Source organism: Mesocricetus auratus, unplaced genomic scaffold, assembly GCF_017639785.1.
Source record: "Mesocricetus auratus isolate SY011 unplaced genomic scaffold, BCM_Maur_2.0 Super-Scaffold_100003, whole genome shotgun sequence".
NCBI classification, from domain to species: domain Eukaryota; kingdom Metazoa; phylum Chordata; class Mammalia; order Rodentia; family Cricetidae; genus Mesocricetus; species Mesocricetus auratus.
The window spans coordinates 22,387,784-22,459,872 of NW_024429188.1; positions in this window are offsets into that span (position 1 = coordinate 22,387,784).

A 72,089-nucleotide genomic window follows, 5' to 3' on the forward strand; every position below is an offset into this window, starting at 1 on the left:
TCAGGGTTTTCAATTCAGTTGGTCTACCTGCCTATTTTTGTGCCAATACCAAGCTGTTTTCAGGACTATAGCTCTATAATAGAGCTTGAAGTCAGGTATGGTGATGCCTCCTGAAGTTCCTTTATTGTATAGGGTTGTTTTGGCTATCCTGGGCCTTTTGTTTTTCCATATAAAGTTGATTATTGTTCTTTCCAGGTCCTTGAAGAATTGTGCCGGAATTTTGATAGGGATTGCATTGAATCTGTAGACTGCTTTTGGCAAGTTTGCCATTTTTATTATGTTGATCCTACCAATCCAAGAGCATGGGAGATCTTTCCATTTTCTGGTATCCTCTTTGATTTCTTTCTTTAAAGACTCAAAGTTCTTGATATACAGGTCTTTCACTTCCTTGGTTAACATTATCCCCAGATATTTGAAGCTGTTTATGGCTATTGTAAAGGGTGATGTTTCTCTTATTTCTTTCTCAGTCACTTCATCATCTGTATATAATAGGGCCACTGATTTATTTTTGAGTTTACCTTGTATCCTACCACTTTGCTGAAGGTGTTTATCAGCTCTAGGATTTCCCTTGCGGAGTTTTTCGGGTTGCTTGTGTAAACTATCATATCATCTGCAAATAGTGAAAATTTGATTTCTTCTTTTCCTATTTGTATCCCCTTGATGAAGAGCTGATTCCAATATTCCTCAAAGTATTCCACACAATAGAAGCAGGAGGCTCACTGACAAACTCTTTTTACTAGGCTCCAATTACCTTGACACCCAAGCCACACAAAGACACAACTAAGAAAGAGAACTATAGACCAATTTCCCTCATGAACATCGATGCAAAAATACTCAATAAAATACTCGCAAACCGGATTCAAGAGCACATCAGAAAAATCATCCACCATGATCAAGTAGGCTTCATCCCAGGAAGCAGGGATGGTTCAACATTAGAAAATCTATCAATGTAATCCACCATATAAACAAACTGTGAAAGAAAAACCACATGATCATCTCACTAGATGCTGAAAAAGCCTTTGACAAAATCCAGCACCCCTTCATGATAAAGGTCCTAGAGAGATCAGGGATAACAGGAACATACCTGAATATAATAAAAGCAATATACAGTAAACCAGCAGCTAACATCAAACTAAATGGAGAGAAACTCAAAGCAATTCCTCTAAAATTAGGAACAAGACAAGGCTGTCCACTTTCTCCATATCTCTTCAATATTGTACTTGAAGTTCTAGCTACAGCAACAAGACAACAAAAGGAGATCAAGGGCATCTAATATTTTAAGCATAAAATAATGTAAAAGTAAAGAGTCTACTTCAAAGTGTATCTTGTATACAATATGTATATGCCATACTGCATGGTACAAGTAAGATATACTTGAAAGGAAATTAAGTAGTTCATTCTTTGATAAATACAGTAGTTTGGACCAATTTGACATAAAAATTTGCTAAAATGTATGATATTCAAGTATTATATATATGAGTTTCCAAAGACTTTATAGGTTTTCCCCTTCTTTTAATAAGAACTGATCACAATAAGGTATTTAACAGACAAAATTATGGTACTGACATTCCATCTTGGTATCAAAAGGAATAAATGTCTATTTTGAGTAATACTCCCACCCACCTCCCATTTCCTTCATATTTCAAGATGTGTGCCTAACAAATATTGTTAATGCAATAAGTATAAAATCTTTGTTGAGGATGTAACTCTATAAATGAGCACAAACTGTAGATTTATTGGAAAATGACAATTACCTGGGGCTAGCAATTAGATTATAAGATATGTTCAGACTCATTATCATTTTTTATGTATTTTAAATTTGTAAGGCATATATAATATATGCTGTACATGACTTCTCCAAGATCACATAGATGAGGAAACCAGCACACCTTGGTCATTGGAGCTTATGTCTATTTTTATTCCTCTTATATCCAATTTTCCCATTAACATGGAAGATAACTCAGATGTAAAAATAGGGTCATAACAATGAACAGCATATATAATCTTATAAAATTCAAGGTGATATGAAGATATATCAGTTGGTAAAAAGTAAGGCTTTTTTTGTAGTAATCTGGAAACCCCTATACTGCGGAGATAGACACAGTCACATTCTATGACTCGTTGGTTAGCCAGCCTAACTTAACTGATGAACCCTAGATTGCAGTGAGAGACTTTGTCTCAAGAAACAATGTAGAAAGATTCTGATAAATGCTTTTTATCAGAAAAAAGCTCTTAACACCATATGCCCACAATCATATGCAATCATATGTGCACCCATACCTATACATACACAGAGAGAGACAGACAGACAGAGACAGAGACAGAGAGAGGAGATTACGCACACCATGTCCAGATGAGACTATCAGGGATCATGTTTCCATAATATTGCTTTAGACACTTCATTTTCATAGAGAGGAGATACAGTAAGTTTCTTTCGCATTTCAAAATTCTTATGGTTTCCTCATTTAGATATAAATGAAATATGCAAGTATTCCAGGTTTATATGTCATTTATAAACATATCTCCCTGCTAGATTTTCGTAAAATTCTAAAATGATTTAAATGACTTCCTGAGTATTAAATAGCCTGTGAAGAGCAAGATCTTGATGAATTGTGTGCAATCAGAGACACAAATCCAAGACATGAATATTAAAATTTCTCTCAAATACACATGCTGCAAAGCAGAACGGAAGATAAATTTGCAGAGAAATATTTTAGTTTACTCCTTTCCTACACTGTCGCAAAGTCTGTTAAAAGTTAAATTTCTTCTAATCTAATGAATAAAAAAATCATAAAATTTTCCCATTAAGGAACATGGTTCAAGTTATCTATCTTCATTTTAACACTTTTCCTATATTAGTCTGTTTTTGTTTTTCCCTCTCCCAACTGATCAGTTGTCTTTCAGGGTACCAGATTGACTTTAAGTCAACAAGAGATTTTATTTTTTCAATATAAATACCATGAACGTTTTTTCAGGAGACTAAATTCTGATGATCTTTTCCACATGACTTAAGAATTTATGGAACAAAGCCCCTGAGGAGAAACCATTCTGAATTAGTACATTCATTATAGAAAATTGTATGGTGGGTATTCAAATTTTTACAATGGATATTATCTAACAACATTACTGTATTAGTCAGTATAAATCCAAATGAATGAAATCAGTGTCTTGACAAGACATCTGCATTCCACATTCATTGAAGCCCTAGTCACAACAGCCAAAATGCAGAAACCTGTGTCCATCAATTGGCATGAAAATAGTAAAATCAATTGTGGTGTAGATATACAATAGAATTTTATTTAGTCATTATAAAAGGAATGAAATCTTATCATATTTGACAACATGAATGGACTGGAAACTAACCATTACGCTTACAGTGAATAATTATGTACTATAAATCCTAAAGCTAGAAGAAAGGACTATGGAAAGTACTCACCACAAATAAAGCTTATATTCTTGAGGATATAAATATGTTTAATGAGATTTAAATATACATATATATCAATCATGTGCATTCATTGAACATTACATAGTATTCCATTAATATGTGTACAACTTTTGTTTCTGTGTATTAGTTAAAACTTAGAAAGAGAAATTATCAACCATTATATTATAATTCAGAATTCATATTAGACTGTATATAGTTGTTAGAATAAACAGCAGTGGAACTTGAATATTAAGCAGAGGCAGACACCCACAGCTAAACACTGAACTGAACTCCTGGAACACAGTTACAGAGAGGGAGGAGTGATGAGCAAAGGGGTCAAGACTGGGTGGGTGAAACCACAGAAACAACTGACCTAAACAAGGGGGAACTCATGGAACCCAGAATGATGGCTGAGAGGCCAACATGGGACTGATACAGACCCCCTATATGTGTATATTAGTGAGGAGGCCTCGGCAATCTATGGGGCCTCAGATAGTAGATCAGTATTTATCCCTGGCATCTGAATGGACTTTGGGAGCCCATTCCACATGGAAGAATGCTCTCTCAGCCTAAACACATGGAAGAGGACTAGGCGCTACTCTGGATGATATGACAGACTTTGGAGATCCCTCATGGAGGGCCTTACCCTCCCTGGGGAGCAGAGGGGAATGGGAGTTGGGATTGACATGTGAAGCATGCTTGTTTCTAATTTAAATAAAAAGAAGAAAAAAAACAATTAAAAATAATAAGCACTATATAAGTACTCTACCACTAAGCAGCATCCCTGGCCTCTTTTATTTTTATTTAATTTTAATTTTTTGAGACAAAGACTTGATGTACTGATTAGGCAAAGTTGAACTCACTGTGTGGCCCAGGCAGGTCTTGAACTTATGCTCTTTCTATGTTGGCCTCTAGATCTCCTCTAAGAGGAGCATGTTTGCATTATTACATTTATTTGATGGAAAATGTGGTGTATTTCTGAGGAGATACTCAGCAATAAGAGCTCCATGGAGATTTTATAGAAGGAATATGCTGTCAATAACATACAAGTTTTGTAAGGCTGGGCATTGCCTCCTTAGATATAAATTAAGTTTCTATATAATATCACTCTAATCAGCAATTCAATATTGGTATCTTTGCACTTCAGCTTAAAATCTAGAAATACAAAATAAGAAAGACTGAGACTTCAGTAAGGGAATAAATCTAGACTATTTGGTATAGATGTCCACTCGATGCCATTTTCCTACTGAAATTGCTTCCCTATATATAAGTACTCATAGATTTTTATTCTTTTCCATGGAAACCTACTTTTCTCTAACAGCAATTCTACAGAGCCAATCACTACCACAAAGATATATGATAACAGAAAATTTTATTGATAGTGACAGTCCCAAGAATATTGAACTGAATTTGTAAAGAACTATAGGTTTCAATCAACTGTGTCAAATGTTTCAAAATGCTTTCTTAATATGATGTAAATAGACTAACATTCCTGGTCTATTCAGTGTATTGTGGACTTTGAAATGCCAGGTCACCCACTCTTCTGAGCTAGAAGACATAGCATGCCTTTGGTGAGACAGAAGGATTATTTAGCAAATGAAGAATAATTTCTCAAGTGTTACAGGTGGACATATGGTTACATTGATCTGAAAATGCTTAACTGACTTAGACATCCAGAAAGTGGAAAAATAATCATTCTGGCCAAAGGTTAATTTGTTGTACTGCAATGTTTGGCACCAAGAGGTATAGCCTAATCATTTTCTGGTGCTGCAACTGTGTATCAATTCCAGCAGTGGGTGTGCAGTTGATTATCTGCCAGTGGCAGTCTGCTGAGATGCTATTTTAGCCGGGACCAGCTTGTAGTTATTATAATTTGACACTTCTGCCCAAATTTAGTGTCAGGAAAGTTGAAGTCTCATTAGTTAGGAATAGTATATTCTGTGAATTCAAAACTGTCATTTGTTAGATGTAATTTGAAAACCAAAACCACACAGATGTATCTATCAGTTCAATCTAAATGTTTTTGAAATGGTCATGATCACAGGCAAAATTTGGGGAATTCTTTTTTCTATCATGGCTACCTTTCGAAAGTTACAAGAAAAAAGTATATTCTTTGTCTCCATTTTATGTCTTGTCACTCTTTGGTGACTTTCTGGTAAGTGACATTCAATCTTACTACATTTTCTTCTATAAGGTGGTGTCTACCATACTCATGGACCTGTACATTTTCTAAGATATACCTTCTCAATGCAATTTCCATTTATTTTCATATGAACTATTTGGCTCTAGAATTAAAACAGTGTGAATATCCATCTTCCCTATTTCTTGGCCATTTCCTCATCCAATTTCTAGTTTGTTCTAAGGTTTATTCTAATGGCTGAATCTAACCACACTCACTTTTAGTTGGGAACACTGAAGTCTCTTCTTAGACTGAGACTGAGGAGAAGGATATCCTTTGTCTGATAGCTAATTGGAAAATTTTAAGAGGTAATTTCAAGCTTTAACTGGGTCTTGGTGTAGCTAACAGAGTGGTCATTAAGAGGTATATGGTTTAGTAATGGGCCATTTCATATTCTTGGCAGACTCAAAGAGGTACAATTTGAGAGAAAGGGGACAAAAGCAAGTAAGTAGTGCTGCTTTGCATAATAAAATATGCTATATTAGTTCCATTGTAAGAAGGGTGACCTTGTAAATTATAGAACATTGGGGAATTATTTGCCTTTTTCTCCTTACTAGGATCATTTGTATTGTTTCTGTTAAATCCTGTTTGTCCTCTAAAGACTGTGAGTGACTGAATGTGTTCACACACAGGCATGTGTTGGGATAGTTAGCCACTGGGCAATCAGAAGAGAAGACTTAACCACAACTCATAGCAGAAATAGAAGCTCAGATTAAAATATAGGAGCAGTTCCACTGTAGACTGGGATGCTTCCATGGGACAAAACCATGTCTTTTTGTGCTCTAAGTCACAATTTCAGAGCTATAAATAAATTATAAAGCAGCGAGATATACCCTCAGCTGAAACAAGACCTATGTAGGCCACTACCCTGAAAGGTGGGTAAAGATTTTCAGAGGCATTAGTATGGAATTTGAGTATTCCTCCCCACATGTATACTGGGTCCTTTTCATTTGGGGAGAACCATGTTTTGCTAAGGTCTTCGTTTGTTTTGGTTTTTTGTTATTGTTTTGTTTTGAGATTGTTTCCCTTTCCATCTCCACTGTAATTCTATATTAGACACTATCAGCAGCTTAGAAAAAAATACATCAGGGTTTAGAATATAAAACTCTAAAATATACCACTTCAGTGACTGAGAAAACCAAAGATTAAAATAGCTCTGACCTTCAAGCTTTTCCCTATGAAGTGGGATGATAAAAGATTTCCTTAAAAGTAAGCCAACAACCCCCAACTAACAGGTGTCATACCCCATGTTCTGAAGGAAGGAAAGTCATCTGAATAACTTCTTGTTTAACCAGTTCTACACAACTGATCTGTTTTACTTTTAAACCTAAATAAAGGTAATCCCCTCTATGCCCTTTGTTCTTAATTTCTTAATATAATATTTATTTACTCTTTGAGAAGCTCATACATGTACACGTTGTATTTGGACCGTATCCACCCCTCCAATTTCTCGATAAACACTCCCCTAATGTATCCCTTTCTCAACTTCATGCCCTCTTCTTTTTTTGGAAGGTTGTCTTAAGTCCTTCATTTCTTATGCTCTTGTATACAGTAATAAAACATGTTAAATAAACTTGTACATTTGTGTTATTATAGGGGATGTCAGACATGAATATGGGCATGTGTTAGGGAAGTTTATTATTTTTTTCTTCTCTTGGCAAAGATACATTAATGCTGTAACACAATTTATAATTCATTTTATATTGTTTTAAAAGAAACTTGTTTTTTAAATATTTATTTATTTTTATTTTATGTGATGAGTATTTTGCCTACATGCAAGAAGGTGTACCATGTGCAACATGATTCCTGCAAAAGCCAAAAGAAGGCATTGGAGACTCTGGTATCTCCTGGCCTGGGGACTGCAGCTAGGCTGACTCGCTTGCCCACAGAGGACCTTCCTTGGTCCTGACTTCCTTGTACTTGCCCTCTCTGAGATCTCCTGGCCTGGGGCCTGCAGGCAAGTCAACTTGCCCCCCCACTCACCAAGCAACTTTGAGTCTCTGGATACCACTGTGCTAATCCAGCTCCCACCCACATGGAGAGGGAATGCTTCAGACCCACTTGCACCCACATGAAACCCATCAAAGTATTGGACCTGCTTACATCCACCAGAAGAGAACCTTGGACCTGTACCCACCAGGAAAGGAAGAGACCCCACCAATATGACGCCGCCAGAATCTAGGGACTGTATACCAGCAAGACCTGAACATTCCCATACAGATGAAGCAGAAGAGAATGACCTTAAAAACAACTTCATGAAGATGATAAAGACTCTAAAAGAGGAAATGAGAGAATCCTTTAAAGAAATGGAAGAAAAAGACAAACCAAAAATTGCAAGAAACAGTTCAAACAGTGCAAGGGTTGAAAGCTGAAATAGAGACAATTAAGAAAAACATAATCTGAAGGAATGCTAGAATTAGAAAAGGTGAATAAATGATCAGGAACTACAGATGCAAGCATAACCAACAGGATACAAGAGTTGGAAGAGAGAATGTCAGGTGTTGAAGATTCACTAAGAGAAATAGATTCATCAGCCAAAGAAAATATTAAGTCCAACAAATCCTTAACATAAACTATCCAGGAAATATGGAACACTATGAAATGGTCAAACCTAAGTATAATAGGGATAGAAGAAGGTGAAGAAATTCAATTCATTATTGGACTCCCATCCAATAATGTGAGATGCACTCTCACCCTGAACTCTTGGGGGAGGGTCTAGGCCCTGCCCTGGATGAAATGACAGACTATGGATACCCCCAAGGAGGGCCTCACCCTCCCTGGGAAAATGAGGGTATATTTTGGTGGGTTTGGGGGGATGGCACAGGAGGAGGGGAGGGAAATAGAGAGGGACCTAGAACTGACTTGTGAAGCAACCTTGTTTCTAATTTAAATTTAAATTTAAAAATAAATAATAAAAAAAGAAAAGCAAAAAAGTGCAGAAAACATATTCAACAAATTCATAGAAGAAAACTTTCCCAATCTAAAGAAAGTCATGCCAATGAAAGTACAAGAAGCCTACAGAACACCACATATAGTGGACCACATAATAATCAAGATCCCAAACATACAGAATGAATAAAGAATATTAATATCAGCTAAGGAAAAATGTCAAGTAACATATAAAGGCAAACCTATCAGAATCACACTTGATTTCTCCATGGAAACTCTAAAAACCAAAAGGTCCTGGATAGATATTCTACCAACACTAAGAGACCATGGATGCCAGCCTAGACTACTATACCCAGAAAGCATTCAATCACTATACATGGAGAGAACAAGATATTCCATGACAAAACCAGGTTTAAATAACACATATCCACTAATCCAACCCTACAGAAATTACTGGAAGGAAAACTTCAACCTAAGGAAGGTAACTACACACAATAACTTAGACAATAGATAATCCAACTTTACCAAAATAACATAGACAATAGATAATCAAACTTTACCAAAAGCCAAAAGAAAAAGCAGGGTAAATCCACAAACAGTAACACCACCACCAAAAAATTAAAAACTAACACTCAGTAGTCTTTAGTCTCCCTCAATATCAATGGTCTTAATTGGCCCATAAAAATACAGGCTAACAGAATATATATGAAGACAGAATCCATTCTTCTGTTGTATACAAGAAACACCTCAACTTCAAAGAGACATAACTCAGAGTAAAGGGTTGGGATAAGATTTTCCAATCAAATGGACCCAAGAAACAAGCTGATGAAAATAGCCTAGTACTGAAAAATTAGACGTCAAACTAAAATCAATCAAAAGAGATGAACAAGGTCATTTCATATTCATTACAGGAAAAGTCCATTAGGCAGAAATCTCAATTCTGAACATCTATGCCCCAAATACAAAGGCACCCACATTTGTAAAAGAAACATTACTATAACTCAAACCACACATAAAACCTCACACAGTTATAGTGGGAGACATTAACACCCTACTCTCACCACTAGACAGGAGCACCAGACAGTAACTTAACAAAGAAACAAATGAGCTAACAGAAGTTATGACCCAATTGGATTTAACACTATAGAACACTCCATCCAAACACAAAAGAATATACCTTCTTCTCAGCACCACATGGGACTTTCTCTAAAATTGGCCACATACTTGGCAACATAGCAAACCTCAACAGGTACAAAAAACTTGGAATGACTCCATGTATCTTATCAGACCACCATGCTTTAAAGTTAGAATTCAACAACAACACCAATTTCAGAAACCCTACAAACTCATGCAAATTGAACAACTCACAATTGCATCATTTCTGGGTCAAGGAAGACATAAAAAAGAAATTAAACACTTTCTAGAATTCAATGAATATTAAGACATAACATACCCAAACTTGTGGGATACTTGGAAAGCAGCACTAAGAGGAAAATTCTTAGCAGTAAGTGCTCATATGAAGAAACTGGAGAATAGTCACACTGGAGAATTAACAGCACAACTGGAAACTCTAGAACAAAAAGAAGTAAACTCACGCTGAAGGAGTAGATGCCAGGAAATAATCAAATCGAGGACTGAAATCAATAAAGTCGAAACAAAGAAAACAATACAAAGAATCAATGTAACAAAGAGTTGGCTCTTCAAGAAAAATCAACAAGATAGGCAAACCTTTATCAAACTGACCAAAAGGCAGAGAGAGAACATACAAATTAAGAAATTCATGAATGAAAAGGGGGACATAACAATGGACACTGAGGAAAACCTGTACTCCACAAAATTCAGAAATTCAAAGGAAGTGGACAATTATCTGGATTGATATCACATATCAAAATTAAATCAATAACAGATAAGCAATTTAAACAGACATATAACTCCTAACAAAATAGAAGCAGTCATCAAAAAGCTCCCAACCAAAAAATTTCCCAGCTCAAATGGCTTCAGTGCAGAATTCTACCAGAAATTCAAAGAAGAGCTAATTCCAATACTCCTCAAAGTGTTCAACACAATAGAAGCAGAAGGTTCATTGCCAAACTCTCTTTACAAGGCTACAATTACCTGGGTACCAAGCCACACAAACACAACTAAGAAAGAGAACCACAGACCAATATCACTCATAGACATTGATTCAAAAATACTCAATAAAGTACTAGCAAATAGAATCCAAGAACACATCAGAAAAATCATCCAACATGATCAAGTATGCTTCATCCCAGGAATTCAGAGATGGTTTAACATTAGAAAATCTATCAATGAAATCCACCATATAAACAAACTGCGAAAGAAAAACCACATGATCTTCTCACTAGATGCTGAAAAAGCCTTTGACAAAATCCAGCACCCCTTCATGATAAAGGTCCTAGAGAGATCAGGGATAGCAGGAACATACCTGAATATAATAAAAGCAATATACAGTAAACCAACAGCTAACATCAAACTAAATGGAGAGAAACTCAAAGCAATTCCTCTAAAATCAGGAACAAGACAAGGCTGTCCACTATCTCCATATCTCTTCAATATTGTACTTGAAGTTCTAGCTAGAGCAGTAAGACAACAAAAGGCGATCAAGGGGATACAAATTGGAAAGGAAGAGGTCAAACTTCCACTATTTCTAGATGATATGATAGTTTACATAAGTGGCCAAAGAAAATTCAAAATGGCAACTCCTATATCTGATAAACCCCTTCAGCAAAGTTCAGGACACAAGATTAACTGAAGAAAAAAATCAGTATCCCCATTATATACAGATGATAAATGGGATGAGAAAGAAATCAGAGAAACATCACCCTTAACAATAGCCACAAACAACATAAAATACCTTGGGATAATGCTAACCACACAAGTGAAAGACCTGTAGAGCAAGAACTTTGAGTCTTTAAAGAAAGAAATTAAAGAAGATACCAGAAAATTGAAAGATCTCCCATGCTCTTGGATAGGCAGGATCAACAGAGTGAAAATGACAATCTTGCCAAAGCAATCTACAGATTCAATGTAATCCCCATCAAAATACCAGCTCAATTCTTCACAGACCTTGAAAGAACAATAATCAACTTTATATGAAAAATAGACCCAGGATAGCCAAATCAACCCTGTACACTAAAGGACCTTCAGGAGGCATAACCATCCCTGACTCAAGCTCTGTTATAGACCTATAGTCCTGAATACAGCTTGGCATTGGCACAAAAATAGACAGGTACACCAATGAATCAAATTGGAAACCCTGATATTAACCCACACACCTATGAGCATTTCATTTTTGACAAAGAAGCTAAAATTATGCAAGGGAAAAAAGAATCTTCAACAAATGGTTCTGGCATAACTGGATGCTGGCATGTAGAAGACTACAGATAGATCCATGTCTATCACCACGCACAAAACTTAAGTCCAAATGGATCAAAGACCTCAATATAAATCCAGCCACACTGAACCTCTTAGAAGACAAAGTGATTGGTACTCTTGGACAAAATTGTACAGGAGACAGTTTCCTAAACATAACACTAGTAGCACAGACACTGATATCGACAATTAATAAATGGGACCTCCTGAAACTGAGAAGCTTCTGCAAGGCAAAGGACACAGTGAACAAGACAAAAAGGAAGCCCACAGAATGGGAAAAGATATTCACTAACCCCACATCTGACAGAAGGCTGATATCCAAAATTTATAAAGAACTCAAGAAGCAAGTCTCCAAAACACCAAAGGATGCAATTAAAAGTGTGGTACAGAACTAAATAGAGAGTTCTCAATAGAGGAGTCTAAAATGGCTGAGAGACAGTTAAGAAAGTACTCAACACCCTTAGTCTTCAGGGTAATGCAAATCAAAACAACTCTGAGATACCATCTCACTCCTGTCAGAATGGCTAAAATCAAAAACATCAATGACAGTTTATGCTAGAGAGGATGTGGAGAAAGGGGAACACTCCTCCACTGCTGGTGGGAGTGCCAACTCATACAGACACTTTGGAAATCAGTATGGAGATTCCTCAGGAAAATGGGAGTCAGTATCCCACAAGACCCAGCAATTCCACTATTAGACATATACTCAAAAGATTCACATTCATACAACAAGTATGTCTGTTCCACTATGTTCATAACAGTATTATTCGTAATAGTCAGAACCTGGAAGCAACCTAGATGCCCCTCAAGTGAAGTGTGGATAGACAAAATGTGCTACATTTACACAATGGATTACTGCTCAGTGGAAAAAAGAACAATGGAATCTTGAAATTTGTAGGCAAATTAATGGCACTAGAAGAAACCACCCTGATTGAGGTAACAGTCACAAAAGGACAAGCATGGTATGTACTCATTCATATATGGATTTTAGACATGAAGCAGGGGAGTGCCAGCCTACAATCCCACTAACAGGGAGTATGGGAAACAGGGAGGACCCTAAGTAAGATATGCATGGTACCCCAGAGAAGAGGAGTGGGACAGGATCTCTTGAGTGGACTGGGAGTATGTGTGGAGGGGAGAGGGAGCAGGGGAAAAGAGGGGGTGAAGAGAAGAAGAGAGGAGGACATGGGATAACAGGAAGGTTGAATTGGAGTGAAGAATAGAGGAGAGCAGGATGAGAGATTCCATAACAGAGGGAGTCATTATAGGTTTGTGGAGAGATTTGGCACGGGTGAGATTTCCATTAATCTATAAGGATGACACCAACTGGCAACCTAAGCAGTAGTGGAGAGGCTGCCTTAAATGCCCTTCTCCGATAATGAGATTGACTACTATCTTTTATGCCATCCTAGAGCCTTCATCCAATGGCTGATGGAAGCAGAGGCAGATACCCACAGCTAAACACTGACATGAACTCCTGGAACCCAGATGCAGAGATGGAGGAGTGATAAGCAAAGGGGTCAAGACCGGGTGGTGAAACCTACAGAATCAGCTGACCTGAATAATGGGGAGCTCATGGACCCCAGACTGATGGCTGCCAGGCCATCATGGAACTCATCCAGATCCCCTGAATGTGGATGTCATTGAGTAGGCCTCAGCAAACTGTGGGTCCTCAGGTAATAGTTCAGTAGTTATCAGTGGCATCTGAATGGTTTTGGGGAGCCCATTCCACATGGAGGCATGCTCTCTCAGCCTGCACTCATGGGGGAGGATCCTAGGCCCTGCCCTGGACATTATGTCAAACTTTGGAGATCCCCCATGAAGGGACTCAGCCTCCCTGGAATATGGAGTGGGGACTGGGTGGGAGATTGGAACATTGGTAGCATGTGGGGAGGAGGGGAGGGAGAGGGAGCTGGGATTGACATGTGAAGCAAGCTTGTTACTTTTTTAAATTTAAAAAAAGAAGGCATTGGATCCCCTCAAATTGGAGTTATAGCACAGTTTTGAGCCACCATGTAGATGGTAGTAACTGAAACTTGGGCCTGTACAAGAGTGTTTTTAACCATATAACCATCTCGCCAGTATCCTAAAGAACATTTATTCTCCAAACATACTAAGAATGTTCCTCATAGTAGAGGTTTCTCTTTTTACCACCAAGTCTAATTGGCAGTCTCAGATATCTTAAAGATTTCATGACATTTTCCTGCCCATTTGTCCCTAGATCTACTGCAATTCGATTCTACCCACATTGTTTTCATTTTATTCAATGTCTTCTTAAAACTTTGTTCTACTTGATCATTGGCAAAATGAAATATTAAAGATTTCGTTTACAGTTGTTTTTTATAAACTGCTGGGAAAGTGATGTGAGTTGAGAAAGGATTAATTTGAAAGATATAGAACTAATTGTTCTAGTGTTATTGAAAGTATGATTGTGTATTTTTATGTTAATTTTACATTACATAGGTCTTACTCCCATCAAACATGCTGTAACTTCTTCTTGTCAAACACAGTTGGTTTAATTCCTACCATTTTAATCTGTGGATCCTATTTGTCTCTCTCACTATTTTACTTTAAAATTTGAAGTTAAATTTGTAGAAAGTAAAATTTATATATCTTAAGTGCGCATTTCAATGACTTTTAACACACACACGTGTGTGTACAAATATAGCCACACCACTTAAGATATAAAATATTTTCTTTGCACTAAAAATTACTCACATCCTCATAACTTTTAATATATATAAGATTATTATGTTAATGTTCTCTTTTTATTTCCTTACCTTTTCCTCAAATAATTTTCATAAGGTTTGCCAATTTTATTACTTTTTTTAAACTACCAAAATATTTCCCATATTAATTTTTATCACTTCTTTTCTATTTCAAAACTTCCCATCTTTAAAATTTCTCCTGTCTTGTTTTTGGTGGGTTTTAGTATGCTTTTTGGATAGTTTTCTAAGGTACAAATTGTTCACACAATAAAAACACAGTTGTCATTTTAAAGGGATAGTGGACAGTTTATTCTGGAACCATTTTGAGTGACCCTAGCTCCATGTTCCAATGTGGAAGCACTTTCAGGAAGTTTTAAAATTTTATATAACAAAAATAAAAAGGACACAAACCAAGGCAAGTTTTAAATGCATTGGTGAGTAAATAAAAATGTAAGTAAAACAACATATGGGAAACTTTTCCATAGGCCCAGATGCTATCTGATGACCATCTTAACTTTAGGGTTGGTGGAAGTTGGTAATCTGCCACATAAATCGACTCCAAATGGTTTCTATCTATTTAGTCACTATTAAGTTCAAAATGAGTGCCCCAAAATGGCAGTGATGGTGACAATGTTCTAAATGGAAGGACTCTGACCTGGTAAATAGAAGGATTGTTATTGAGTAAACGGAAGTCGAAATTCAGCATTCCTCAGGAATCTTGTAAGCTGGATTTCTGTTCACCACGGCCTCCCTTAATCTGCCCCAAAAGTCAACTACCTAGGCAAGGGCATCTAGTTCCCAATTAACCCAAACAGCCTGTATCAGCTCAAAGATGTCCACTCTGCTAACTGTTACATAAAATCCACTTGCTTTTCCTCTCTAGTCTTTGCTTCTCTCTGCCCAAGGAGAGGTCGCTTTGGCTGTTTGACCTCAATAAACCTTTTTTTCTACCCATGGTGTGTTCCAGTTCAGTGGTTTTACTGCACCCTTGCTTAGAACCATGAGCTGTTACTTTCAGCACAGGTGGGCAAGAGAAATGACTGTCCAGAGGACTAGAACTAGCTCAATATAAGGGAATTGGCCTCTGGATCCGCAACATTCCAATATGTCTACAGTACTGAAATTCTACAGTCACAGCTGCTTTTTAGTAGTTTTCATTCACAAAATGTTAGTCAATGATTTTTAGATCTTCTATAGCACAAACATTTAAAGCTATACATTTTCTCTAAGTACTACTTTGCTTAAGTTCCTCAAACTTTGATGTTATGTATTTGTTTTTCATCATAATACATTTCCTAAACTTTTATGAATTCTTTTAATCCAGAAATTATTTCTCAAATATTTAGAGTTTCCCATTTATTTTATTATTCCTGTTGCCTAATTCCATTATGATTAGCTATGAAACAGAACTCTATTTTATTTCAGTGTTTAAATGTACACTGAGAATGCTTTACTCCTTTGCCTGGTTTTAAGTTCAATTATTTGTCTTTTGTTTTTAAGCAGTAATAATTCTTACCCTAGTCTGAAACAGAAACTTATTTGACATTTATTTGTAAATACTTTCCCATTCTTTAGGTTATCATTTTTCATTCTTGATAGGGTCCTTTATGATATGAAAGTTTTGCAATATTGATGAAAATCCAGCTTATCTATTTTTTCTTTTTTGTATTTTTGTACCTAAAAAGGAAAAAAATCATTGCCCAATCACAAGTGATTGGGTTTTTCTTTCTCTCTTCTATGAACTCCATCAAGTTAACTTTTGCATCTGATGAAAAGTGCAAGTCCAAATTTGGTTTTGTATATAGGTATCCAGTTATTCCGGCACCAATAGTTGAGAGTCTCATTCCTTTTCCAATCAGTGGTCTTGGACCCCTCACTGTGAATCATTTGGCCATGAATATTTAGGTTTTTGTCTATTATATTTGTCTGCTAATCTTATGAAGGCATTATATTTTCATGATTATGATAACTTTGTAATAACTTATGAAATTAGAAAACAAGAGGCATCCAGTTTTGTTCTTTTTTCCCTTCAAGATTGTTCTAGCAACTTGGAGACTTTCTTATTTTTTGTAGTTTTCAGAACTTTACATAATACATATTGCATAATAAAATACATAATTACAATAGCCAAATTTATAAATCTACCTGTAGGTTTAATTGGGCACACAAAATAAAAATAGTATTTTAGCACATAATGTATAATGAATTTAATAAAAATTGAAGTGTCAGTAACTTGTTAAAAATTTTTGATGCAAGCAGCATATGAAAACAATTATAGGCACACATAACAAAATTACACAAAATCTAAGTAATTTGATTGTTACAAAAGGTAAATATCTCTACGTCTTTAAGATGTGAGAGAGGTTTAGTAACATAAAAGATTAAAAGATGGGTTGCTTTTGATATGCTGTATCCTGATTTTGGTTTTCCCTCCTATCCTTCCCAGTTTCTCCCCTCCCATCCATATGTATCTGTCTCCCATTAGAAAATAAACAAGTATCTAAGTATCTAAGAGATAATAGTAAAATAAAATATAATAAGATAAAACAAAAACTAATACATTAGAATAAGACAAAATAAAGCATAAATAAAGGAGCCCCCAAAGGCACATGAAACATAATGATGCAGAGTCTCACTTGTTTGCAGTCAGGAATTTCAGAAAAACGGTAACTGGAAAACATAATATGTATGCAAAGGACCTGTGAGGTTAAAAGAGAGAAAAAAACACATATATAAATAAAATAGCATAAAAATTAAGGTAAGATAATGTTTATTTTAAAAAAGCCCTGACATGACATTATGAGACATGGAACCTCCAAAGATGCCATTGAATTCATTTTCTTCTGGCCATCTACTGCTGTGCATGCAGCCTACCCTTAAGAGTAGTTTGTTTCCTCAGTGAAATTCCCTTGGGAAAAAGCTAAATATTCATTTGCAAGTGTGTATCAGTGGAGATAGTTTCTGGGTTAGCAATGTGTCCATTTCTTTCAGCAATAGGACCCCATCAAGTGCAAACCAGTGTAGGCCCTGTACAGGCTGCCCCAGTCTCTGAGAGTTCATATGTACATTAATCATGTTGATTTAGAGAGCCGTGTTTCTTTGGTGTCCCCTGTATCCTCTTGCTTTTATACTATTTCCTTTTTCTCTTCCACAGGGTTCCATTAGAGGAGGGGGTTGATGGGGACATCTTGTTTAGAGCTGAGTGTTCAGGTCTCTCATTCTCTGCATAATTTCTGGATGTGGGTTTCTATTTGTTTCCATCTGCTGCAGGAGGAAGCTGCTCTGATAATGACTGAGCAAGGCACTGGTTTATGAGTATAGAAGAATGTTAGTTATGAGGAGTCATTTTATTGCTACATTATTATTATTTTAAAGAACAGTATTGTTTCATTTGACCCCATGTCCCTGGGCTATCTAGTCTGTTTCTTAGTCACCCAAGCAATGCTGCTTCTGGATTCCATGTTGTGGAGTAGGCCTTAAGTCAAATCAGATATTGGTTGTTACTTCCAGAAGATTTGTTCCACCATTGCACTAGTATAGGATTTGCAGCTGGGTTGGTGCTTACATTTCCTCTTTGGGGAATGCAGAGTACCTTCCTGCACCAAAGACACTAGCATATAAGGTGAAGGCACTATGTAGGCACCATTTCAACTTCTCCATGTTCAGTGATTTATGCAGGGGTTGTCTTCAGCTATGGGACCTTGTCAGCAGTTTGTGAAGAGCAGCATATAATCTTGGCAACAGTTTGGGATGTTTGGGGCTTTCCAAACCTTTGACCAACATCTCAGTTAGATGTAATTCAATCCCAGTACTGGAAGCTTCATCTGATAATTCAATCCCAGTACTGGAAGCTTCATCTGGTGACAAGAGATATCCATCTTCCCATTATTTGGAAGTTTTATTTAGATCCCCTTCATATACGTATATATTTTAGGAAGATTCTCCTGTATTGAGTTTCCAAACTACCTCTCAAAAGGCTCTTAATTAGCTGTCTCTCCCCTATACCTCTATTCCCAGGTGATGCTCATGTTCCACCACCCCCATAATTAGCTATTCTCATTCCCTTTTCTAAGGAGAACTATCTGTCAGCCCCACCCCAATCCTTTACTCAACATGTAAACTTTCTGATTCTATAGATTGTAGCTTGCTTATCATTGGCTCAACAGGTAGCACCAGATACAAATGAATGAATGCATAAAGTGTTTGTCTTTCTTGGTCCGGGTTACCTTGTTCAGGATGATTTTTTTCTAGTTCTATCCATTTACCTGAAAATCTCATGATTTCATTTTTAAAAGGCTGAGTAATACTCCATTGTATAAATTTATCATGTTTTCTTTATCCATTAATCTATTCAGTAAAATCAAGGTTGTTTCCAGTTTCTGGCTATTATGAATAGAGCAGGAGTTAATGTGGTTGGACAAGCATCCCTGTGGTAAGATAAAGAGTCCTTTGGGGATATGTCCAAAGGACTCTTTATATAGCTGGATCCTGAGGTAGACAGATACTCATTTTCCTGAGGAACTGCCACGCTGATTTTCACAGTGACTGTACAAGTTTTCAGTCCACCAGCAATGGATCAGTTCCCCTTACTCCACATCCACACCAGCATGAGTTGCCATTGCTTTATTGATCTCAACAATTCCGATGGTTATATGATGAAATCTCAAAGAAGTTTTAATTCACAATTACCTGATGACTAAGGATGTTGAATATTTCTTTAAGTGTTTCTCAGCCATTTGAGTTTCCTCTTTTGATAATTGTCTGTTTAGATCTGTACCACATTTTTCAATTGGATTATTTGTTTTCTTTATGCCCAGTTTTCATCTTTTATTTTCTATGCATTTATATATTTTGATTATTAGATACATATTGGATGTGGAGTTGGTAAAATCTTTTCCCATTCTGTAAGCTTCTGTCTGAGTCGTAGTGTCCTTGACTGTGCAGAAGTTTTCAGTTTTATGAGGTTCCATTTATGAATTGATATTCTCAGTGCCTCCACTATCTGTGCTCTGTTCAGAAAGTTACCTCCTATGCCAATTTATTCAAAGCTATTCCTCTCTTTCTCTTTCTAACCAGTTCAGTGTATCTGGCTTTATGTTGAGATATTTGCTACATTTGGAGTTGAGATATGTATAGGGAGATACGTATAGATTTATTTGCATTTTTCTATGTGTTTTGTTGATATCCATGGGAAGCCTGCCTTTTTTGGAACAGAAACAGAGGAATAGTGAATTGGGGGTACAGAGGGTGGGTGGAGAAATGGAGTGGGAAGAAAGGATGGAAGGGAAACTGTGGTCAAGATATAAAATTAATAATAATAATAATAATAATAATAATAATTTGTCTAGATGACCTGTCTATTGGCAATAATGGGGTACTAAGGTCATCCACTATCACCATGTGAGGGTTAATATGTGGTTTAACCTGTACTAATGTCTTTTACAAACTTGGGTGTTCTTATATTTTGGGCAGAGATGTGAAGAATTATAGTATCCTTTTGGTGGATTTTTCTTTTGATGAGTATTTGTAGTGTCCTTCCCTTACTCTTCTAATTAGTTTTGGTATAAAGTCTATTTTGTCAGATTGATTCTTTGGTCTATTTGCTTGGAATTTCTTTTTCCAACCTTATGCCTTGAGGTGATATCTATTATTGGTGTTAAAGTGTGTTTCTTGGATGCAGTAGAAGGATGGATACTGCTTTCACATCCATTTTGTTAGACTATGTCTTTTAGAAATTGAGACCATGGAGACTTTGATGTTAAGAGATGTCAACAAGCAATATTTACTGATGGTATCTGTGGTCTCTTAGAGTCTGAAGGACATCTGTCCAGGCCCTTCTGACTTTTAGAGTCTCCATTGAGAAGTCAGGTATGTTCTGTATGTTACTTGGTCTTTTTCCGTTTTATCTTTTAATACTCTTTCTTTGTTCTGTACATTTAGTGTTTTGATTATTATGTCAGGAGGAAACTTTCTTTTCTCATCATATCTATTTGGTGTTCAGTAAGCTTCTTGTACCTTTATAGGCATCTTTTTCTTTAAGTTGGGGAATTTTGTTTCTGATTTTGATGAAAATATTTTCTGTGCCTTTGACCTAGGTTTCTTTTCCTTCCTCTATTCCTATTATTCTTATATTTGGTCTTTATATAGTGTCCCAGATATCCTAGATATTTTGTACCAAGAGGTTTTTTTTAGATTTAATATTTTCTTTGACTAAGGTATCCATTTCTTCCATTGTGTCTAAAATGCCTAAGATTCTCTTTTCTATCTTTTGTATACTGTTAGTGAGGCTTGCCTATGAGGTTCCCATTCAAATTCCTAAATTTTTCATTTCCAGATTTCCAATTTTGAATTTTCTTTATTGATTCAAGACAGTTTCCTGTATTGAATGGTTTTATTCATTTCCTTACACTTTTTATTTGTGTTTTCATAGTTTCCTTAGAAACTTTTAGCCATTTCCTCTTTAAGAATCTCTATCAAAATCATAAAGGCTATTTTAAGGTCTTTTTTCTTGATCTTCAGCCATGTGCCAATTCTCAAGGCCTACTGTGATATTGTCCTGGCTGATATTGTGTTTTTCCACTGGTGTCTAGGCATCTAGGTTTGGGAAGATTGCAATTCTAGATGCTAATTTCTGGTCTCATCTTTGTTGGGTGGGTATTTTGTTTCTTGGTTTCTGTTGCTCTCCCAAGTTCTTAGGAGGATGTGATAGGTGTGTGTTGCTTGCTAGGTAATTCCTCTGGGCTTATGATAGGTGTGGCCACTGGGGGGTTCCAGGTAAAATGCTTTTCTAGGTCTTGGTGGCTAACACAGAGGTGGGGATGAGGCTGGGGATTTAATTTGGAGAAGAGGAGGCAGAATGAGGAGCTTAAACTTGCCTATTTGCTTTACTTGCCTAGTTGCTTCTCTGGTAGGCTTACCTAACAGGTTCCCAAGGAATGTCCCCTGGAGTTGGAGGTTGAGATAATGGGATATGATACGTGGGGAGGAAGCTTGGAGGAGATCTGTTGATCCACTGGAGATTGTGGCAGCGAGAAGGGAAGAGGGGAATGCCACATCAGGTGGATTGCTACAGAGTTGGGGGTGACACCTGGTAATACCTAGGGATTTATAGGGATTATATTTTTTAAAACACACCAATTTGAGAAGCATTACTAAAATTAATACTTTAAGTTTTATTGATTCACAAATGTGGCTTTTTTACATTTTGTTTTGACCTATAATTTCTTTCAGTTTCTTTTTACTTTTCAGAGTAGAGTACATGTATTTTTCTTTTATCCTAAGTGTTTTATTGCTTTGCCATTATTATGAAGGAATTATGTTCTTAATTATATTTCATTGCAAGAGTTTAGAAAATCAATTTATTTTTATATATTGATATGTAGCCAGCCAACTTTCCCATTTATTAGTTCTACCAATTTTTAGTGATTCCTTATGATTTTATAAATACTATACGTCATCTGTATGCATACTATTATTTCTTCATTTACAATTTGCATGGCTTTATTGGCTGTTCTTGTCAAATTTCCTTCCTAGAACATCCAGAACAACATTGACTATAAAAGACCAAGAGAAGCTATCCTTAATTTATTCCTCATGTTATGAGGTAAATATTCACCCTTATGATTATATTAAATGTTTTTTATGGTTTTTTGTAGATACTTGTTATCAAGTGGAGAAAGTTTCCTTTTATTCCCATTTTTAATGTTTAAATGAAAAAGAGATATTAAATCTTTTCAGTCTTTCAGCATCTATTATGATGATTAGGTGATTTTATGTTTTTATTCTAATGATACAGTACTATATATTAACTGATTTTCAGCTGTTAAAACAAAGCTTTCATTGTAGAGACGAATTCAATTTGAGCCCAGTGTACAATTATTTTCAAGTGCCATTGAATACAATCTGCTGATTTTTTTGAGGATTTTGTTCTGAATTTATAAAAGATATTGTTTTGCAGTTTCTTATGATATGCTTTCCCTATTTTGGTATAAGTGTAATAATAGTTTCACAGAATGAATAAAGACTTGTTATCTTCTTTGAAAGTAATTTAAAGGATTATTATTCCTTTTCTTTTATAAGTTTGGTACAATTCACCCGTCAAGCCATCTTGGTTTGAACAAATAAGTAGGCATTTTAAGACGTTTTATTGATTATTATTCATTATTACTGTGTATGTATGAATTGGGGGATATGCACAGATGCCACAGTGCATATGTAGTATAAGGACAACTTTCAATAGTTGAGTCTTTTCATCCACTGCAGGTTCCAGCGATCGACTCTATTGGGGTGGCTAGTTTGTGAACAAATCTCTTTGCTTACACCCAGGTCTTTTACCAGCCTTTTCACAAAGTTTATTACTAATATAATGTGTCTAGTTATCTATACATAATTTTCAGAATTTTTCTGTTTTTAGGTGTAGTGTTAGACTAAGTGCTATGGTGTGTTATTGTCCTACTCCTAATATTACATATTGAAGCCTCATCACCAAAATGATTCAAAAGTGAGGCTTTTGGGAGTTGATGAAATAATGAAAGGTCAATCTTTACGAAAGCTGTAATACTATCATAAAAAAGATGCTTGAAAGATGTTGTTGGCTTCTTTGCCCTTCTGCCATACAAACACACAGAAAAAATGTGACCATTTGTGAAGCATTAGACTCTCATCATATACTGCACTTGTTGATATTGGAATATCTAACCTCCGGAATTGCAATGAATATGTGTGTGTGTGTGTGTGTGTGTGTGTGTGTGTGTGTGTGTGTGTGTGTGCATGCGTGCGTGTGTGTGTGTGTGTATGTATACTTGTGTGTGTGTGTATGCATGCTACCCAGTTTAAGGCATTTTCTTAAACAAAGATTTTAAGTATATTCAAGTGTCTTCACTGAGTATTTTTCACACTTTTGGCCTTTTAATTTATCTTTTCTAGTCTAGTTATTTTAAATAATCATGTTAAAATTTAAATTCTGATTGCGTATTTTGGTTTTCCCTTTGTTTCATAAGTTTTGTTTTTCCTCGTACAGGTTCTATAGTAGATGGCTATATGTTTTGAATTATGTTTTCTAAATATATAGAAAGCAGAGAATGTGACTGGACAGATGGTTTAATTGGTAGAGCTCTTATTCTGCAAGTGAGAAGACTAGAGTTCAGGTACTTAAAACCGACATAAAAGTTGGGTGACAGTGGTAGCCTGCATATAATCCTAGCTCACACAAGGCAGAAAAAGGAATCCATGGACTAACCTGGCAAGTTAGACAAACTGAAACGATGATTTTTCAGGTTGAGAAAGAAACCCTTCCTCAGTATATTATATGGAGAGCAATCAAAGTCACACAACATCAACCTTGGGCCTCCATATACATGCATGCACCTGCACCTATACACATGCAAATATGAATGCTACTATACACATGCAAGCACACATGCGTGTGTGCATGTACACACACAAATTATGTATAAAAAAGATAAAAAAGAAAGCTGGAAAATGTAACTTAGTGGTAGACCATTTGCCTAACATGGTTTTGGGTTCAATCCCAGACATTGGAAAATTGAGCAAGCTATAAGCACATAGGCTTTGTCCCTCTTACACTAAAATGTCTCCTGTATCTCTGGTGGAAACTTAAAGTCTACTTTGTCTTCAAAAATCTGCTTTGTCTGCTATCATTATAACTACATCATCCTTTTTTATGTATTTCTGCCACTTTTTCTTATTATATCTTACTTTTCTTGACCAAAATTCCTGTAAGAGATGCTCAGATTGTTCCATGTAATTTGTTGATCAGTAATATGTACTGAGTACTATTTTATATGATACTAGTGAGGTCTTTGGAAAGTGATAGAATATCTCTTATGAGGGACTAAGCTTTCTACTCAGTGCTTCTCTTAAGCTATGATGAACCTTAAGATGATGACTGTAGACAGTAACTGAATGATACTTGGATTATGTTTACTCAATAAATAAATTAATCTTCTTATGATTATACAAAGCAAGTACATAAGGATAATGTACAGAATATTTGTGATGAAAGAGAGCACTTCAAAATAAGGGTCAATCACATTGCCTTTCTTGTTGCTAGATTTATTTTTGTTGTTCTGGGGAAACCATGTAGTGTATTGTCAGATAGTTTTAACAAACAGCTGTTGTCATAACTTCCTGAATTGCATATCCAAGAATGGGTTTCTAAATTATTCCAGAGAAGGAAAGGATTTCGCTATTGTTCATTTGTTTGTTTGTAGTATTTGTATTCATTATTTAGCTCAGTAGGTACATGTGGTGGTTTGAAAGAAAGTGACCCCCAAAGGGAGTGGCACTATTAAGAGGTATGGCTTCATATGAGTAGGTACGAGTATGGCTTTGTTGCAAAGAGTAGTGGAGGAGGGCATTGGGGTCTCATATTCCCAGTGTCTCAATTCACTTCCTGTTGCCTGTGTATCAAGATGTAAAACTCTCAGATCTTTTTCCAGTACATCTGCCTGCATGCCACCATGCTCCCCACCATGATGATAATGTAGTAAACCCCTGAACTATAAGCTGCCATCCTCATTAAATGTTTTTCTTTATAAGAGTTGCCATGATCATTGTGTCTCATCATAGCAATAGAAACCCTAAATAAGACAGTACATGAATGTGAATATGGGAACCACTTCTACAAGACGGATGCTTTACTAAAAGGCAAACTAATGGAATGATGCAGTTAAAGGTTAAACAATTGATTCTTTCTCAAAGCAGAATCTCCAAAGCCATTTTTTATTTTGCTAAGACTTTTAGTATTTTCTTTTGGGTAAAAGGGTAGAATACATTTATTTCTGTTGCTATATTTTATAAACACAATACACTGTGACTAGAATTTCTGTTCAGAATTTGAAAAGTGAGAATTAGTGCATTTTATTTGTTTTTCCTTGTATTTTTTCATATTCTTGTATTGAAAAATATTTTTATCTGATGCATTCTTAGCATGCTTTACTGTGCCTACAGCTTCTCTCCCTTTCTTCCACTCTTTCTTTAGAAACAAATAGGCAAGCAAAGAAACAAAACAAACAAGAAAGAGATGACACGGTGTTTAAGAGCAGTGACTGCTTTTCCAGATGCCCCAGGTTCAATTCCCAGCATCCACATGGCGTTAACAGCTGTCTGCAGCTACAAGTCTGACACCCTCACATAGACATAAATGGTCACATACACCAATGCCAATAAATTAAAAATGAAGTATTTTGAAAAAACACATAACACACACACACATACACACACACACACACACACACACACACACACACACACACACACACCAAAATAGAAACCATAATGTACAAGCAAAAGACAAAAAATGTCAAACAAAGCAATATGATACCAAAAGTTTACAAAAATATCGTTGAGTTCATTTGTGTTGATTAGCTACTGCTGGCCAGGGGGGCTACCTTGATGTTTGGTTAATATACCCAGTGAGACTCCATTAATTATTCCTTTGCAAGCAGGTGTCAAGTACAGATAGATTATTGGTTAGGGAAAGGAGTCTCTATCCACATTCCCCTCTCAATGCTTGCACTTCATCTGGCTAGACCCTTAAAGGCCCTGTGCATGTTGCCACAGACTATGTGAGTTCAAATGTTTGTCAGCCCTTTTGTGTCTTGAAGGCCCTATTTCCTTGGTTTATCCATCCACTTTGGCTCCTGAAATCTTTCTGTCCTTTCTTCAGCATAATTTCAAAAACCCTGGCAGATGGGTTGATATCATTTAGGAATATGTTCCAAAATCTCTCACTTTGTGTATATTGTCCAGTTATGGGTCTCTGTGTTAATCCCCTTCTGTTGCAAGAGGAAGCTTCTATGATGATGGCTGAATGAGACACTGATCTGTAAGTATAGTAGAATGTCATTTGAAAACATTTTATTGCTACCATTTTTAGCAGAACAGTAGAATTTGGTTTCCCCCTAAGTCCCTGGGCTGTCTAGTCTCAGGTTCTTAGCCATCCAAGTAGTGTCAGGTATAGGTTCCATCTCATGGACTGGACCTTAAATTAAATCACATATTAGCTGGTTACTTCAATAAATCTTGTGTCAGTATTGCACCAGCATATGATGCAGGCAGGACACCACTGTAGATCAAAGTGCTTGTGGATGGTTTGGTATTTACCTTTCTCCTCTGGAAACACAAAGAGTACCTTCAAGTACCATGAACACCAGTCATTAAAGTGTGATGTCTATGTAGGCATCAGCTACATATCTCTGTGCTCAATGAATTATGTAAATGTTGTCTACAACAATAAAGCCTTATCCTCAGTTTGTGGAGAGCCATCTATAGTCTTGGCAACAGCCTGGGTTATTTGGGGATTCCCATGGGTCCCCTTTGGCCAAGAACTCAATTAGATATAACCCATTTCTGGCACTGGAGGTTTCATTTGGATATAATATACATATATTAAGAAGTTTCTACTACATGAGATTTCCATATGATGCTTCAAATGTCCCTTAGTTTTAGCTGTTCCTGCCTGTATTCCTTCCCTTGTCACTCTCTTCTATATCCCTCCACTCCACTCCTTTCTCCCCATAACTACATATTCTATTTATTTTTCCTAAGAAGGTCCTCCCTTCCTATCCTAGTTCCTTACTCTATGTTTATATTGATTATAACACACATATCAAAAGCTTAAAATCTAATACCCACATATTAGAAAAAGCATATGATATTTGTCTTTTTGGTGTCCAAGTCCCACGTTTAGCATGCTTTTCTCTAGTTCTATATATTACCTGAGAATTTCATGATTTCATTTTTATGGCTGAGTAATAATCCATTGAGTAAATATTTCCCATTTTTAGGATTCATTCATCAGTTGATGAGCATCTAGTCTGTTTTCAACTTATGACTATGATGAATGGAGCAGCAATGAACAAGGATGAGATAGGATCTCTGTAATGGGAAATAGACTCATTGGAGTATATGCGTAAGTGTGGTAAAGCTGAGGAACTGCCACACTGCTTTCCATAGCAGCTGTACACATTTGAACTCCCACTAGCAATGAAGGAGTGTTCCCCTTCCCCCATATCTTCACCAGCATAAGCTGTCATTTTTTTATTGAACTTGGTCATTCTGGCTAGTGTAAGGTGAAATCTCAAAGTAGTTTTGATTTCAGTTCCTTCATGACTAATGATGTTGAACTTTTCTTCAATGTTTCTCAGCCATTCATGGTTCATCTTTTGAGAACTATCTGTTTAGTTTAGTATCCCGTTTTTAAATTGATTAATTGTTTTCTTTTTCTTTTTTACTTCTCAATATATTTTAGGCATTATCCCTCTATTGGATGTGAAATTACTAAATCTTTCCATTCCATAGCCTGATGCTTTGCCTGGATTATGTTTTCCTTTGCCATACAGAAGAGTTTCAATTTCACGAGGCTCCATTTATAACTTTTTGGCCTTAGTGAGAAATTTCTGGATCTTTTATTATCTCTCTTGTTTGGTGTCTCAATAGAATGCAGCATGTATTATAGTAAGATTTGTACCTGTTTCATTCATTGTCATATCCCCAGTCCATAAAGCACGCCTCATAAAACGTAGGTACTCAATAAAAATTTATCTAATCAGAAGTTAATGACTGATAGTTTATATTTATATTTATATTTATCTAATCAGTAGTTAAATAACACTGGTAGCATACTACTTAGGAAAATCAAGACTGTGAAGTATTGGTGCCATAAGATACCATCTTGTTCTATATTAGCAGTTTACTTTGTTAAGAATTTAGTTACCACCTTTGTTGTTGTGCTGAGTCCATTGTCTGATGGACATATGAATGATGAGGTCTCTTACACATTTCTCCAGCCTAGATCTAGCTGTGGAATACTAGGTAGCCATAGGGATGTTATTGACATTTCTAGTTAAATATCCCACAGATACTCAGAGACGAAATTGAAATTACTCTCAGTAACTCCTGCCCTTGAGAGTAATCATGAGAAAACTGAAATATAACACAGTTGATTGATTATATATACAATCATTTTTTCACTATAGCTTCCAGGATATTACATGTTCAAATTACAAAAGTTGGTCTACATTCTGTCTTATTTTAAACTAGAACATATATTCTAATCTATTTTGTGTTCTCTAGAACTTTTTGCTCACTTTATCATTTCATTTTCCTGCAAGCCATTTTACCACCTTTGTAGAATTAAGTATAAATAAAAGAACAAACTTATATTCCTTTGAAACTGCTTACTTCTTCCATCTTCAATTTTGGTTTGTATGGCTCTCTTCATTTCTGGGTCTACATTTAAGATTTTCCTTAATGTGATCCTTTCCTTTCTTCTATCTTTCTGATACCTTGCTTATATTCCATGACATTTATAGAAATTCTTTGTAGAAGACATCCTTGTTGGTGCTTCTTTCCAGTTCTAATGTCTTCATGAATGGCTCTCTACAGAGGAAAGAAATCCAGACTGCATCACACTGAGGCCAACCTGACCTCTAAAGATATACTTCTGCAAGGGTTCATCTGCTTTAGTTGGTCTAGATGGATTCTCTTGTACCTGTCTTGAGTATTCTATGCTGTTCAACATTTCCAGGCATCCCCATGAACTCTTCTCTCTTTCTGTAGAGACTTACTTTTGTTCTATTTGAACCCCTTAACCTTTAGAATCTGATTGTAAATAATAGCTCCCAGGGAGTTTTCAGTATTGATGTTGCTTTCCCAGATAAATCTAGGCTTGTGACAAGTTGGCAAAATGCTATCCAAGATAGCCACCATGTCTTTTCATTAGCCTGTTGTTTTTGAAATCAATGAATGTTATTGTTGTTGTTGCTGTTAACTTTTTTTTTTGGTTTTTCAATACAGGGTTTCTCTGTGGCTTTGGAGGCTGTCCTGGAACTCACTCTGTAGGCCAGGCTGGCCTCGAACTCACAGAGATCCGCCTGCCTCTGCCTCCCGAGTGCTGGGATTAAAGGCATGCACCACCAACGCCCGGCCATAGTTATAAAAATAACTTACAATTTCTCCTTTCCAAAGTATGGTGGGAATTTTACTTTAAATTTTTTCTAAGGAAAAAATATTTGCATGTGCCTTTTTATTTAGATCATATGAAAATCAGAGCCACCAATTTGACAAAATACAACTAAATCACTATTTTATTATTTTGATTGACTGCCTTTGAGAAAGTGTGTTAGGTAACATATCTGTATGATATTTTGTTAAATTTCATTTTAAGTAAAATTATTAAATGGGAATTTTCTTTCAATAATTTCCGAAGTGGAAGAGATAGGAGCGTGAATGGACTACAGTGCAAAGTGACTGCTTTCAGAAAACATTTTGGGAAAATATCATTACACTGAAAATCAGACTATCTTTTTAAATTATCTAATTTCATTTTTCTACTTTACTGTTATGCAAGCACTATATGTGAGGGAGATTTTTATAAGATAAGTGAGTAAAGCATTATTAGAACAATATAAAATTCCATAGTTTCAAAATAAGCACATAATATTTTAGTGTGATCCTTCTAAGATTTTCCCATGAAAACATTAATTTTAAAACTATAGTCATATTACAATTACAATGTTAATTTCTATATTTTTAATATTTTTATTTGGGTAAGTATGGATTTGAGTCATCATTTTTGATGAATTCATGGAGTGTATGTTTTGTACCAAAAACATTGGAACAACTTACTATTGTAGGCTATTCGGGTATTTTATTGTTTTAAATTCTTCACTATTTATAAAAACTGTTATAAATATGTTTATGTGTAAATTTATAACTTTTCTTATTAGTTAATGTCTTAATTTTGTTTCCTGTTGCTGTAATAAAATACTTTGACAAAAGAAACTTAAGGTTGAAAAGGTTTGTTTGGCTCACATTTCAAGGTTAAACACCATCATTATGGGGAAGTTAAGGGAGCAGGGAGTTGGATCAGATGGTCATATTACACTCACAGTTAAGGTCAGAGAGAAATAAATGAATCTATACAATGAATGTATACATGTTAATACTTAAATTACTTTCCCACTTTTACCCACTGCAAGATTACCTCCTAGGGAATGATGTCACCCACATTGTATTATCCTTGGGCTAGGGAGATGGCTCAGAGGTTAAGAGCACTGACTGCTCTTCCAGAGGTCTCGAGTTCAATTCCCAGCAACTACATGGTGGCTCACATTGTATTAGCCTTCCTATCTCAATTATTGAAGTTAAGATAATCGCTTGAAGAAATTTTCAGAGGCTAAACTTTGTCTAGACAAACCCCTCACAGGTATGTTTGAGGGTGTGTCTCTTAGTTGTCTAGTTGACAATATAATAATTCCATGACAGTTACTAAAGATCCCTTTATCAAGACAGCATAAAGTTAATGTAAACATGAGTGATCTGGCCTCACCTCTCTGGCCATATGGTGGCATGGGCAGGGGAGAAAAGACCATTCTCCCCTAACCCATCACCACCTGTGCTAGGTGAGAGAGCTGGCCCTAAGCTCATAAGAGAGGGAGAGCTGTCCCTGGCCCTTACCAGTTGCAGTAATTGGGAGAGTGGCCCCTAAACTTGCAGGGTCTTAGCCCAACCATGGAAGGCTGAGCTGGGTCCCAGGAAAGGTAAGCTCCTTGTTTGCCAGTTTCTCAGCCTCCCAGGATCCCAGAGACAATTAGACACAGCAGGGAGTCTACTCAAGCAGGAACTCCTTTATTGTCCCACAGCAAGCATCTTTTAAAGGAAAAAAAACATAGAGTGGGAAAACAGCCAGCCAATGATTTTAAAGGTCAGCCTATCATGTAGGTTCAGTAGGTGCCCTACTGAACATGAGCTGTTCATGCAGTGACCTCATCTGGTTTGATCTAGGCAACCAGTTATCTTTTTTGTAAACAACTCAGGACCTCCCCATCTGACTTCCCCTCAGTGCCATCTTAAACTGGCTCATGTGCCCTGCAATACCTCACCTGAGAAACACAGTATAGCTGGCTCTGAAGATGTAGGTGTCAGTGTGCTGACCCTGAGGGTATGAAAGCAAGAGAATGGTCTTGCCCCTTGCTCATCCTTTCAAATGGTGACCAAGCTTAGGCAATGCTGGAGAGTTCACCCTGGTGGGGAAGACAGGGGAAAGCACTGTTAAGAGGCATCAGTTCTTTAGCAGGCCTGATGCTAATAGGGTCTTATTATGTCAGAATTATTTTCTAGCTCGGTACCAGGTTTTAAATCAGTTCTTCCTTTATATTCACATGGCATCCTGAATGACTAAATTATTTGCTCATCTGGACCATATATCACCTTATATCAACAACACCTGTGGAATCAATCAATAAGGCAATAGTTTTTGAGCCTTTACATTATTGGCTTATGAGTATTTTTAATGTAGTAGTTTTAATTGTATCTAGGGGTATGTATGTGTATGTGTTTGTATGTTAGTAGGTGTGTTTATGTGTGTATGTGTGTGAGTGTGTGTGTATGTGTATATGTGTAGGTACGCACATATGAGCGCCGTGGTTGTAGAAGTCAGAGGCATGGAGTGCCCTGAAGTTGGAGTGAGAGAGGATTGTCAGCTACTTGATTGGGTGCTAGAAACAGAACTTGGGTCCTCTGAAAAAGCACCCAGGACTCTTTGAGACATGTCTCCAGCCCATGTGTTTTTAATTTTAAAAATAATACTGGGAAGAAAAATACAGTGGAATTAGCTAGAAGTCTGAACAAAAGGTCAAAGGATATAAACCAGTCAATATGTCTGGGAGGATTTGTTTTTCATTCAGTAAATAAACATCATTTTAAACTATTGTTATTTACAACTTAGAACAATTCCTGTGGGCATTATGTTATAGTTGTGTCCACTCTGAAAATAGATACCCATCATATCACTAATTAGAATAGTTTTCTTTTATCTTAATTACTAGCAATGGCACTTATGACTTGAGTTCATTATAGCTGGTGGTTTCATCCCTAAAGGAAAAAAAATGCTGAATGTTCTAGTTTTCTATTCTTGTAAACATGAGATTCATACAGAGGGTCTCTCACACTCTGCTGGCTTGTGGCCTCTTCCCCAGTGTTTCAGATATATCAATAGTAGAAAAACTTGTCGGTAAGCAAGTTTTATTTGTTATTCTGTTTACAAAACTGCTCTATTGAGAAATAATTGTAAATTTACATAGTTCATAACGTACAATAACTGGTTCTTACTATGGTTAGCACATTTATGTATCCATGACAATGATAAATGTTTATGCATTTGATCACTCCAAGTACCCCAATACCTTCCAGTGCAAGCCATCAAGAATTTCCTTATACCTCTGTGGATTTACCTATTTTGGTCATTTCATGTACATGGAATTATAGAAGAAATGACTTTTGGTGACTACTTTCTTTTATTTAGCAAACATTTTCAAGGTATACCCATGCTGCTACACATTCCAATGCTTCATTCACACACACACACACACACACACACATACACACACACACGTGTATATATATATACATGTATATGTATATATATATATATATATATGTTACTGTCATATTAACTGTATTATGGGCTTCACTGAAAGTTCCAAATACATATAGTGATTTGTTCCTATTCATTCTCTATACTAATTTCCCTCCTCCTTTTGCCCCCTTTCCTAATTGTCCTTCTTTTGCTTTCAAGTCATGTTTTGCAGCTTCCACACATTAAAAATTGATGCAATGCTTGTCTTTGTGATTCTAGCTTATTTTACTTAGTTATTTCCATTTATTTTTCTGCAAATGACATGATCATATTCTTTATGGATGAATAACATTCTCTTGTATATATATAGCACATTTCTTTTGTCAATTCCTCGCTTCCCAGACACCTAGGCTGTCTATATTTTGGCTATTGTGAAAGAGTGTAGGAATAAACACGTGTGTGTAGGTGCCTCTGTTGTATTCTTACTTCTCCTTTGGTTGTATATTCAAACACAAGATAGCTTGATTGTACATAGATCTATTTTAGTTTTTTGAGGAATCTCCACACTGTTTTCCAAAGTGGTTGGTGTACTTTATATCCATGCCAACAATGTAGAAGGATTTTTTTCCTCCACATTCTTGCCAGAATTCTTGTTTATTTTGTTTTCACAATAACTATTCTAACTGTTGTGACACAGACTTTCAACATAGCTTTGGTTTGCATTTCTCTTATGCCTATGGCTGCTGTACATTTTTTCATAAATTTGTGTCTATTTGTATATGTTACCCATTATTGATTGAATTATTATTTTGTCAGCTTTTGAGTTCTTTGTATATTCTGGATATTAATACTTTGTGAGATGAATATCTGATAAAATATTCTGCCATTGTATTTCACTATAATAATCATTTCCTTTACTGCCTAGAGGTCTCTGAATTTTATATAATTCCATTTGTCAATTCTTATTTTTCTTCCTATGTTTTCAAGTCTTATCTAACACTTTCCTGCTGCAATATCCTCAAGTGTTTCTTATGCGTATTCTTCTAGTAATTTCATTCTGAGTAAACTATTGTATAGGGTGAGAGATAACAATCTAGTTTTGAACTTCTATATGGCATGACCAAGTCTCCCTAGCCTTATTTGTTCAAGAGGTTCTTTCCTTCAGTATATAGTTTAGGCACCTTTGTCCAGAAACACTTGGCTATAATTGTGTGGGAATATTCCTGAGTCTTCTATTCTGTTTCATTGATGGATGGTTCCATGTCCATCTTTGTCTGTTTACAATGGTTTCTGGTTCCTATAACTCTGTAGTAATTCAAGCAGCTATTGTCATGCCTACATCACTGTTCTTTCTGATCTGGATTGCTTTGGCTATTTGGGAATTTTTGTGCTTCCAAATGAATATTTGTTATGTTTTTGTTTATTTCTGAGAATTTTGTTGTAATTGTATTGAATGTGGACATTTATTTAGATAATACAGTCATTTTACGATATTAATTCTGAGGTTCACAAAAATGAAAATCTTTCCATACTCTAGTTATGTTTCTTTTTCTCTCTTTAGTATTTTAAAATACATACTTAGGGACAGATATGCTGAATCATAAAAGTATGTTAAAATGGTTGCATCCTTTTGCATTCCTACCTCTAGTATATGGATGACCCATTGCCAGACTGGTCATTAAACTTTTCATAGTATAGACAATCTGATGAAAATAATGTGACATCTTCATGTGGGTATAATTACTGTTTTCATGTTTTTATTGGATATATACATACCTTTTAGCAGAAATAGCTGCTAAGACTTTAATGAGGTTATTTATTGTTTGCTACCAGGTTCTAAGTGCTCTTAGATATTGCAGATGAAATTTGCCTATGAGATATGTGATATATATATATGTTTTTGTATGAATACATGTGTGTAACACACATATATATGTATACACAATATATTATTTAAAGCTATAAAATTATTGAAAGAAAACTTAGACATGAATAATTTTATATTCAGCATACTAGGGTATCAAAACCAGAAGCAGGGACAGGAGTTGGTGGCACACACCTATAATCTCAGCACTGGAGAGGCAAAGGTAGGTGGATCTCTGTGAGTTTGAGGCCATCCTGGTCTACACAGCAAGTTCCAGGACAGGCACCAAAGCAATACAGAGAAACCCTGTCCCCAAAAAACAAAAAAAACACCAACCAACAAACAAACAAAAAACAAAACAAAAACCAGAAGTAATAAAAGTACAGATCAAACAAATACCATAAAATTTAGAAACAATCATGCTTCAAAGGCTACTATAAAGAAAAAGAGACTACAACTCACAGGATATATATGGACAGACATTGTTAGAGTTCCAGCTTTAGTCTTTTAATCTTTTCTGTGTGAATTTTTCCATTTGTCTCTCTGAATCATTTATTTAAAGTTTACTTTTCCTTTTGAACCATATTGGGATTGTTATGGGAAATCAGATGACAATACATGTGAGAAGTAATTTCTAGACATTCAATTCTATCCTATTGATCTATATGCTTATCCTTAGTCTAGGACCATATTTTGCTCATTATAGTTGCTCTATAATAAAAATTTTGGAATCAGGAACTGAGTCATCCAATTATATTATTTTTCAAGATTGCTTTGATTATTTTGGGATCTTTGTTTTCCACATAAGTTTTAGGATCAGCTTATTAAATTCTCACAAAAAATCAGCTGGGATTCTGATATGAATTGCATTGATTCTGTAGATGAATTTTGGATCTGTTGCTATCTTAATATCTTCTTTTACCATGAAATGTCATTGTATGTATTTTGCCTTTCTTTAATTTCTTTAAACAATATTTTAGAACATAAATTTTAGACCACATTTTGAATTTGTTTTAGACAGCATCTCACTGTGCAGGCCTACCTGAACTCATTATATAGACTTGGCTCCCTTAAACTTACAGAAATCTACCTGCCTCTGCTTCCTGAGTCCTGGGATTAAAGGCCATCATGCCTGGCTCAATTTTAGACTTTTGTTAAACATTTTCCTGTTTTGTTCATTTTTATAATATTGAAAATGGAATTGCTTTCTTTTGCAGACTTATTTTTAATGTAGAGTTTCACAAATGGCCTTTTGTTTGAACTTCAGCTTGGAAATTTGGAAGTCACAAATGATTACAAACACATAAAATTTCCCAATTCTCTTTTAGAGTGTTGTTCAGACAGGGCAAAGACAGAGTTGTTGTCCTTTCACATCTAAAGACTAAGAATGTCGCTAATGATACTGTTTCACAACAACTAATCTTCAGATTCAAAGAGCAGGTAAGGTCTGTTTTCAGAGCCTCATCAGAGCTCACCAGAATTGTCTTCAGGAATGTCAGCCTATTTGTGGCGATCAATGGATGGGAATCATAGCAGTATCAATAAACAAGATAGTCTGTGGCTTGCATAAAGGGAAGAAGTCAGTCCAGGAGTCAGGTGAATATCAATTAAAAGAGAATGGAAATTTACTGAAGTCAGAGATGTTTTCCTAAGTTGCCATCAGTTCAACCTCTTCCACTTTTAGGGAACTTCCAGTTTCTAGAGGAATCCAAGCTTCTAGAATTTGGCAGTATTTGATTAGGAAAGTGAACTCATTAGGTGATATTTATCCCTATCTATCTTTATCACTCTTTTTGCCCATGATTATTCTTATCTCTAGCTGTATCAGTGCATTTATAGGAGTAAATAAGTATACTGAGGAATTACAGGAATTTGGCATCATATAATTTGTGGAAATATATTAACTAGTACATACATATGTGACTTGTGCTTCTGAGTCTGGTAATGGAATTTGAATTCTAGAGACTGGAAGTCAGCAAGCAAAGAAAACTATGAAGAGGAACATTTAGAAACTGCAAGACTGAACTGAAATCACAAAGATGTACTACAACCATACAGAGCTTTTTCTAATAACTTTACACTGCAAATACTATTGGGAAGGGTGAATTCCTGAAAAAGGTGGTATTGTTTGTCTTGGGGGAAAACGCTCATTTGTTGTAGGAACTGAATCTGCCACACTTCCCACCACATAGATGAGGCAATAGATGGAGGTAAAACTTCAGTAATGTCTTATACCCTATATGGATAATTCAAGGGGAAGATGACTGTACTTCATCTAAATCACCCACACCTTTAAAACATGTCTTATTGGCCAAATCTACACAAGGAAGTAAATTCTAAAGAAATGTGGTTCCAGTTTAGCTAAGGTGACCCAGAACAAATGCTATGATGCTTGTGTATTAGCTTTATGTCCCTATAATACATGTTTGAGGTAATTAACTTATGAATAAAAATGGTTTATTTTGGTTCAGTTTTGGAGGGTCCATTCCATGATACCATTGTTGGGGTTTCTGCCATGTGGGCCCATGCTTTCCTGCTATGATGGACTCTTATCCCTATAAATAGAGATCTTTTTTTTCTTATTTCAATTTTAAATAGCTTGTTTTACATGTCAATCCCAGTTCCCTTTCCCTCCCCTCCTCCCGCACCCTCCCCACTATCCCCCCCATCCTCCCACCCTATTGCCAATTCCTTCCACATAGGGGATATCTAGAGTCTGTCATTTCACTCAGGGTAGGGTCCAGGTACTCCCCTAAGAGTCCAGGCTGAGAAAGCATCCCTCTTTGTGTTATGGAAACACGATGTCTGTTTGTATTCCAGGGATTAAACACTGATCCACTGCTCAGGACCCCATAGGTTGCCCAGGCCTCCTCAATGACTCTCACATTCAGGGGGTGGCTAAGTAATAAAAACCTGGAGTCAGATACTGAGGGAAATGATGAGAGATCAGAGAGAAGAAGCAAACCATGATGCACCTTACTTTTTTAGAGTCTCAGCAGACAAAAGAGTAAATACCTATTTCTCCCTGCTTATCTGCTATTTCTGCCCAGTTACTTCACTTCCTATCTGTTTGTACAGACTTCCAGATCTCTATGGTTAGCTAATGGCTAGCTCCATTCTCTGACCTACAGACAGGCTTTATTTGTACAAACAAGATATCACCACATATCCCCTTTTTTGTCTAAAATTACAAAAGGTTATAACTAATACAAGAAAAACTATATACAATAAGTACAATAACTATGTACAGTATATATACAGGCAGTAAGTACATTAATAATGTTTAGTTCATTAGCATATGACAAATTCAGAAAAAATACTCCATTATCTACCCTTTCTTGATAAGTCCAAAGTCTTGTACCTAATTTAATTTCTATTCTAATTTATATTATCAAATTATTTTAATGTCTTTTAAACCTATTACACTTAATATATCTTTAGTTGATTTTTTCCTGAGTCCAGTAAACAAGGAAATCTACATCTATGCTATCTAGAGCCATGAGAAGGAAATAATATTAACTGAATAAAGAGGAAGTGTGAGCAAGCGACTTCAAAAAAGTGTGAGAAATGAAAGAAACAGCTGATTGCCATTTATTTATCTCCTTAAAATATTTATAAATTGAACCTGTTGTAAATGATGGAAACTACACATAGAGTCTAGATACTATATGCTATTATTTTGTCTTTGAATTGTTTGATTGCTGAGGAAGGAGCAACTGCTGCTAACAGACATTGGATTATAAATGCTGTTGGATTAATCCAACCTATATGTTTTGAAAATGCATTGACTTCAAAATTTAAGTCTAAGAAGGTGTTATTTTGGAAAAGAGTTTCTGCTTTTGCTTCCATAGAAGATTCCTTCCATATTTATATGGCTTGATCAAGCAAGATCCCCCTGAAATAGTGGTCCGGGAAGAAAAGGCCATGTGGAATACATAGATCAGTAGTTATGGGCTAATTAAGAGAGAGCTAGCCAATAAGAAGCCTAAGCCATAAGTAAAACAGTTTATAATTCATATAAGCCTCAGTATGTTTATGTGGGACTGAAGAGGGGCGGGACTATTGGGGAACAGAAACTCTGTATACATATTCCTCTGGAGCCATAAGCCATAATAAATTCCTCTTCCATAGGTTGACTTTGGTGTGGTGTTTTATCAGAACAACAGAAAATAATACAAATCATAATACAAAGAAGGAGAGACCAACGCAAAATTCAATAAAACGTAGTAGTATCAGACACCAAGCAGTAGGAGCCAATACAAAGTAGTAGGAGCCAACAATCCCTTTCTAGATCATGACTTTTTGACATTTACACTTTCCACCAGCCACTCCTCTTAAAGGCCCTGCCTCTTCTTAATAGCCCAACCTGAGGCCCAAGAACTTAGCACTTGTCTTTATGGATATTTCAAGATCGAAATACAATTACTTTTCAAGTAGCAGTTGATGTAATCAATGATGTAAAAGAAAAGAATCTTTATGTAGGGTTCCTGTTCCCAATAAATGAGTAAGAGCGACTTCAAGGTTTTCTTACTTCCACATGCTTCTTGATAGCTGAAATCTCAACTGGAGCCCTGAGACACATTTTTCACTTAATGAGATACACTAAATAATTAAGGAAATACAGCTGAAAGAATGCAATTTCTCAGTCCAATGACATAAAATAGGTCTATAACTCATGAAGCTAACCCTTTATATTTCCACGAGTCGTGGCACAGATTCATGCATTTTTACTACAAACTGTTCTTCTGGGAAAATTTCCTTTTAAGTAGCAGGAAATGGAGAAAATAAAAAGAGAGAGAAATCCTTTGAATGAAAACTGGTCTTCCTTAAGGTATATAACCACAACTTTCTAAATTGGACTAGCAGAACAAGCAAACATGGGATTACCTGTGCTCATCATAAGGCAGTTCCCTTAAGGTGGTGACTTAGGAAATACATCTACTGCTAAAATGAATGCACTAAAAATTTCCTACCTCATTTCCTTGTTTGTTTTCTTTGTGGTCATTGTTAATGAATAGAAATAGAAACGTACCACCAGAGCAAAAATTTTAAAAATATATATCACTGGTTTTGGATGATTGTATAAAACTAGTTTAGTGTTGAAAAGATTCCAATAATGAAAAGAATTATAGGTTAGCGTTGCAAATTGTCAGTTGCCTTAGGCCAAACATGATTTATAAGTGCAGCCAAAGATTCAGGATTCAGTTTGTTTCTTATTCTACCCTAGGACTCCATCTCTCTTCTAGCAACTGTGACATCCCCCTTCGATAGACACAAACTCATCTCTGTCACTAATAAGTTTGAAAGAGAAAGGTAGAACTTTACAAAGTTTAAATATAAGACATTTTAGACTCATTTTCAGGAGATAGCATGGATGAGTTTTCTCAACAAATCAAGCCAAACCTATTTTGATTTTTGTCAGAATGAAAAACACAGGTAGAACCATAACTTAGTGATTTAAAAAATATATTCTTTACTAAAATCTATAACATAAAATAAAGTCGAATTCAATGCCATTGAATAAAATTAGTGCTTGATTTTCTATAACAATATCTTCTTAATTACCAATTTGTTCTTAGTAATGTTTACCAAAAAAAACCTTAAAACAACAAGAACTTTGTTTTATCATTTTACTGAATGGACATTTAAAACATGGCATGGACTCTCTCATATATGGATTTCAGACATGAATCAGGGGAGTGCCAGCCTATAATTCCACTGCCCGAGAGTCAGGGAAACAGGAAGGACCCTAAGAGAGACATACATGGTACCCAGAGAAGGTGGAATGAAGCAAGATCTCCTGAGCAGATTGGGAGCACAGGGTGGGAGAGGGAAAACGGAGCCAGAAAAAAGAGAGGGAGAGAAGAGGAAAGAAGAGGAGGACATAGGGGAGCAGGAAGCTTGACTTGGGGGAAGAATAGAGGAGAGCAGGAAAGGAGATACCATAATAGGGGGAGCCATTCTAGGTTTGAGGGGAGATCTGGCACTAGTGAGATCTCCAGAGATCTATTAGTATGACTCCAACTGGCAAACTAAGCAGTAGTAGTATGACTACATTAAATGCCCCTCCCTAATAATGATTTTGACATCCTAGAACCTCCATCCAGTGACAGAAGGAAGCAGGGGCAGACACCTACAGCTAAACACTGAACTGAACTCCTGGAACCCAGTGACAGAGAGGGAAGAGTGATGAGCAAAGTGGTCAAAACTGGGTTGGTGAAACCCAACGAAACAGCCAACCTGAACAAAGAGGAGATCTTGGACCATAGACTGATGGCTGAGAGACCAGCATGGGACTGATCCAGACCCCCTGAATGTGGGTGTCAATGAGTAGACTCAGGCAATCTATGGGGTCTTTGGGTAGTAGATAAATATTTATCCCTGGCACACAAATGAACTTTGGGGACACATCTCACAATGAGGGACACTTTCTCAATCTGGACACTTTGGGTAGGGCCTGGGACCTCCCAGGAACGAAATGACAGACTCTAGAGATCACCCATGGAGGGCCTTACCCTCCCTAGAGAATGGAGTGGGGATTGGGTGGGGGGGCTGGGGGAGCTTCTGGGAGGAGTGGGTATGGAGGGGAGGGAGAGGGAGCTGGGACTAACATGGGAAGCAAGCTTGTTCCTAATTTAAATATATAATTAAAAAGTGTAATAAAAATATAAAAATTAAAATTAAAAAAGATTCAAGTGTTTTCATAGTGTATGTATGTATATATGTATATATGTGTATATATTCTGATTATTAAGTATAATTTGGATAAAACAAAAATCTAGTTTTTAAATAACCGAAGATTTGGGTTTACTTTTATCCAAATTATACAAAACACATCAATATTTAAAGCAACATTTGTGATGTTTTATATGTTAAGTACTGATGTTTATTGATTATATAGTATCTATATTGCAACTAGCAGGGATTAACAATTAATTAAACAATATTAGTATTTTACTAATAGAAAAGAGTTGGATAATACTAAAGTGATTCATTTGTAAACTTCATTTCTAACCATTTAAACATAAGTAAAATAGTTCATAAAGTACAAATAACTGTAAATACTGGAAGAAAACATATAGTCAATCTAGTTAAGATATGTAAATTTTGGTTATTTAAATACATCTTTCTTTCATCTGTTACCTTCATTCCATTAGACCACACTGTGTTCTTCATTACTTAATGTTAGGTAGTAGTCCTATTATGTGCCATATGTAAACGTTATGTCAGATGTTCAGGCCTAGGTCATGATGGCTAGTAATTTTGATATGATCCAGGAATTTCACTTTTAATGGCTTTTACCAGTTATAAGTCTCTCCTGAAGATAGCTCTCCTAACCACTAAGCATCATCTACATCAGACCCTATAAAATTCGCTTTCCTAGCTGTGAGGGACATTATCATATTTTATAAATAATATAACCCATCCCCATATACAGAGGTGAAACAGTGAATGGCAACTCCTGGAAAGACTATGCCTGTGGAAACTAAATGAATAGTTAGAACTGTAGCACTTATGCAGGTCCGGAAACTAATTACCTTATCTTGGTTAGTTCTAGCCCTCCAGAACAGCCATTCCTTGCCCATCAGTGTCATAGCTAACATCCTGGGACTAATAGAGTAAAACCTTTGGAATATTTTAACTTAGCATACCTACTGGCTTCCACCAACCTAAAAGATACCATCTTAGGCCTATGCAGAAGCCTTACTCTTCTGTAACCACCTCTCAGTTGTAAACACCAGTTTATCTTAAACTTGCCTTGATTTATGACTTTATATTGTGTAAAACTATAAGACTTCATGAAAGTGTTTCCATATTGGAACATGTAATTTGAGGTAAAATTCCTGGGTCATGGTTACTCAAAATGGCTCTAGAATAAATTATATATTATTCCCTTAAAAAACTATAACATATATTTCTCAGAGGTAAGTAGTTATACTAACTGAATATTCGATTTTTAACTTCTTTTCCAATATAATTCTCCTTGTTACAAACCCCTTTGGTACTGGAATGCCCTATTTTCTTAATGACTTGCAAAGCCAGCCCTCTAGTTACATCCCTGTTGAAATCCCATTAGAGAATATGGCCTATTGTTACATTTCCACTGCAAATTGTGCACCTGATAGTTCAGTATATTTAATAATTAAGTGAGAAGCATGACTAATGAATAACTGCAAAAAGATTTGACAGTAGTTGACAAAGCACAATAGTTTTAACAGCTTCAGCATCCATTCAAAGCACTGGAGGGAGGAGGACACACTCAAATGCTAATGGGTTGGAAATATCCAGGCAACAACATTTCTAAAGCTCTCTTATAATTAGTAACTGATAATAGTATGGAGATTCTTGTCTTTGTGACACATGCAATGCATTATCCTTGCTCAAAATATACCTATGATTTTTACACTGCTGTATAGGCAAGGTTGCGTGTGTTATTTAATTTTGCAAATACAACACCTTGAAAGAGATAGATGGCTGTTAACTTCAGAAGATATACAGTCTAAATACTAAACAAATGAAAAATAAAGTATGGTTAGAATTAGCCATCAAGCTGGTAGCTTTTCCAAGCTTATGATAAATACATACTAACTTTCTCATAATAGTTCCCTTAGGCCCATCTATTTTTACCCTTCATTGAAAAACAAACTTCTGACTTCATCTGATTTAGGTCTAAAATAAGGGAGCCTTACTGGGCTTGCAGGACTTTTGCCTAACAAACCAGAACTTGTCCTTGTCTGTACTTTAATAATTAAAAGCAGTGGCTTATACCATTTTTAACCTTTTCAGCCATAAATATGATATACACAATGCCATGACTCCCTTGAAATTTTGAACTATGACTAAATCCTGCCTATGTTGTGTATTGAGTCAGACCTTAGTGAGGTAATAAGGAAAAATTGATCATATTCCTCCCCATTTCTGTCCTATATTTGTAGAATTTAAAAGGTCTGGTTTTCAGATTAAAGATCAAATTTGAGTCAGAAATAAAAGTAGTCTTCTAAGCACATTGCTAGAGTAATATTCCTAACATTTGTTCATGCTATTATCATCAAGATCAGCAGTGAGGTGCTTTGAATTTTCTTGTGGCTATAACTATAAATAATTTTTAAACCTTCAATTTAAAGGAAGGTTTAACTGATAGGATAGATTTCATTTTAGAATTTAATTTTATATTTATAGAGCAAGACACAAGTCACAAAGAGAGATGGATGGAGGGGGGCTCCTATGTGTAAGTGCTCACAGAGGACAGAGAAGGGTGTTGGATCTTCTGGAACTGGAGTTACAGGCAGGCATCTTGTCCTCTGCAAATGCAGTAAGTGCTATCTTAACTGCAGAAACATCTTTCTAGCTCTGTAGATACTTTTTAATGATTAATTTAAAAGAATTAATATAAGAACAAGGTGATGCTCCCTTTCTCTTTGATATTGAAAGGAAGAGAAATAAACTAAAACAGTCTGAGCACAAATTTAAATCCAGGTTCAAGTTTTCAGGTTTAGTTGTATGACTAACTAGTCACAACCTTGTATAATCCAAAGTATGTCAGAGTGAGTTTTCTCCTCTGGAAAATGGGAGATGATTACTGTCTAACCAAAATGCCTGTGTTCTTATGGCTCAGAGAAGAATAAGAATGTTCTTTGTCAGCAACCAAGCATCACTTAAAGGGAAAGCTTTAAAATGTGAGGCTGCCCATGGGTGGCAAAGTCAGGGAGAATAGAGCATATTGTGAACAATTCTTCTAGCATGGTTTTCTCCAAACCAATGGCTCTCAATTGTAGTTGCATAATGTAGAGTCTAAGAATACTGCTGCCTAATCCCCTTTATAAGTCACCCTCATGCTGTTTGTCTAGGCATGCGCAACTTGCAGCTCACACTCTGCATGCATCTCAGGACAGTTGTGAATTCAGCTATGAATGGTTCTTGGGAGGGGATTTGATCAATCTTGTTGCCTCAAAGCTGCTTTTCTCATTTCCATATGACAACATAGTGTTATAATGTCAAAAGGTTGCGTACATTGACAGAGCATGGCTTGAAAATCTGTTTCTAAATTCCTCTTGTGACTCTAAAGAGATGCTAAAGTCAGGAAGCTCTACAATGTATCACAAGCATGTGTGCCTCCTGCTTACATCTTGGGCAACTTGATGCTGGCCGGTAGAGATGTCACCCCCCAAAAACTTAAGTGGATCCAACAACAGGAGGTAAAACATTGAAATAGAACTGGATAACCTGAATGCAAATCCAAGATTTATCGCCATTACGCTATGTGACATTAGGCAGTCCATATCTATGCCAATGTTCATAAGAACATGAGAGCCATCATTTTTATGCACTGACTGTAGACTAATAATTGTACCTTGTAAAACCATTTAGTACATAGTAACAGTCTAAGGTAGACGCAATTATCCTGTGTCACAGTAGAGGAAACAATGCTGTGGGAAAACCGTGAGATTTGGCTTTGGATGGAATTGAATTTCCATCTCAATTTTGTGCTCCTAAGCAGTTAGCATCACATTAAACCGTATAATGGAAATATTATCATCTCTTTCTGTAGGATTGTTGTGGATTACAGATAATGTACTTGAAGAACCGTGTGCAACTCCTGACACTATAACTTATTAAAGGCTGCAATTGCCATTTTCAGCTGTTCACATCTCAACTGATTATAGTTCCCACTATTAAGATTAAACACTATTGAACTTGGAATTTAGCATTATGGAGATATGCTCAAGATACAGTATAAGGCCCGTCTTATTAGAAAATGTAATTCTCACCTTGAAGTCTATTGATAAATATCCTGGACAGGGTTCAGGCAACCTCCCTCTGGGCAGTGGCTCAGCAACTACCATGGACAGGTCAATTAACTTTTCTGGGTTTCGGTTGTCTGCTAATGTGAGATTTGAAAAAGATGATGTGTAAGTTCTTCTCTGGCTCAGACATGTGATAATTGTATAAAGCTTGGCTCTGGAAAGAAGATTGCTGTATTTTCCATTACAGAAAATAGCTTTTTTTCCCTGCTTTGGGTACTTTATCCTGACTTAATAAAATCAATTCAGACTTTCTCACAAGAAAAATCATGACTGCAGTGGAGGAAGGTTCTGGTAAAGATGGCCTTAAAACAGGAGAAAAAAAGTCAAAGTAAAAAGTGAGGTTTGTGATTCTTTTCTTTTGTCCCTCTGTCTTCGCACTGTCCTATTTATTTTTTAGGGCAAGAGCTGAAAGTAGGTTGGACTAGCAGCAGATAGGCAAAGGGGCATCCTGCAGCTGCAGTTTTCTTTCATGTCCCCCTTAAACCTAGTGACAGAATGAAGGAAAAGCTAATAGAGGTGGGATGACTTCCTGTGCCTGAGGGTCCTAAGCCCTTTCATCGTTTCTTTCCCTCTGAATGCTTAAAAATCTGCATCGTGACAAACACCAATACTACAATCTTGACAGGGCTGGCCTGAGTACTTTCTGCTCAAACCCCATGATTTCTAGACTCTGGGACTTGCAGGGGATGGTGAGAGAGGAAGACTGAGGAGTCTGCTGTTTTTCTCTGTTCCAGACGAAAAGGCAGTGGCTGGCTGCCTTTGGAATTTCTGTGTTGCTGGTTTGACGGGGGACAAACGTGATTGAGAAAGCAAATAAGAGAGTATATCTCCTAAAGGAGATAGCAATTGCAGTCCCCAAGGAATGCAGGATGGGAGTGTCTGAACTAGTCCCAGAAGGTTGTAATGGCACTCCCTCCTTCAACAGCTTGTTCGAAGGCCCAAAGCTCTGTCATACAAGACGATATTCTGCTGCCTGAATGTTCTGTTAAAATTGCTGGGTTCCTAGGCAGGAGAGAGTTTTCTTTGTTTAAGCACTGACCAGCCTCTTAGTTTCTCTCTAGGTTATTTGGATTTGGGTCTGTGCTTTGTTTTGTTTTGGCAGTGCATGTGGTAAATGGGGATGCTCTCTGAAAGGAAACCCCAAAGCTTCCAGTTTCCTCCTTATGTTGGGAAACTTGTCAACAGAAGACTAACATGTAGGTAACTCTGACCATTTGTAATAGTCTCCACTGCAAATGCTTACCCTTGACCTCTTTGCCCTAGACTGGATTGACAGTTCAGTGTTAACAAGGTACTATTTTTCAAAGCTCAGTCTCCCTGCATTAAAAAATCTGACGTCTAGAGAACTGTGAAATAAATAGCAAAGTCAATAGGTACATCCTCACCATCCCTAGCACCGTTTCTCCCTGCAGGGTTCTTGGGACTAGTGAGTTGTCTTCCAAGTCCCTTTACATGCCCCTGACCACTTTTCCCTATCTCTAATCATTTTAATTTTTTTCAATTTTAGATAGGTATGAAATTCATATGGTAACATTATGGAAAATTTGTAAGAGTGTTTGATGTAAAGTCTACTTAACTTCTAGACTATGTGCACTCCCATCTAGAAGTTACCCTAGGTGCCCTTGGTTTCTTATCAATGTTCCTAAACATATCATACAATTATACAAGCAAGTGTGTATATAGATTATGTTTTACTCCTTCATAAACCCCAAAAGCAGCTTATTATCCATAGCTGGACCCTATACTTGAATGATTTATATGTCTCAGAACTTTTTAAATCACTAATCATTTAGATAGACTCCACCGCTTTTTATACCTTCACAGTATTTCATGGCATGGAAGTGCCATACTATGTTCACTCTATGTTTTTTTTTCTTTTTTCCATTTTTTATTTTAATTTTAAATAGCTTGTTTTACATGTCAATCCCAGTTCCCTCTCCCTCCCCTCCTTCCGCACTCCCCTTCCCCCCACCCTCCCACCCTATTGCCAAATCCTTCCACATAGGGGATATTTGGAGTCTGTCACTTCACTCTGGGTAGGGTCCAGGCACTCCCCTAAGAGTCCAGGCTGAGAGAGCATCCCTCTTTGTGCTATAGGCACACGATGACTGTTTGTATTCCAGGAATAGACACTGATCCACAACTCAGGGCCCCATAGGTTGCCCATGCCTTCTCGCTGACACTCACATTTGGGGGATCCAGATAAGTCCCATGCTGGCCTCCCCACTGTTGGTCTGGGGTCCAAGAGCTCTCCCCTGTTCAGATCAGCTGTCTCTGCTGGTTTTGCCAGCCCCATCTTAGCCAATTTGCTCATCACTCCTCTCTCTCTGTCACTGGGTTCCTTGGGTTCAGTTCAGTGATTAATTGTGTGTTTGCCTCTGCTTCCATCAGTCACAGGATGAAGGCTCCTGGATGGTTATAGACATCAAGTTCATTATCAGGAATGGGCATTCGAGGTGGTTTCTCCACTATTGCTTAGCTTGCCAATTGGTGTTATCCCTTTAGATCACTCGAGGTCACTCTGGTGCCTGCTCTGTCTTCTATCCTATGATTCCCTCTTCCCCCCTGTTCTACCCCCACCCACTCAACTTCCTGATCCCCCATGACCAACTCTCTTCCTCTTCATCCCCTCTCTTCTTCCCAGCTCCCACTCCCCCCCCCACCCCTCACCATGTTCCCCATCCATTCAGAGGATCTTGTCTCCATCCTCTTCTCTTGGGTACTATGCATATATGCATATTTTTAGGTTCTTTCCTGTTTCCCAGACTCTCTATCTGTGGAAGTGCAGACTGGCACTATCCTGATCCATGTCTAAAATCCATATATGAGTGAGTACAAACCATGTTTGTCTTTTTGCGACTGGGTTACCTCACTCAGGATGGTTTCTTCCAGTGCTATCCATTTACCTGCGAATTTCAAGATTCCATTGTTTTTTTCTGCTGAGTAATACTCCATTGTGTAAATGGACCACATTTTCTCTATCCACTCTTCAGTTGAGGGGCATCTAGGTTGCTTCCAGGTTCTGGCTATTACAAATAATGCTGCTATGAACATAGTGGAGCAGATGCCCTTGTTGTATGAATTTGCCTCATTTGGATATATGCCTAAGAGTGAAATTGCTGGGTCGAGTGGTAGATTAATTCCCATTTTCCTGAGGAATCTCCATACTGATTTCCAAAGAGGCTGTATGAGTCAGCACTCCCACCAGTAGTGGAGGAGTGTTCCCCTCTCTCCACATCCTCTCCAGCATAAATTGTCTTCGGTGTTTTTGATTTTAGTCATTCTGACAGGAGTAAGATGGTATCTCAGAGTTGTTTTGATTTGCATTTCCCGGATGGTTAAGGATGTTGAGCACTTTCTTAAGTGTCTCTTGGCCATTTTAGTCTCCTCTATTGAGAATTCTCTATTTAGTTCTGTACCCCACCTTTTAATTGGATCCTTTGGTGTTTTGGAGACTTGTTTCTTGAGTTCTTTGTAAATTTTGGAGTATGTTTAACCAGCTGTGAGGAAGGATATCTATAGGGTTTAGAAATTTGTACATAAGACATTGCTGCAAGGAGAAGCATCACTGTGGCTGCCTCTTACCCTGCTCAGGTAACTAATACGATATCTGTGCCATGTCCCAGATGTCCTAAATTTGGTGCTGATCTCCCCATAGCCTGAGGCCTGCACATTCCTCACTTCCCTGCCACAAAACTCTTGATGCCTGGGATCCATTTTATTTTCTCTGGTGATAAGGCTGCATTTCTAGCCTCTTAACCTAGATTATTTTATTAGCAATTCTATCTTTATATAGTTCCGTCACTATGTTCTGGGAATGATACAAATTTGTTTTATCATTTCTAGGTCACTAAGATTGTGGCAATTCACTAGGTTGTAACAGCAAATAATTGCCATGCTTTCCTATTCCCCAATGTCATTCATGTGTGTCATATTGCATCTGTGTTATACCAGAAACACATCACAGATTATAGAAAATCCTGGTTAGAGAACATATATTTATTCTAGGAGCTGGATAATGCCATTTTTGTATGCAACAATGAATATTGGTAGCTCAGCATGTATACTGGGACTCAGACTGAGCTTCCCAGGACAGGAACCATCTGTCTTATTTATCTTGTTTTCTTCAGTGACTGCTGCAGTGATTGGCATCTGGTAAACATTCACTTGACACTAAAAGATTAGAATATTTGAAAAGAATGTTATATTTGATGAAAGAAGCAAAATCATAAGCAATTATGTAAAATAATGAATTTATTACAGAAATTTCACCTCACACAATTTGGGAAATTGTAAGGCAGTTTTTGTATGGATATTTATGTCTGGTAATAAGTCTGATGTCATCAGGAAAGGCAGTTGGGCAATAAAGATAGGGGAGAAGTAGGTCGAACAGGGGCAAACTGAAATTCAAAAAGACAAGCTAGAGATATCACATACATCACAACTGCTCCAAAGCCTGTAACTCTACTTTTCTTTGTGATATTGAAGATTGAAACCAGGGCCTGGAGTTTGCTAGGTAATTGCTCAACCACTGAGCCACATTTCCACTCCTTTCAAAGAATTCCATTTCAGTGATGCAGTGACACAGATTAGAACTTGGTACCCTTCGTCACAAAGCTCAACTGAGAATGAATGGGGAGACACAATTGTAGCTAAGAGACTGCAGATCTGACTGCTCTTCCAGAAGTTACCCTTGATTGTCTAAGACTCAGAGAAGCTTTAAAGAGTCTAGAAGGAGCCAGAGTAACCCTGGGGTGTAAAGGGAAGCTTTTTCTTTGAGAGAAACCTTCCCCCCAGCCTGGTTCCAGAGCCATATCAGTCCCAAATAAACACACAGGAGGCTATATTAATTATGAAGTTGTTGGCCTTGCTTGTTTCTTACTGGCTAGCTCTGAATTAAGTAATTACCCCATAATTGTTACTCTAAGTATGTCTCTTACCGGAGAATAGTTCCGGGCTTCCTACCCCATGGCGTTACATCTCGACTCCCAGTGTTTCTCCTTCTCAGAGTTCTCCTGGACTCCTAGTCCCAACTATCTTGATTCCCTATTGGCCAGACAGTGCTTTATTGACAAATGCACAGGACTTCCCCCAACACTGGGCCTACCCAATAAGGAGTATGTGCCCCCTGTACTGTCCTTCCATAGGTACTCTTTTGCTTCCACTGTCAACATCTTTTTTTTATTTATTTTTCAGTTTAAATTTAGTTAAGAAACAAGGTTGCTTCACAAGTCAGTTCCAGGTCCCTCTCCCTTTCCCTCCCCTCCTCCCGTACCCTCCCACCAACCCCTCCCCATTATCCCCTCATTTCCCCAGGGAGGGTGAGGCCCTCCATGGGGGTGTCCATAGTCTGTCATTTCATATAGGGCAGGGCCTAGACCCTTCCCCAAGAGTTCAGGGTGAGAGTGCACCTCACATTGTTGGATGGGAATCCAAAGTCCGTGTGTATACTCCGGATGGGTACTGATCTGCTGCCCAAGGCTCAATAGATTACCTAGGCCTCCTCACTGACACTCACATTCAGGGGGGTCTTGATCAGTCCCATGCTGGATTCCCAGGCTGATGGCTGGGATTCTAGAGTTAACCTTTGTCAGGTCAGCTGTCTCTGGGGGGTTAAACCAGCCCAGTCTTAATCCCTTTGGTCATCAGTCCTCCCTCTCTGTTACTGGCTTTCTTGAGTTCAGCTCAGTACTTAACCGAGGGAGTCTGCCTCTTCTTCAATCAGCCACTGAATGAAGTTTCTGTTTCCCAGACTCTCTGGCCATGGGATTGTAGGCTGGCACTCCCCAGATCTATGTCTAAAATCCATATATGAGAGAGTACATGCCATGTTTCTCTTTTTGTGACTGCGTTACCTCACTCAGGATGGTTTCTTCTAGTGTCATCCATTTGCCTGCGAATCTCAGGCAATTGTAAAGGGTGATGTTTCTCTGATTTCTTTTTCAGCCCTTTTATCATCTGTATATAGTAGGGCTACTGATTTTCTTGAGTTGATCTTGTAGGCTGCCAATTTGCTGAAGGTGTTAATCATCTGTAAGAGTTCCCTGGTAGAGAGTTCTTTGGGTCATTGATGTAAACTATCATATCATCTGCAAACAGTGAAAGTTTGACCTCTTCCTTCCCAATTTGTATCCCCTTGATCCCCCTTTGTTGTCGTATGGCAATGGCTAGAACTTCAAGTACCATGTTGAAAAGGTATGGAGAGAGTGGACAGCCTTGTTTTGTTCCTGATTTTAGAGGAATTGCGTTGAGTTTCTGTCCATTTAGTTTGATGTTGGCTGCTGGTTTACTGTATATAGCTTTTTATTATGTTTAAGTATGTCCCTGTTATCCCAGATCTCTCCAAGACCTTTATCATGAAGGGGTGTTGGATTTTGTCAAAGGCTTTTTCAGCATCTAGTGAGATGATCATGTGATTTTCGTCTTTCAGCTTATTTATATGGTGCATTACGTTGATGGATTCTCGTATGTTGAACCATCCCTGCATCCCTGGGATGAAACCTACTTTATTGTGCTGAATGATTGTTTTGATGTGTTCTTGGATCCGATTTGCCAGTATTTTATTGAGTATTTTTGCATCAATGTTCATGAGGGATATTGGTCTGAAGTTCTCTTTCTTAGTTGTGCCTTTGTGTGGTTTGGGGATCAAGGTTATTGAAGCCTCATAGAAAGAGTTTGGCAAAGACCCTTTTGCTTACATTGTGTGGAATACTTTGAGAAGAATTGGTACAAGCTGTTCTTTGAATTTCTAGTAGAATTCTGCACTGAGGCCATCTGGACCTGGACTTTTTTTGGTTGGGAGACTTTTGATGACTGCTTCTATTTCCATAGGGGTTATAGGTCTATTTAACTTGCTTATCTGTTCTTGATTTAGTTTTGGCAAGTGATAGCTATCCAGGAAGTCGTCCATTTCCTTTAAATTTTTGAATTTTGTGGAGTACAGGTTTTCAAAGTATGACCTGATGATTCTCTGGATTTCCTCAGAGTCCGTTGTTATGTCCCCCTTTTCATTTCTGATTTTGTTAATTTGCATGTTCACTCTCTGCTGTTTGGTAAGCTTGGACAAAGTTTTGTCTATCTTGTTGATTTTCTCAAAGAACCAACTCTTCGTTGCATTGATTCTTTGTATTGTTTTCCTAGTTTCTACTTTATTGATTTCAGCCCTGAATTTGATTATTTCCTGGCATCTACTCCTTCTGGGGGGAGTTTGCTTCTTTGTGTTCTAGGGCTTTCAGCTGTGCTGTTAATTCTCTAGTATAACTGTTCTCCAGTTTCTTCATGTGGGCACTTAGTGCTATGAACTTCCCCCGTAGCACTGCTTTCAAAATGTCCCATAGGTTTTGGTATGTTGTGTCTTCATTCTCATTGAATTTGAAGAAGTCTTTAATTTCTTTTTTTTATTTCTTCTTTGACCCAGGGATGGTGCAGTTGAGCATTATTCATATCCAAATTATCTATAGTAATTCAAGTTAACAAAACAGTATGCAGAGGGGTGAATTCTGAAAAATACAGGTCCAGGTAATCTAAGTTGACACCTATCTACTATTAGGTAATGTTAGCTTTCTTAGCTATCACTAAAAATTGGGTATTCTAAAAGGAAACATTCACAGACTGTAAATTAGCCTCCTAAATAATTTCTAGTATCTACAGGGACACAAAGATGAATACTATCTATTTCTACTACCCACTAAAGATAGTATTTTTAGTCTCATAGGAAACCCATGAGTTTTCTTGGAATATGATAAAACACTTCCCCTGGAAGAATCTATTTCAGAAAGCATGAATATTCACTTCAAGATTCTATCACACAGTTCAGTTCACACAGGTGAAAAAAAGACATGTTTCTCAAAGTAACTCTTCTTCTCAGATCAGAACTTTCCCCAGTCTCCATGATCAAAGTTAAAAAGACATGTTACAAAGGCATTATATTCTGAATTTACATTTTATTAATCTTAAATATTCTAAAAGTTGTAAAATATTTCACTAATAGATCCCAGAGTATCTATAAACGCTTTTAAAATGGAGCTATTTTTCATCTACTCCAAGGTTGCTCAGCTCTATTCTGACATGTTGACAAAAACAACAGTTGCTAGTTCTAAGTCCAGTTCTGAAAGGACCTTATATATTTTATTTGCCCACTGACACTCTACCATCCTATGAGAAGACCTACTCGTGACCTCTTGCTCTAGGTCCTAGGGTAATTAAACAAGAGACAGAACTGTTTCAAATGAACTGAAGATGTGCATAGAGAAATTAACACCAATGGATTTTTGCATATTTTGTTGCAAAACATTTTTGTGTAAGTGCCTATTTCAGTTACATTTTGCTGTGGAAGAGCAATGGTTGGTGTTATTAGTCAATTTTACAGAACCTAGAGTCACCTAGGAGATAGGCCTTACGGCATGCCTGTGAGGACCATCTTGATTAAATTGCTCAAGGTAGGAAGACCCACCCACTGGGGCCACATCATTTCCTGGGTGGTATCCCAGACTGTATAAACAGTGAAAGAGAACTAAGCAGAAGCATATATTCCTCCCTCTCTGTCTCTTGATTGTAGATGTGACCCAACCAGATACTTCGACTTCTTTGCCACAATGAACTGTACTTTGAACTGTGAGCTAAAGTACATCCTTTCTCCCTTAAGTTGCCTTTGTCAAACTATTTTCTCACAGTAACAGGAAAAGAAACTAAAGTAGTAACTACCACCTTTAGAAAAACAAGGCAAAATAATATTTTATGACTTGCAACAAGCATTTGTTTTCCATAGTCCAATAATATGAAGGCACTCAATAGGAAAGCCCCATTTCTGCTCTGCATGGCACAGCTGAAATGGTCCTGGAAGTTCCAGTTCCAAGACAGCTCACTCATTTGACTGGCAGTTTGCATCTGGCTACCAGCTGGAACTCACTAGGATCTTTCTATAGGGACCTATCCCTGGGTTGCTGGTTTCCTCACACATGTTGGCAGGGTTCCAAGAAGGAACATCTGAAAAACAGGAAATATGAAGTCACTTTTGCTGCACCATCAGTTAAACATTCACTGTGTTCAGTGACAGAGAATGTAGGCTTTCCTTGAAGACTGTGTTCTCAAACTGCTACAACGCTTACCTAACACAGATACCCTTCTGGTTTAAACCTTTTTCCCAGCTATGGAAAACATTTTTCTAAGGATAAGAAATGAAAAGAATAAGAGTATGAGAAAAGTATAAGAGGTCTGAAGACACATTGCTGTCTTAGTAACTTTTCTATTGGTGTAACAAAACACTATGACCAAAGCAACATATAAAAGAAATGGCTTCTTGGGGCTTAGGGGTTCAAAGAGTTAGATTCCATGATGTTGAAGCAAAGATTGAGAGCTTACATTGAGAGCAAGTAGGAGACAGAGAAAGGGAACACTGGGAATGGTGTGAGTCTTCTGAAACCTCAAAGCCCATCCCCAGTGACACATCACTTCTAACAGGGCCACACCTCCTAACCTTTCCCCAACACTTCCACCAACTGGGAACCAAGTATTCAAACATATTAGCCTGTGGGGGCTATTCTCATTCAAACTTTCACAAATACCAATCTCACATTTATCTTGTTTGGACTTTCCCAGTTTCTAATATAGGAACAAAGCAAAGTACTTTGTGGTTCACTTGGCCATATGAAACATGAAAAGAACTTTGGAGTTAAGAAAGTTGGGATTTAATAATCTGGGTCACTGTGATGTCATAAACAGAAAAATAATTTTAATCAGGTAACTTGGCTATGCCCCTATTCATCACCGCCTAGCACATTTCTTAACTTCTCTGGGACTGAGATCTCTCATCGGTAAAATGATAGTACTTAAGATTTCTTTTTGTTCTAACACTTTATAAATCATTGTCGCTTTTTATGACTCTGACATCTAGATGATGGCCTGGACTTTCTATATTTAACTCCCCAGGATCTATTTTTGCTGCATGTACTCGATAATGAATGGGATTCCTTAGTAAAACTAAACCTTACAAGGTCTGAACAATAATGAATTTCAGAATTACAGTGGCCAAGCTGTCAGGGACAGCTATACTAGTGACTATTCAATTCTCCCTGTGATTGGCAGAAAATGGAAATCTCTTCTACTTCATCTTGAGCATGGAAAAAACAAGTTAATATTTTTAACGGGAATTTTAATAAAATCAGGGAAACAAAACAGACCAACGTGCCTCCCCCTCAAAGCAGTCTAACTAAACATAGCACTTCCAAAATTATAGGAAATAAAAGCAATGAATTATTTTACTGTGCTGAAATTTTCTTATGCTAAATAGCCACCTCCTGTCCCTGTGTTCCAAAGCATTTGGTGGGATCAAGTCTAGGTTCAAATACCATATCTGATTTTTCAAACTATGACACGGGCTATTATCTAAGCATGTAATTCTTTCAATGTAAAAAGATGAGAATAATGATACCCATTATTCATGGCCATTGGAGTTAAATTAAGTGGTGTAGGCAAAACAGCAGGCTACTGTGCTGGGGGTTCCTCAAATGTAGACCCATGTTTGTTGAGGGAGTGCAGGAAATACAGGGAGGAAATTAAGAAAGTAAGAAAAGACAAAGTAGTCAATACAGTATGAGACTACTAAGACTGTTGCGGGAGTGACGTAAGTTTAATGACTTTGTGAAGCTCTAGGAACTGTTATAAACAATCATAGTCCTAGATGAAGTCAGCAAGAGTATATAGCCACCTCTGTGAGTCATCAATCAAGGGCTGCTCTCAGGGCCCCACTCATTATAACACACTGTCAGAAGGTAGAAGGGCACTCTGAACAAAACTGTCAGGTTGAGGTTCTCCAGAGCACATTAATTCACAAAGTCTGAAGAGTGAAAGTGATGCAAAATTTCTCACCAAATATTAATTCATTTGTTTGCTACCCAGTTCCTAATACAAGTTAGTAACACCAGTCTTGATGTCCATTCTTGCATTACTTGTGTGCTTTCTGCTCAGAGAGATAGTATTCTTTCACAATTTAAAAATCAATGTTGAGTAATATAAGTTTGTTGAACTTAGTTTTACTTCTGCTCTACTTCCCCAGGCCCAGAGCCATGAGCCTGATACAGATGAACTCCACCTGAAGATTGATGTGTGTAAATCCACACAGAGTGCTCCAAGGTGCGGTTCTGATGAATACCCAACAGTTCCACGTCCTTTTTCCATTGATTTGTTTTTGAAACATGTGTCCTCATGTAGCCCAGGCTGCTCTGAAACTTACAATTCTCTTGCCCGAACCTCCTGAGTGCTGTGGTCAGAGATATAAACCACCAAGAACTCCATTTTTGATGCTAAGAAGTGTGAAGTGTACCGTGGCTGCTATCATCCCCATGTTAACTTCTAAATGCCAGCCTCTATAGACCCTTACTCTCACTTGTGCTCCTCCTATGCATGCTTTTCTGCTCCATTTCTCCTGGTCCTCATAAATCCATACAGCCTAGTATCATTATGAAATCTTGGTGATCAATGTTTAGATAACAAATGGATGGCTGGTATGATGGCTCAATGGTTCAAGATGCTTGCCATGCAAGCTTGGCGACTTGAGTGTGATCCCCAGACCCACATAAAGTTATATAGAAAGAACTAATTCCACAAAGTGTCTTCTGATCTACATAAGCATTACATAGCATGTTCCCTCCCTCCCTCCCTCTCTCTCTCTCTCTCTCTCTCTCTCTCTCTCTCTCTCTCTCTCTCTCTCTCTCTCTCCCTCTCCCTCTCCTTCTCTCTCATACACACAACAGACACAGACACAGACACACACACACACACACACACACACACACACTGTGTCTATAGTAGATCCTTAGCTTAACTCTACCACTTTGTTGGGTCTTCCTTGTCAATGGCATTTTTTTCCATGAATGTTAATTTTTTTCATACTCTTAACTTTATCCTGGACGATTATTCTCATCAAATAATTTTGTTTTTAATGTTACAAATGAATAATAGACCACTGATCAAAACTTCTATGTATGTCTTGTCTTCCGTTCAGTCTTATCATTTTCCCAGATATACTGAAGGAGGCTATCAGTTTTGTCTCCCTATCGTCTGGATCCATCCTTTCTGACCTCAAGAGTCTTGCTGTCTTAACCTGGTCTTCTTTGTCGGAACTTGAATTTTTCCATTACCATTTATCTGCAAGCATGCCCAAGCCTAAATCAAATTTATCAAAGAAGATAAATAAATACAAAACAAAATTGTATCTCAATCCCACTGCTTGTTATTTGGCCCTTTAATAGTAAAGTCAGACCTTTATCCCTGCCTTCTGGAGGTAAGCTCTAAACCACTGGAATTTCTGGAGTGATAGGAATGTCTTTGCTGTGAAATATAGATCCTTGGAAACAACTTCTAGGGAGGAGAAAACTGGAAAATGATTTCAACCATGTGGGCAATCAGCCAATCATACCTCTATAATGAAGTATTAATACAAACTCTGAACAGCACAACTAGGTTAGTTTCCCAGGTGGGCAATCCTCTGGATATTTTTATGCATAAATACTTGGAAGGTAACATATCCTAAAGCAGTTGAAGCTTTATAATTGGAAATTGCTTCTCCCTGACTCTCTCTCTCTGTCTCTGTCTCTCTCTCTGTCTCTGTCTCTGTCTCTCTTTCTCTCTCTCTCTCTCTCTCTCTCTCTCACACACACACACACACACACACACAAAACACATACAACTTTGGTTTATCTTAAATAACTTTCTAGATAATGAACCATAGCTGAATATAAAAGGCATCACTGAGATTTGCTAGGTTTTCTGGTGAATATTTGAAACTCTGGGATGCTTTTGGGAAACCTCTAAACTTGTAGTTGGCACTAGATCATCTGCAGACTTTTCCCATGAACTCTGCAGTTCAAGAGAGACTGCTCTTTCCATGAAGATTCAACAGTATCCTTATACCTACTCTGAAGTAGTTCCTTCTATTAGTTTCCTTTCTTGTTATATAACTTCAGTTTCTCCTCCAATTGCTCCCATTTTCTTTTAGGCTTAACAAGAAGACTTAGTGCCTCCAAATTGAAGAGTCCCTCCAAGTGTAGAAAAGCCTCACTGAACTTATTAAAGAAGCTTGACTTCCTTCACATTTAAACTTCTGTTGACATGAAATTCCCTGTGTGACAACTATATTAGTTCTTGCTGACCTTTGGAGCACTCACTCACTCATTGTTTACACTTTGCCACTTACAACTTATTGCTCATCATCTGGCTAGTCTGTCTCACAGTATTCCGACCAACACAGACTCCCGATAATTATATATATATATATATATGTATGTATATATATATGTATGTATATATATATATATATGATAAAATTACTCTTTCAACACTAGCCTCTACATTCAGTTATCAACTACGGCAACATTGGCATCAGCATCTTTGTTTCTTTTCCTCTCCACATATCTATATTTTTACTTCCCTGGTTTGAGCTTTTACTATTTCTCATTTGGAGATTCTAAGTCTTATACTGTCTTCTAGCTTCCAGTATCGCTGTGTTAAAAACACACTTAGCATTCCACCACACTCGAAATCATTATCATAACATCAGACTAAAATCTCAACTATCTCCCCTGTGAATAGCGAGTAAAGTTGAGTTTCTTTATGATCCAACCCTTGCCTATCATAAAATCTTTCATTATTTCCTACTTCATACGTTGTTCTTTTGAAAACTAAATAGCTGGGAAACATCCATACAAAGCATACAATCTATGCCTTTTAACTATATACTTCTAATAATGGTGTTTTTCCTGGCATCAATCTTTTTCACTTCTTACTTCACTTAAGGGCCTCTTCCTCAAGATTCAACAATACCCTGAAAATGCCCCCAGATACTATAATGTACCATTATATTAAAATTACCTATTTAGTTCCCTATACCCCCACTAGATTATAAAATCTTTAAGGACAGGGATTCTGAGTAGTTAGAAAAGGACCTGAAGTCAGATGAGGCCCTAACATTTTGGAAGATTAATATGAACAAACTATATCTCTAATAGTCATTTAGTTATCCTTAAGCACACCCTCACAAAAAGCCTTCTACAATAGAGCCGAGATAATGCATTTCACCGTGGTGGCAGGTCACTTCAATCTCAAACAGATTCATTTTGAAATGCCTTATAGTGCTCTCACTCTAAATTGGTATTATTTTGGTAGGAACTGACTTAAGAATGTATGTTCATATACATTTAAATTTTATTACTTAAATGTTTATATTTTTATTCCTAGAAATGTCTCTTTGAGAGAAAAGTTCTCAAAAATTTAACTAAAAATATGGAAAACAATTTATTACATAGTAACATTCACCATGGAAATATTCACAATATAAGAAAGCTAAAAGTAGAACGTTTAAATAATTGTTAAGTAAACTATAGTGTACATATAAAACTACTTAGATTATGCCATTTTTAGTAAAAATTTTAGCATAAAATTTTTTTCAAATCTAATACAATCCTAACTATACAAAAATGTTCAGTAAAAGCACAGTGGTTAGCTATGGTTATAATCTTATTTTATTGTTCAAATTTTTTACAGTTAACATGCATGATTTTTTATAAGTAATTATAGCTTTTGTTTCTCTCTGCCTTTTGTTTAGGGCTTGTCATTATTGTTGTTTAGAAACTCTATATTTCTCATATTAAATAAGAAGTAGGATAACTCACTTATTTAAGTAAATCAGATTCAAACAAGTAGGAACTGTGTTTTACCCAAGAGTTGAAACTAAGCTGCAGATGTGACAAATTCACTAAGGCTGCTACCAAAACACACAGATATCACAGAAAATATGAAGAAGAAAAGGATCCAAACCCTAAAAACTAGTTCATTAGAAAGCCTTACCCTCCAAATTTACTTCTATTATTTCGCTCTAGAGATGATGATAATAGCAGAAACATAAGACTCACTCCAACTTTAATCATTTCGGTTTCTCATAATAACCCTTTATTTTTATCATTAGCTTGTTAGTCATTGACTTCTACATTCCTTTGATTTACAGTAACTCACCTCTCTTGCCTACCATATACTTCATTTCTCTGTTAAGCATAACCCAGTGGGCCCAAGCTAGTCTTTTTTTGCTCTCAAACCCAGTGAATGTTGAGTGTGTCAGCATGTATGTAGAGACATGTGTTTGTGGTTGCCTGTGGAGTCCAGAAGAGGATGCCTGGTGCTCTGGAGTTGGAGTTATGGAATTTTAGTCAGTGTTGAGTCATGAATCCAGTGTAGTTTTATGTGTATCCTATTCCTCCTCTTCCCTCCCTTCCCTTCTCTTCCCTTTTCCACTCTTCTCTTCTCCCTCTGGCTCCTCTATTTCCCTCTTCTTGCTGATAAGTTATGTGTATGTTCCTGTGTATGAGTATGGGAACATGGGTGACAATGAATGCAGTTGAAGTCAGGAACAACCTCAAGTGTTCGTCCTTGCCTTTCATCTTGTTTGAGACAGGGTCTCTAGTTTGCTGCTATACACACCTCGCCCAAGGGCTCATAAGCTTCTGGAATTCTGACTCCCATATTGCCCTGTGAGCACCAGGATGAGGAATGAGCACTATCACACTTAGTTTTACATGGCTCTGGGAATCAGAACTCATATCCTCAGGCTTTATACACTGAACCATCTCCCAGCCCAGTTGTTATACCTTTTGGTCTCATGCTTTGCCATACTTGACTCATTTTGAATTTGGCCAATGTCAGCCCCATTTCTTCCTTCTATAAACAGAAATGTAGTTTTTTACCTAACAAACAGATATGGGTCAATTACAGTCTCTCTTCTAAAGGTTCATAATAAGAAAGACATTCAATATACAGCCAAGAATATATCCAAGATGAGAAAGCAGGAGCTTAACCTTCTTCTGGGGCATCAGAAAGGCTTCTCTGTAGAACTAGTAACAGGATACCTCCTCCAGCATGATTTAGAGAATTCTGCTATATAGCTAATAAAGAACTATGAGAAGTTAAAAGAACACATTGAACCCAACATCTTAATTTACAGGTGGTAACATGGAGCTACTCAGAACGTTTATGATACATTCAAGATTTTGTAATAGATTAGTCAGACTCAAAACTAGAACTCAGACCAAAGCAACAGTTTCTAGCGTCTGCAGCTCAGTTTGCTAAAGAGAAGACAGCTCTTTTAGAACAAGAGGCCTTATAAGATCTTCAACTTCAACTAATAAAAACAGGTTCTGTTTGGGAGAAAGATTTAAGGACTCTGAGAACTACTTTGACCCTGAGGTTATTCCCAGAGGATGTGTTGGAAAAGCAAATAAGAGTCAATTACTATTTTGACTTCAATTAGCTGGGGAAAAATTGAAACCATTGACTCCTTTCATCTCTTGAATACTGTTGACTAAAGGAGAAGCTGATTAGAGCTCTTAGTTTGGAATGCTGAGCAGCTCTGGGCAAGAATCCTGCATTCCAAACTGACCCTGCCCCATCAGGAACAACAGGGTAAAAATAGGCATTGATCACACATTCCCAACTCTTTACTACCCCTTGGCAAATAGAGTGTGTTTACTAAGATTGCTATAAAAGGTATTTATCTAATTAGAGAGTGTTTCCCCCCATTTTACTAGTGAGCAATTAGACCATACTTTAGTACATTAAGGAGTTTTTGTAAATCCAACTGCAAGCATATAAATTCTGTAATTGTGTAATTGTACATTGGGCACAAAACCATGTTTTCTCTTCTGTTTTGGCTTGACCATTTTTAAAAGCAATTAAGGGTTTTCTAAGCTAATGCTTATGTAGTGAGTGTTTTTTAAAGCTTACGGTAATACATATAATTTAGCCATTCTTTGGTCTTAAATCTGAACCAGAAAATGGCACAAATTCTACACAAACATGTCAAGTACTTATTCTGTCCTTCTTTATCTCAAAGCTTGGAGATAATTAGTTTGTTTTGTAATTTTTTCAAGTATGGTAGCAACATTGTATTATTCTTTAGCATAGAAAGCATGAAACTATTATGGGCAAATAATTTTACATACCTTCATTTAAGTCACATATAATTGAATTTATCTTAACTATGTTTGTACTACAGTATCATGAAAAAGTTCTATTTTCAATAAAAGAAAAATAGAATTAAAGAAAATAAAAAATATTCCAATGTGAATCAAAGCAAATAAATGAAGAATGTGAAATAAAAAGTAAAGATCATATTAGGTTGAATATCAGATTTGTTAGGTTAAATATGATAGTAGGTCAAAACATGATATTGCCAATATTTGATTTTTTTACTTAAAACTAGAATTGTAGGCAAGTGGAGTGTCAAAGAGGGATGGAAGAAGGTAGGGGAATAAGAAAAAGAAACTGAGGCAACATAAAGTATATTAGTAGCGTGTTGTAATGAAATACTTTACTTCATACAAGTAATGTATGCTAATAAAAAGTAATGCCCACTTTAAAAAGAAAGGAAACAATAACACAGTGAAATCCTCCAAAACTGAATCATACAAGAAAGGTGCAGGAAACTTTATCCATTACATAATTAACATGCTTTATTATTAATTTTACTACTTATGCCAATAGTTTAAACTCTCTTTTTTCCTTCTGAAACAAATGAGTGTGTTAAACCATAATTCAAGTTAAACAAATAGAAATACGCAATACTACTGAATTTTCATATACTCTAAGAAACATTTAACTGCATTGAAATAGACAATAATGAACACATTCCCTGTTCCATCAGATGATAATAATACCACCAAGAATAATTACTATTTATTAAATGCATATTATGAATCACACATTTAACACATTTTACACACTATCTCAATTGATTTTTATGCCATAGACACAAGCAGTGACATGCTCTGAAATTCTTTAGAAACAACTATTCTAGAAGGCACAATGCCCTAATTTGTTGTGTTTTCTGATCTCTATGGGGTAAATTTGACCTTAGTCAAAGTCCAGCTACTAACTAGGAAGAGATGTACAATAGCCTGCTATTATGTAGTATTTTCACTGTACCAGCTACCATAGACATAAATAATCCCAAAGCACAGATTACAGTAAAATAACTCAAGAGTGATTAAAGTATTAGTCATTTATTATTTTAATTTTAATATGATTTATTTCAGTGTAATTTTTATAATTGTATTTTGTAATAGTGGCTAGGTTTAAAAGCTAGCTCACAAAATTGCCAAACATTAACATTTCCATGGATGTCACCATATATGAGGCTAATTTAACTATCCATTTTCAATGAAAATGGGAAACTTCAATACACAAAGTTAAGTAACTTGTAAAATGTATATGCCAGTAAATTCAAATTCTGATTTACCAGACTAGAAATCTTAGTCCTCGGTTCTGAAAATGACTTCCATATAATCTAAAAAGTGCAGTTTTAATTGTAGATAAATTGGTTTCAAGAAAGGCTGACAGTAAAAAGCAATATCTGAATTTAAAGTTATGTCTTCTAGGAGAAGGCCTTCTGGGAGAAAAGATACAGGTTACTGGTGGAAGGTTTCTATTTCATGACATTGTCTAAGATTAGTCCAAAGAACTAGTAATTGAAAAGGGAGAAGTCAGAACATGAACACACCAATCTATTCTTAGCCAGGGTTACTGAAGTGTGAAAGCCTGTGGGAGGGACTTACCAGTCCAGAACATTCAAGGAATTCTGTCTGCAGTAGAGTCCCTGTAGACTGTGACAGTTGTCACCACACATTCTCCCAATTGCTTTTTTGTTTCAGGTAAAGGAAAGAGAACTCTATATGATCCCTATGTAACTGCCATTGCATTTGTCTTTCTTTCGGCCTCAGCATGTGTAGACAGACATAAGAGGACAGTTTTCAAGAGTCTTTTCTTGCCTTCCATATGTTGAGATAGAGTCTCTCTTGTTTCTGCTGCACTCTGTACTCTAGGCCAACAGGCCCATGAGTTTCTGGACCCACTTCTGTCTCCACTTCCCATCTTCTCGTAGGAATACTGGGAATATAGATCTGCACCACTGAATCAGGGTATTTTTGAAATTGAACTTGGGTCTTCAGTCCTTTATAAATAGGGCTTTTACACACTGAGCTATCTTTCTGACTTAGTAGCTATACGTTTATAACAGAACAGCAGTATGTCTATTCCCAGAGCAGAGTTGGAAGCAAAGTTTTTCTGAAATGAATTTCTCTTATTGTCAATTCTTGTTTTGGAATGGGATTTTAAAAATTCATTGTGGGACATGTAAACAAAATAAGTCAGTGCGTTTCCAGTATTTACATATACATATTGCACATTCAGTATTACATATTCAGTATATTACATACTCAGTATTATATAAACTATAAGTTAAACTTATGGATTATTTTGCATAATAGAGGATGAGAATAGTTAGTAGCCTAAGGAAATTGTCCTCGGAGATTTTGTCTCAAACTGAGAGACCTTTAAGATATATGGGAGGTTACTATTATGTTTTAAGGTTATACTTTATAACTTGTTATTATATATAAGAACATATTACAATTTGACAATTTTATTAAAGTCATGTGTGTTACTAAGTTTGCAATACCCTTATTAGAAATACCAGTTTCCTCTAAAAGGTTTTTCAGTTTTTATTGATGCATGCCATATGCATGCATGTGTTCATTTGCATGCACATATGTGTGCTGCTGCTCACAGCTGTATATTTTTAAGGATGCCACAGATTGATGCCAGATGTCTTCCTTAATTTCTTCCCACCTTATTTTTTGAAATGTTCTCTTTGCTCAGCTTAGCCTTCCTGCAGCAGCTAGGTTGGTCAGGCAGCAAGTTGTAGGGCCCCATCTAGTCTTTGCTCCTCCACACTGAAGGAGGTAGCCACGCTGAGGTTTTTCACGTGGGTGCTGGAATCTGAGCTCCTGTCTTTCTGCTTGCATGGCAAGCACTTTAGCTACTGAGTCATCTCCCCAGCCCTCACAGTTTTATTTTTGCAAACATATACTTCATCATCTTTGTAGTATCATAGTAGCCATTTCAAATCACATCCTTTCAGAGCTGGTAAAAGCTCTTGGGTTCACTTAGTATAGACTACAGAGGAATCCAGCCAGGGTCTAATGAGGCTAATATCTTGCACATAAACTTCTTACTAATTTTGAGCATGACCTTTATGTGATATGTGCAATATCACCTGTTTGTAACATGAACAAAGTTCTTGTGGGCAATTTAGGCTTCCTGGAAATAACTTTTCAACCTAGCAAAAAATGACATTAGTGAAATTATCACATTGCCTTGGGGGGTTAGTGACTCACTGATGGAACAAGATGAGAAAGCTCAGTAACTGCTATCTATATATTCATACCTTAACATTTAAGTTACCTAAACTTCAAGTTAAAAGTTCATTTTTTCAATATTGCTTCTTTTAGTTCAAGTTTTCAACAGCCACATGCGACTATCGAATTGGACAGTAGAGAATACTTAGATACAATGTTTCTATCATCTCAGGGTGTTTTTTTTAGTTGGATACCACTGGAAGGGATTTTGTTTTATTGTCTTTTGGCGCTAGAATCAAACTCAAATCCTGGTACATTCTGGAAAAGCTTTCTATTACTGTAGCTCAGCATCCAGACTCAGAAGACTGGTTTTCCTCTTCACTGAGCTTCCAATTTTCTTAGAGTCTTCTCAACTATGAAGATTCTTTTTCAGTCTTGATTGAAATTCACATAGGTATTTTAAGGATGAGTAAATGCTTTCTCCGTTAACAATTTGCTCAAATCTTAAATTGTACAGCCACATACTTACAGAAAATTAGCCTATCTGTCTCATGCCCCTAGCCAATATCACTCTTGCTCTGTTTGGGGAGTCAACATACAGGAAAAACATGAAGTATTAAAACCCAGAATTTTGCATTTTGATAGCAATATCCTAAACTTGCAGAATTTCCTTAACTTACAACTTGTGAACCCTTATTCTTTTATTACCAACTCCAAAATTCTTTCACTCTTGAGAGACATAGCTTTGATGAGCTCAAGTCCTTCCATTTTCTGTCCCTAATACACTAGTGTGGCTGATTTGAAGGATTCAGGAAGGAAACGTATATGAAGGCAGGAGGCTCCTTCAAGTTTGATGAGGTTCTCACCATATTCATCTTAATTGGCAGGGAACAACAATAATAGCAATCTCTTTACAGGCTTTCTCCCCCGCTCCAGGAACCCGTTTTCATTTTTGACTCCTTTGACCTGAAGGGCCAAGACTGAGCATAGCCATCTAAATGCCATAGTGCTTTACTATGTAACAGATAGTCCTTCCTTACCCTACAATGAAACACTAATAGAGTTTAGAAGAAGGGGTTAGTGAGTTAGTAGGCCAGTCTTACCTTACCAGAAGTGTTTATATTTCAAAAACCAGCTCTATGTCTTCCTTCTCCCACCCACTTACCAGCTCCCACTGTTTGCTGGGCAGTAAAACTAGAAAGTTTGAATTAATTGATTTATAGGTTCCTTCCTAGTGTTGAAGTCTTTGGCTTGCTGATTTAGCTCAAAGGAACGTGGACCTAGGCACTTAGCAGGGACAAAAAGTATCTCCTGGTAGTAAAAGTGTCTTGTTATTTTCAGCCACACTTTCCCCCAAATTGCAGTGTTGTTTATTGTAGTTTTATGTAGCTTTCGGAATTAAAAGAAGAAAAAGTTAGGTTTAGTTTGTTAAAATTTGGACCCTGTATCTACAGATGCAACTAGGTTGGCTGCTTTCTTAGTATATATGAGGTATTGGGTTTGATCCCCAGCATAAACAAACAAATAAACAAACAAGGATCTTGAAGCACATGAAGAATTTATAATGGATATTGTTGGGGAAGTCCTGTGTATATGTCAATAAAGCACTGTCTGGCCAATAGGAATCTAGATAGGTGGGGCTAGGAGTCCAGGAGGATTCTGGGAAGGAGAAACACAGGAGAGTTCGAGATGTAACCGCCATGGGGTAGGAAGCCCGGAACTATTCTCCGGTAAGAGAAATACTTAATTAACAATTATGGGGTAATTACTTAAGTCAGAGCTAGCCAGTAAGAAACAAGCAAGGCCAATAGCTTCATAATTAATATAGCCTCCTGTGTATTTATTTGGGACTGATGCGGCTCTAGAACCAGGCTGGCGGGAGGGCTCCTCTCAAAAGAAAAAACTTCTCTTAACAGGATATAGTTTTTCTTTGTGGACATTACCACATTCAAAATAAGCCATAGATTTCAGTAGTGTGATTCTCTACAAATTTCCAGCACATAGAAACTTCACAGAAACACATAAACCCCAAATGTTTCTCTCAATAATAATAATAGTTGTCATTTACTGCACAACTATTTTATGCCAGGCATGTCTACATGACTCATTATAGACATTATCTCACTTCAACTCTAACACTATCTCAAGTCAAATGCTGAAAGGGCTCAGAGAGTCCCTAGTAATTTGCACTGACTCATACAGCCAATATTTTGGAGCCAGGATTAGCACAAGACTTCATCAATTGCTTCAGTCCATCTGTTTTACATTATGTCATTAATTTTCAAATTATGTTCCAAAGGAATCCTGAATGTCTCCTGGAGCTGATCATTATCTTGATAAGAGGGAGGCAAGAAGGAACAAGTATAGAGAATGGGTTGTACCCCTGTCTGTCTCTTGTTTATTCTGCTAACCTGCCAGTTTTAAGTCCTAATGACATTTCTTTACTTATTTTATGTTCTGAGATTCTATGATGCCATTCTGACCACAACTTTTGTGCCTTTTTATCTGACATTTACATATGTGAATTGACCATCCAACTGAAGAATGGTTAATAAAAAGCAAATCATTTGACATCATTATGTTGTCTCAGATATAGATTCAGAAATGTTCTGGTAGAAACTGATTATTCAGAGGCTTGCAAGGCCAAATCATCACAAAAAGGAAACAAAAAATAAAGCTATCTGGACCACACTGATGCTTGCTTCCTCTCAAAAAGTAAATTAGTTTTAGACAAGATGATCTTTGATGTGTGATGGCCCTTGGCTGAATAAAAATATATTATTTCACTTCCTTCCAAAAAGATCATTTTCTCAATCAAAGGTAACAGGACTGACTTTCAAAGAGAGAATTATTCACCTTTTCTCATTTATTAAGTACCTAGAGAATTCAAAGCTGCTTTTTTCCCTATTAGGTATAACTACTTAGTAACCTGAACAGAGATTAGTTTCAATTTGTATTTTTTTTATTTCCTACAGTGTTCTTTAAAACAAGTGAAGATATTCCTCAGATTTTTTTTTCTTTTTTTTCTCATGGCATTCTTTGTGATTCACGTGTCCCCCTCCTTTGCTCATGCAAAGAGAACTCTGGGTAATAGGACCTCCAGTATTTTAGAATAATATCCTGGAATGATTAACATTGTGATAGAACAGAGAGCGTGTCACCATAAGTATGTTTCACCTCATTATATAGAATAGTTTAAATGGAAATAATTGGAAAAAACAACCAATGCTTCCACTGATAGTGCTTGTTTTCCTCTGAAGTGGGTTGTAATAGCTGGGGTAGTTTCTGTGGCTTTCCCTTAAACAAGGCAAAAGAAATTCTTGTGAGATGTGGTCTCCTTATACCCAGAGTAAAATAGTGTCTTTATTGATGGAAAATCATGGAGGAAAAATGGGAGCAAGACGTCTTCCTTATTTTTCCCAGTCTATCAATCATACTGCTCTTATCCTGGTGTACACATCCACAGCATCAAACCCACTAGAAAAGCCACTATAATTTATTTTTCTTTGAGTCTTAACTTCTTGATAAAGTTTCCCAAGTCACAGAAGCTCATATTCATAAATTTTTAGGTTTTTCTATTGTTAATCTGTCTTTTGTTCTAGACACTTCAGCCATGAATCCAGGATGGGCAGATAAAACATTTTTTTTTCTTTTCTTAAAATTGCCAAGTGGCTTGGTGCAAGAGCAAGTTGCCTTTGGGAAATCTGCTTGTTTAATCCATTTACTAAATAACAATCATGATATTAGTCAAATGTCTTTTATGGATAACATGAGAGTGAGTAAGATACTCACAAAATGAATGATGTCTTGGTAAAGACATTATGAAACAGATTCCAGCACAAAGTATGACACTGTAGCTTTAGAAAGTTAAGGAATCCTGTTGATTTTGGAATTGTGTATTAGAAAACCTAAGATTTGGATATCACCCAATGTATCATCCACAGAGAAGATGAGACATTTAGCTCATGACAGTGATTAGCTGTCTTTTTCAGAAGTGATTCTGACTGGCATATTCAGGAATTAAATCATTATTGTGAGCAGAAAGTTACCAAAGGGTGGCTCTATAGGGGTTTGTGTGGTATGAAACTCTCAGTCTTAAGTGAAACTGAAAATACATTCTGAAGAGACAAGAATATAATTTGTGTAATTTTTGTTCCTGGCAATTGTGTGGGATGGATATCTCGATATTCCCTCTAGGGGAAGAGGGAGGGGAAGTGTAATGCACTGGGGAGGAAATGAATGATGACTGAAGAAAGGCATCAACCTTCATATGTTTGTCATGACTGACATAGGAATCCCTCAAAGAGGCAGCTTAGCAGTGTTGCCTGCTTCCAAAGGTGCTCTGAGAACAGCATATGGCAGGGAACTGACAGACTATGAAAGCAGCAACACTCCTTTCTTTGAATGACACTTTTGGACGACACAGTATTTAAGACATGTAAAACCTGGTTGTAAGAATAGAGCAGTAGGTGTGCTGTTGTGCTTTCCCATGTACAGAGGTAGGGGATACTCAATGCCAAGTAAATAGTGATAAAAGGGAAAGCCTTGCCACTTGCCTCTTCAGTAATAGGCAAACTAAATGACTGAGAAAAAAATGGTCACCAATGCCAATGAATAAGTACACTTCAGTATGGAATATTGTGGACAGTGAACACAGGCTGTCTCCTCACCCTGACTGCTTATGGCATTTCATCTTATCTTCAAAACAAGTCTCATGAGCAAGGAAAACCCTAAAGCTCCTGGAGATAGAGAAGCTTTCTCATAGTGACCAGCTCAAGATTACAATCGAACGCATAAATGTCTGGATCCATATTTCAGAACCTCTATTATCAACCTTCAAACATTAAAGAATGAAGACTTAAGAAAGTTTGTGATGAAGTTCAAATTCATGGTGGCAACAAACGTGTAAGGTTTGCTTTGCTTTGCTACTACAGAATTTGAAAATTGTTCTAAGTCATCGGCTCATTTAACATAAGAAAAGAAAAGCATGTTTTATTCATTGGCCTACAAAAAGTATTAATTTATTGAAAAATAAAATCAATATTTAATAATCATAGCCTAATGAATATTTGATTTTCAGATAATTATTCTTTGCTTAACACTGGATAAAGAATCAATACTCTCCCTGAGTAAAGGGTCAAGGAAAGCAAAATTATCAAGAACTAACAACAACTAAATTTAATATAGTTTCTATTCCAGTATGAAACACTCAATTTTTCCAGTTTTTAGTTTAATTTCAGAAAACATTTTATTCATCAGAACAAAGAATACTTTAACTCCTTATGAAGGCTGGGCAAGTATCAGATATAATAGAAAGACTATATGAAAACAGACAGAACTGACACTGTATTTGACAAGTTCTCAGTGGGCCCTATTTCATCCTCAGCTCTGACTTATCGTCAAGAGCCTAAGAAAATTATATAGCATAAAGAACTAAAAAGAAAAATAGAGAGTTTGTACTTTGAGAGTTTCACTAAGGATAAGGAATGAAGTCTGACTCAGAGTAAATGACTTGCTGGATATTATGTAAATAGTAAAAAATTAGGAATGCCTCCCACCTTCCTCACTTGACTCCTTATAGCATCACTCTATATGAAATCCAGTCCCATAATATTGTGAAATAGCACTTGATTATAGATTGATATCCTGGGTTTAAGTACCCTTCTCCTGGAACTATACATTGACTCAGGGAACTCCATGTCTTTTAAGAGTCTCAGATTTTACAAAACTTATTTAATTGTTATATCACCTGGAGATACTAAAGCAAAATTGTCATACAAGGTATATTGTAGGGATGCTGAAACTAGTAAGGAAATACATAGGCAAACGTTTGGAAAACTTGAAGTACAACAAAAGACTAAAGCACTTGTAGTAATGGTGATGATAATAATGATGATTCTTAAGTCCTTCTTGTTCTCAAATTCTAGTTTAAGAAATAGCTTCCATTCAAAGAAGTGCTACAAGTTATATTATAAAAATCATTGGAAATAATGAGATGTGAATTTTGATGCATTTTTAAGGATAAAAGGGTAGTTCCCAGGGTTGCTAAATATGGTAGGATTACTAGTTAAATTCAAATTCCATTTAACAGACATCCATAGATCATTCCATCAAAACACAAAAGAATATACCTTCTTCTCAGCACCATATGGAACCTTCTCTAAAATCGACCGCATACTTGGCAACATAGCAAACCTCAACGAGTACAAAAAAAATTGGAATAACCCCCTATATTTCATCAGGCAATCACACTCTAAAGTTAGAA